General features: G+C 48.3%; 1 protein-coding gene across 2 annotated transcripts; it reads right to left on the reverse strand.

Annotated features, from left to right (window-relative positions):
- Window positions 1-6,589: 6,589 nt before the first annotated feature.
- LOC141093985 (uncharacterized) lies at window positions 6,590-27,064 on the reverse strand. 2 transcript variants are annotated; one of them, XM_073579660.1, is made up of 7 exons: window positions 26,697-27,064; window positions 22,058-22,207; window positions 21,749-21,928; window positions 21,542-21,665; window positions 21,361-21,458; window positions 21,091-21,181; window positions 6,590-7,850 (listed from the first exon to the last, which is right to left on the reverse strand). In XM_073579660.1, exons 2-7 carry the CDS (start codon window positions 22,133-22,135, stop codon window positions 6,823-6,825), a joined length of 1,599 nt encoding a protein of 532 aa, XP_073435761.1. In that variant the 5' UTR covers window positions 22,136-22,207; window positions 26,697-27,064; the 3' UTR covers window positions 6,590-6,822. The 2 variants fall into 2 exon arrangements, with proteins under 2 accessions (XP_073435761.1, XP_073435760.1); XM_073579659.1 differs by having other exon boundaries at window positions 6,590-7,853.
- Between the last annotated feature and the right edge of the window lie 32,966 nt (window positions 27,065-60,030).

Genomic DNA, 60,030 nt, shown 5'->3' on the forward strand with positions numbered 1-60,030 from the left:
GAAGGGGGAGGGGGGAGGAATGATTGGGGGTGGAGCCTGGGTGGAGTCTCAAAGGGGGCCCCATAAATTTTGCCAGTATGGTGCCCCGAAATTCCTAGTAGCAGTCCTGCGTGTACTGTCCTCGGTTGGAGTCCGTGGTAGAAGAGGTCTGCCGGCAGTGTTGGGTTTGTGACCTCGTTAAGAGTACTGAACAAAGGGCACCTATCCAGACCATGCGTACTAAGGAACCACTGGAAGTCTTGATGATTGACTATCTCCTCGTGGGACACTCAGCCTGGGGACCACAGTACTGTTTGGTGATGACCGACCATTTCTCCAAGTTCGCAGTAGTCACCCTGACTAGAGATCAGACCGCCGAGTCAGTGGCAGGGGCCATTTGTCAAGACTTCATCCGAGTGTATGGGTGCCCAAAGTGCATCCACTCTGACCAAGGTGCATGTTTCCAAGGCAAGGTGATGGAAGAACTGTATCGTTTATATGGCATCAAGCAGTCCTGGACCACCCCTTACCACCCTGAAGGCAACGGAGCATGTGAACACTTCAACCAAACCTTGCTGCAAATGCTGAGGATGTTGGAAGAGGACAAGAAGGCATGCTGGCCAGACTACCTGCCAGAGTTGGTCTGGACCTACAACAATCGGGTCCATTCCATCACAGGTTACACCCCATATCTGCTGCTGTTTGGAAGAGCTGGACGAGAGATCATTGAGTTGAAGTCAGAACAGCCAGAAGAGCTGATGGAGCGAACCGTCACTTCATGGGTGAAAGAACATCGGCAATGATTGAAAACAGTACTCCGGTTGGTGGGTCAGCAGCTACAGGAGAAAGAACATACGGGCTATAAACCGATTCAGGAGATACCGCTCCGTCCCGGGGACCGAGTATTAGTCAGAGAGAAATGCCCCAGGGGTAAGCTAAGCGAGAGATGGCAAATACAGCCTTACAAAGTAATCGAGCGAGTGTATGCTGACGGCCCGGTCTACAAGGTGCAGGATGAGAATGGGGCATCCGCCCTTAGAGTGCTCCACAGAAATATGCTGTGGCCATGCCAATTCGAGGCCCATCCTGTATCAGTGCTGCTTTAGGGTGATGCTCCACCTCCTGAACCTGTCTTGCCTGCTGGGGAAATCAATGATGAATGATGGATCAGCCCTGACACCATGGGGGCCCTCAGCCAGACAGAAATGGTAATCTTCTGGAGGTACCACTTCCACCATGTGAAGATAAATCCAGACAAGAGCCTACTACAACTCCTCTGGAAGATAGTCAAGACATCTGGAGATCCCAGAGGTCTACTGCAGGGGTTCCACCAGCCCAATACATAGAACAGTGTTCTCTGTCTGTTTCTCCGCTTGTGTTTTCTCCCCCATAGGTGCTGTTCCGCATTGCCAGTGTCTCTATCCCACTGCAACCTTGATGCTGTGATGTTCGAGGATGACCATCTTTAAGTAGGGAGGCATGCAAGGGGGTGGTGTTTCTATGGACCGTAGAGACAAGCTGCCACTTTAAGAGACAGCACCCTCTTGGTTAGAGCAGTGGGACATTCTGCGCTTCCCTGCTGTAAAGGCTGTTTGGTGTCTTCTGCCAGCACTAGAGAGGAGAGAGCTGAGATTTCTGCAGGAAAGAGACGTGCCTGAGCTGTGAAGGAAAGACTTTGTAAACTATTCTGGGGATAACAAGGTGGCTTGTTTCCTTGTTTTTCCATAGCATACCCCTGTTTCTGCATTTTCCTAAACATTGCATTCCTTGCCTGTAAATGAATTAACCCTTTGTTGCTTGCACCTCATCTTGTGTACCGTAGTCTCCCTGCATAGCAGTGGGCCCCCGGCCATCGCTTCAATACAATGATCACAAGATAGCCTATCTGCACTTTAATCTCCGATGGTGAAGATCCTCTAGACACCGGATAGTCAGGAACATTGGATACCATCTGTGTCTACCCACTATTCTAACAATGGACGGTCTCTCCGTAATCATTTACTCCTCTATCCGTTTATTACAGGGAATGACACTATGATGACTTTTTTTCTGGGAGAGACACAGATCAAATGTGACTAACATTGCAATTTGAATATAAGCTTAGATTTTTTTTCTGTATTTTTCTGACTGTTAATTGTGGGTTATGAGTTGTTTGATGCTTGTTTTTTTTGTTCCGCCTTTTTCCTTTGTTTTTATCTTTCCAGTTGGTTATAAGGGATTCTAATATAAGCCCATATATTCCGGTAAGTATATCAGGTTCTGGGATTTAATTGTATTTTTTAATAACAATTTCATTCACGATTATTCATTTAATTTATTGTTCATTACATTGTTTTAACAAAATAACATATTTCTCTTTTTTACACATCCTAATACTCATTTATTTATATTTCTATACTTTAAAGAAAACATTTTTCTAAGTGTATACACTTCACAACAAACACTTTTCCATATATTTTATTATATATAATTTTTCTCAAATTATCAATCACTTTTAAGCTGTTTTTATCTTTGTAACTTTACCATATCACGTTTTATTCAGCATTTCTCATCCGTTGCACAGTTGCACTTTCACTGGTCACTTGGTGGTGTCACATTTGGCACTTTTCACATGCATGGTTTGGTTTCCTGACCCCCCTCACTATCACTATACCTGATTGATCGCTACCAGATCGCTCTATGCAGCATTATTTATTTTGGTCTTACCAGCAGGTTTTCATCCTGAACCTCCTGCTTTACTGGGGATGCTGAACGCTCGCGTGGTGTGGGCTCGTCCGGTCTCCATGGTGATGCGTCCATCCAGCGTCGTTCCTGTCACACTCTATCCCAGAGTTACTCTCCTTGCCTGGATTAGTGCAGGACCTTGGCTTCTTGGAAACCTATATAAATACACCTTTGGAAGCACTTATCCACACCCTCTGTCACGCGATCGCAGGTCATCAATGGGTTGACATGACAACCAGAGGTCTCCAGCAGACCTGAATGGTTGTCACTGCCTGACACTATGAGCGCTGCCCGGTGGTCGGCGCACATAGCAAGTGAGAAACTCTGCTACATACAGGCGATCTGATCACCTGTATGCAGCAGAGCCAATCGGGTTATGGCAGCTTCTAGTCTCCCATGGATTCTATTGAAACATGCCTGTGGAGACATGGGGGGTCAGCGGGAGCCCCGGTTTGCTAGCTGAAACTGCATGGACCAGGGATCATCCCACCAAACTCCTGCTCTCTGTTTAACATGGGCAAAACGCTACTCAGACAACACAGAGAGAAAACAGTGTGGCAATGCTTTATTGAACCAGAAAACATGCAGATAACACAGAACAGTCCCAGCAAAATACCCAAGATGGTGCACATTATAGAGTCTCACACTTCCGCGGACTCGCCAAGATAACAGCAGCTGTGACTTCAGAGCTCCCAGGGTCGCTACCCCACCTGTGGCGCACACACACAGAGAGAAGGTAATGACAAGTGTAGGAAGATGACAGCCCATTGAGTCCATACAAGGTACAAGGCCAGTTGATCTGAGGATTACAACCTGCCTTCTCCAAATGTATCCATGGATCAGCGATGGTCAATGGAGCAGATCTGTATTCTTCCAACTGAGGCTGAAAACCCCTAGCCTAGGTTGTTTTCTATAAAATGATAGATCTGTGTCCCTCGTGATGGATCCATGATGGAAAATGACTGCTGTCCTGTCTCTGGTCCTTTGGATGTACGAATGTCTTGGCAGAATCTCTCTGGCTGTTTTTCTCTCTCAGTCTCTTGATACAGAGGCACGTAATCTATTTTTAGACTTAACAAGTGTCCTTCATTCAGAATTTACATAAAGGGTAAGAATGGAGATGAGATCAAGCAGCATTACTTGATTATTTACACTATTTGCATAGTTTTTCCCTCTCTGCTTTCGAAGTCAACAAACTGGCTCCATAATACAATGCATAATTAGTATATCAGCAAACATCACTAGTGATAAAGGATAAGAGCACAATAAAAGTCAATATTACAGGCTTACACAAAGGAAAGTCTGTTTTCTTGACCAACCAGAAATCAACACTTAAATTTGAAAGCCAACATACAGATAGAATAATAGAATGTTTTGTTTGCTAAAAATAGTGATCTGGTTAATTAAGATACAATGCTGTATGTCATCACAATGCCAAAAGGAAAAAGATGCTTTTAAAAATATTTAAAAAATATAAAAGTTCAAAACACCCCCTTCACTCCATTCAAAATAAAACAAATAAAAATCAAACATACACATATTTCATCTCGCCACGTTCAGAATTGCCCGATTTATCAATATTAAAAAATAATTATCCCAATCGCTAAACGGCGTAACGAGAAAAAAAGTCAAAACGTCAGAATTACGTTTTTTGATGCCGCATCATTGCATTAAAATGCAATAACGTGTGATCAAAAGATAGTCTCTGCACCAAAATGGTATCATTAAAATCGTCAGCTCGGGACGCAAAAAATAAGCCAACACCCAACCCAAGATCATGAAAAATGGTGCAATACTTTTATACTTTACCTAATAAAGATGAGTTATTTTTACTGATAAATGTTTGTTTTGGGTCATTTATTTTCTGTTGGTATTTGGTTTATTCTATAAAACTCCCATATAATGTTCCATCCTTGAACGCACGACGCGTGCAGCATGTTTTTGTACAATTTGTCAATAATATATATACAGTGGGGCAAAAAAGTATTTAGTCAGTCAGCAATAGTGCAAGCTCCACCACTTAAAAAGATGAGAGGCGTCTGTAATTTACATCATAGGTAGACCTCAACTATGTGAAACAAACTGAGAAAAAAAAATCCAGAAAATCACATTGTCTGGTTTTTTTTTTCATTTTATTTGCATATTATGGTGGAAAATAAGTATTTGGTCAGAAACAAAATTTCATCTCAATACTTTGTGATATATCCTTTGTTGGCAATAACAGAGGTCAAACGTTTTCTGTAAGTCTTCACAAGGTTGCCACACACTGTTGTTGGTATGTTGGCCCATTCCTCCATGCAGATCTCCTCTAGAGCAGTGATGTTTTTGGCTTTTCGCCTGGCATCACGGACTTTCAACTCCCTCCAAAGGTTTTCTATAGGGTTGAGATCTGGAGACTGGCTAGGCCACTCCAGGACCTTGAAATGCTTCTTACGAAGCCACTCCTTCGTTGCCCTGGCGGTGTGCTTTGGATCATTGTCATGTTGAAAGACCCAGCCACGTTTCATCTTCAATGCCCTTGCTGATGGAAGGAGGTTTGCACTCAAAATCTCACGATACATGGCCCCATTCATTCTTTCATGTACCCGGATCAGTCGTCCTGGCCCCTTTGCAGAGAAACAGCCCCAAAGCATGATGTTTCCACCACCATGCTTTACAGTAGGTATGGTGTTTGATGGATGCAACTCAGTATTCTTTTTCCTCCAAACACGACAAGTTGTGTTTCTACCAAACAGTTCCAGTTTGGTTTCATCAGACCATAGGACATTCTCCCAAAACTCCTCTGGATCATCCAAATGCTCTCTAGCAAACTTCAGACGGGCCCGGACATGTACAGGCTTAAGCAGTGGGACACGTCTGGCACTGCAGGATCTGAGTCCATGGTGGCGTAGTGTGTTACTTATGGTAGGCCTTGTTACATTGGTCCCAGCTCTCTGCAGTTCATTCACTAGGTCCCCCCGCGTGGTTCTGGGATTTTTGCTCACCGTTCTTGTGATCATTCTGACCCCACGGGGTGGGATTTTGCGTGGAGCACCAGATCGAGGGAGATTATCAGTGGTCTTGTATGCCTTCCATTTTCTAATTATTGCTCCCACAGTTGATTTCTTCACTCCAAGCTGGTTGGCTATTGCAGATTCAGTCTTCCCAGCCTGGTGCAGGGCTACAATTTTGTTTCTGGTGTCCTTTGACAGCTCTTTGGTCTTCACCATAGTGGAGTTTGGAGTCAGACTGTTTGAGGGTGTGCACAGGTGTCTTTTTATACTGATAAAAAGTTTAAACAGGTGCCATTACTACAGGTAATGAGTGGAGGAAAGAGGAGACTCTTAAAGAAGAAGTTACAGGTCTGTGAGAGCCAGAAATCTTGATTGCTTGTTTCTGACCAAATACTTATTTTCCACCATAATATGCAAATAAAATGAAAAAAACAGACAATGTGATTTTCTGGATTTTTTTTTCTCAGTTTGTCTCCCATAGTTGAGGTCTACCTATGATGTAAATTACAGACGCCTCTCATCTTTTTAAGTGGTGGAACTTGCACGATTGCTGACTGACTAAATACTTTTTTGCCCCACTGTAGGTTCTCCTCGTCTGAGTTATTTTTGAAGGTCAATAAAATACAAATTCCTGTAATTCATTTCTCACACTCCAGGTATAATAATGACTTCTCTCTGTGTGGGATTTTTGATGTTTAAAAAGGTTGTCCACTAGTTGGTCAATCCCTTCTCATTCCTCATGTTTGGTCCTGTTAACATAAAAATGCTTACAGTGTCTTGCGAAAATATTCGGCCCTCTGGAACTTTTCAACCTTTTCCCACATATCGTGCTTCAAACACAAAGATACCAAATGTAAATTTTTGGTGAAGAATCAACAACAAGTGGGACACAATTGTGAAGTTGAATGAAATTTATTGGTTATTTTAAATTTGTGTGTAAATTCAAAAACTGTAAAGTGGGGCGTGCAATATTATTCGGCCCCTTTACTTTCAGTGCAGCAAACTCCAGAAGTTCATTGTGGATCTCTGAATGATCCAATGTTGTCCTAAATGACTAATGATGATAAATATAATGCACCTGTGTGTAATCAAGTCTCCGTATAAATGCACCTGCTCTGTGATAGTCTTAGGGTTCTGTTTGAAATACAGGCTTCTCCCCTGTGTGACTGCTCTGATGACTAACAAGAACCGATTTCCGGTTGAAACATTTCCCACATTCTGAACAGGAAAAAGGCTTCTCTCCTGTGTGAGTTATTTGGTGTGTAACAAGATTCCCTTTCTTGTTAAAACATTTCCCACAGTCTGAACAAGAAAAAAGCTTCTCCCCTGTGTGATTTCTCTGGTGGGTAAGAAAACTTGATATATGTGCAAAATATTTCCCACATTCTGAACAGGAAAAAGGCTTCTCCCTTGTGTGAGCTCTCTGGTGACTAACAAGATGTGCTTTCTGCTTAAAACATTTTCCACATTCTGAACATGAAAAAGGCTTCTCCCCTGTGTGGATTCTCTGATGCTTAACACAATCTGATTGATTGCTAAAAGATTTACCACATTCTGAACATGAAAAAGGCTTCTCTCCTGTGTGAGTTCTTTGGTGAATAACAAGCACTGATTTCCGGTTAAAACATTTCCCACATTCTGAACAGGAAAAAGACTTCTCCCCTGTGTGAGTTATCTGGTGAATAACAAGATGTGCTTTCCGGTTAAAACATTTCTCACATTCTGAACATGAAAAAGGCTTCTCTCCTGTGTGAGTTATTTGGTGTGTAACAAGATGTATTTTCTGGTTAAAACATTTCCCACATTCTGAACATGAAAAAGGCTTCTCCCCTGTGTGGATTCTCTGGTGCTTAACACAATCTGATTGATTGATAAAAGATTTACCACATTCTGAACATGAAAATGACTTATTTGCTTTAGGAGCAGTTTGTTTTTTAATGCCTCTTTTGTGACTTTGATTTTCCTTAGTAGTCGGTAATGAATCAAAAGATAGGACCTGTTCCATAGGATCAGATGACTGATCTTTGCTGTGAATGGATGATGATATATCTGGAGTAACAGCAGTCACTTCAGTTGTATTTTGTAGGATCTCAAGATCATCAGATTTAAAAATTGGAGATGTCAGCTGTCCTTCTGATCTCCTGGTACAGTCATCTGCTAAGATAAAAAACAATTATCTTTTAATAAAATATCGTTGTGTTTTATATTTTTGAATTTTTCTACTTAAACTCTTCATGAAAATGGGAAGCTATGTAAAAAACTTTATTTACCAAGACAATGACAGTGTTAGGGACTGCGGAACACATCAAATAATATGAAAGGAGATAGGTGCGCTCGCAGCCCGGGGTCCACCGTGAAGAGATGGAACCTGCTGCTGAGTAATGGCGGAACAAGATGGTGGCTAAACACTTGCTTACACGTGGGTTAACTTCACCCAGTGTGAATAGAGGCAAACTTTGTTACTCCACAGAGCCGCTGAAACAAACACCGGAGCCTGTTGAGCTCACATAGCTCAGCTGAGTGAGCGCTAATTAGGGTCACAGAGCCCTGTCCTTGAGACACCGGACTAGAGCTCCTCTAGACCATCAGCGCTCGGCGCCGCGGCTGCGGTGCCAGCAAAAGGTAATAATATATTTAATCACACCAAGTGCACACAGTGCCGCTTCGGCGGACGCCACTAACCACCCAGGACGGGGAGGAAAGCGCTAGAGGTGCGCACGGCGGTCACAGCTACCTGGTGCGGTACGACAGTGCCCATAGCAGGGAGGCACAGATGGACGCTAGTGTGCGTAGACTGAGAGCACAGTGGCTTGAGCATAGCCACCCATTGGCGCTGACTCTCACTCTGAACCCCTAACCAACATGTGTATCAAAGGGAGGGGAGTCTTAATGAGTCAGTCACCAGATACATACAGTACATCCATCATCATACATGCAAATCAGCATAAGAGTCTATACTAGCGCATGGCCGTTTGGCTCTTTAATAGCAGCGTCCTTCCGGGACCTTCCTGATGGTCCAATCCAAGCTGGAGAAGGACCTGAGCATGTGACCTCCGATCTCCAGTGATAGATCGTCCCAAGAGCATGCTCAGTGGACCGAAAGGAGGACTTAGTCCCTGGAGTAGCTTGCTGCTGACCAGCATACGTTGCTATAGCTGGACCAGAGGTGGCATCAGCAACTAAACCTACAAAGCTGGTCTGAGCAGAGCGCCTGTATCGACGAGTCTGCTGAGAAGACTCCTCTACGGCCGGAGAGGAATGGGAGACTACCGAATGCAAGGCTCGGGATCTCTGCTGTGCAGCTACAGAAATCCCGACACCTAACATTTCCTCCTCGGTGACCCATTCATAACAGGGGCCCTAGGAGGGGGGTAAACAAAAACCAGCTAAGTCACAAAAAACCAGAGAGGTTGGTAACTATGCAGATTGCAAACCCCTGATCACAACCAGCAGCAGCCGTGGAGCGTTCCTACGATGAATCTAGATGCCTTGTCACAGCCGGAGAACTAAATAAGCAAGAAAGGGGAAATCTAAACTGCCCCAGAGCAGACCCCAAAGGAATAGACAGCCCCCACACATGTATTGACGGTGAAACAAGATGAAAGCACAAACACAGGTAGGAAAATAGGCTGAGCAAACGATGGGGCCCATACTAACTAGAAAGGAAAGATACTGTCTGCAATCACGCCAAAAAAACCTGCAAATAATGTCCAACACTTCTGATAACAAAAAAAACCCTGAAGTCACTAGACTTCACCCACTATATCAGCACTCTGGCATATTCTGAGAATAGAGCAAAATGAGGCCAATCTAATAAGGGCCAAAAAGCAAACTGGCAAGTACAGTAACATAAGAGTGGAAATTCAGCACAGCCCCAGCCGGGGCTGGCCGACCACACGGAAACTGAATAGACAAAACCAAATCAAATGAGGACATTCTCAGAGAAAACTTAGCTTGAGATGACAGAAACTGAGCTGGAAACCAAGACCTGAAGAGGCAGAAAAAATCCCCAGCATGGGAATAGGGAGTTGGCCGTCTTAAATCCAGTCAGACTCCAGATGTCCAATCATCGTCCTCATTATCAGGTCTCTGCTAACTAAATCAGCTTCACTACCTCCTGCCACCACCAGAGGGAGCCTGGAAAGAGAACTCACGACTGGCAGACCAGAAAATGAATTCACAACAGGCCCCCTCCTCTCTGACCCTCACTACACTCAAATGCCGCAATGAGAAGCGGAGTGTGGATGTTCTCCACTGGCTCCCGGGTCCGAGCCTCTGGACCAGGACCCTTCCAGTCCACCAAATAAAAACTTTTTACCACGCACCACCCTGCATCCCATAATGGCATTGACCTCAAACTCGTCCGAAGACAGGTTTGATGTCCTGGCAGATGACTCGGAGAACCGGGACATGTGAACAGGCTTAAGGAGGGACACGTGGAAGGTGTCAGAGATAGCCATGTGTGGTGGAAGGGCCAGATGGTAGACTGTCTTGTGTGCTACAGACTGTTGGCGCCATTGCCGCCATTATCCCGCTGCTTGGCGCGCGTGGGAACCCATAGAGGCGGGCCTTCATGGGCGGAGCCTGCCGAGGAGCGTGAAACAGTGAAGTACCCCGCGGGAAGACGACAGAGCGAGAGAAGTGAGGAGCTGAGGCCTGCAGCCGGTAATGCTGAGCTGAGGCCTGCAGCGCTGATGCAGCGGCGGACGCCCTCGCCAACCCCTCAGCGCCACAAGATGCAGGGCCCAACGTGGCTGCAGTTCCAATGGCACCCACCGCAGCGGTCCCCATAATGCCGCTGTCTATGCCTTACATACCGGGAGCAGCATGGCTACCGCAGTATTCAGGGGTCACATACCCTGAGTGACTTCAAAGAGAGAGTGTGCAGTTTGTTTGAGGTGTATCCTCTGTCTGAAAGCCAGAAGGTGAACATCCTTATTGGGCAGCTAACAGGTGCAGCACAGAGAGAGGTAAAAGCCTGGCAGGACATTGATAAAGAGACTGTTAAAAAGATCCTGGCTAAGCTAAGAAGCACCTTTGACACCCACTGAAATCAAGATGAGATTCTTTGGGTGTAAGCAGAAAGCGCAGGACAGTATACGGGACTATGCTCTTAACCTGCAGGAGGCGCTGCGAGCCGTCAAGCAGATTGACCCAGACAGTATGAAAGATGGGGACGGACTGTTAAAGGAGCAATTAATTGAGGGACTCCTATCCAGTACCCACAGAGCACAGCTGCGCATCATAGCCCTACAGAACCCTGATCTAGACTTTGCTGATTTCAAAGATAGGGCTATCCGGGTGCTGCATGAACCAAATGTCAGCCGTCCAGCGCCCCCTAGGCGCCCAGCGATTACGTACCATCACGAAGCAACATCTTTCCCTTCCATCCCTGTGGAGGCTGATGCACAGACTCTGGACAAAGATCCATCTGCAGAACTGCGTCTTCAGGTCCAGGAGTTGACCAAGGGTATGGCTGCACTTACTAAAACCGTGCAGTCCCTGCAGGTATCCTCCAAGAAGATGATCCAGCTCGCCTCCAGTCCAGAGGATGTCCCGTGGCTAAAGAAGAGGATCCCGCCACTTTGAGGAAGGAACAACGATCGCAATGACCAGGACGGACGTCCCATCTGTCGTCACTGTCACAAGGCAGGCCACATTGCAAAGTTCTGTTATTTAAACGAGCAACCCCTGGGGCAGAGGGCCAACCCCCAGGAGTAGGACCACAAGGCCCAAAGAACTGGCGAGCCAAGTACGTTGGAGGGAGACCAGTCCTCCCAGTGGTGATTGACGCTATCCCCATGAACGCTTTGCTGGACACTGGCTCCCAGGTGACAACTATGCCCTATATACTTTACAAGCGGTATTGGGTTGATTCTGAACTTACTCGCGGCCCAAGTGATGAACTCACAGTGGTTGACAGTAATGTTCAGTCTTTACCGCAAGTGGGATGTAAAGAGATTACCATTAAAGTGGGGAGAGTAGAGTTAAAATCTCAAGGTCTGATAGTTGTAGTGACATTGATCGATGAGAATGTAACCCAATGATGACTCTAGGTACTAATGTGATTGAAAATTGTCTTGCCGAGGTTATTGTTTTGTTGCAACAGGTGGCTGAGACTGCTGGTTCCAGTGAACAACGAGTCCTGCAGAAGGAGATCAAGGCCCTGATGCAAAGACAGCAGGTAGAACTGTCTGGCGGAGAAATTGGCAGTGTCAGAGTGAGTGATCCTTTCCCCATTGCGATACCCCCCAGATGTGAAATGTTAATTTGGTGTCGGGCAGCCATAGGCCTCAGAGGAAAAGATTACCAAACATTGGTAGAGCCAGTGTATTCCGATAGCCGGCCCACTGTCCTGACAGCCAGAGGGGTAGTTGATGTCCGCAAAGGAAGAGTACCTGTACGCCTCTTGAATTGTGGGGAGGAGGAGGCCACAATACCTCGGTATGCCACAGTTGCTAAGCTGCTTACTGTCAGTAACAATGCAATATAGGCAGCAGAGCCCTTGGTCTCATCCGACCAGGTGGAGGACAATGGCTCTGTAAAGCAGCTGGAGGAGTGGTGTCAGCAACTGCAGGTGGGAACTGACTCCACCCCTTCATACCAAAAGAAGTATGAGCGGGTATTCAGTAAACACCCTCTAGACATTGGGAAGGCAAAAGGGGTTCAACACCATATCCCCACTGGAGATCGTCCACCCATCAAAGAAAGGTACCGGCCTATATCCCCAACACAATATCAATGTGCCAAAAGTATGTTGCGGGAAATGAAGGAGGCTGGGGTGATCAGAGACAGTTGTAGCCCCTGGGCAGCCCCAATAGTCTTTATGAAAAAGAAAGATGGTACCATGAGAATGTGTGTTGATTACAGAAAAATTAACAGCATTACACATGAGGATGCCTACCCATTACCCAGAATTGAGGAGTCATTAGCTGCACTTAAAACTGCTAACTACTTTTCCACCTTAGATCTCACTAGTGGGTATTGGCAGGTTCCCGTGGCAGAGGCAGACAAGGAGAAAACAGCGTTTACTACACCAATGGGTCTCTGTGAGTTCAACTACATGCCATTCGGCTCTGCACCGCCCCTGGGACATTTCAACGGCTAATGGAGTGCTGTCTTGGACACAAAAACTTCGAGGCAGTCCTGTTGTACCTTGATGATGTCATTGTTTTCTCCAAGACTTATGAAGACCATCTGAAGCACCTGGCGTAGGCGTTTGAAGCCTTGTCCAACTTTGGCCTGAAGGTGAAGCCTTCCAAATGCCACCTCCTGAAGCCCAAGGTACAGTACCTCGGTCATGTAGTGAGCGCAGAAGGTGTGGCACCGGATCCTGATAAGGTCACTGTCATCCGAGACTGGCCGAAGCCCAGCAACTTCCGTGAAGTACGTCAATTTCTCGGGTTGGTAGGCTACTACCGAAGGTTCATCAAAGGCTTCACTGAGATAGCCACTCCTATGCAAAATCTTCTGGTGGTCCAGTCCAAGAAAGCCCAGAAGAAGAGTCCTACAGTTGAATGGAATGAGGAATTGGAGAGGTCCTTCACTCGACTGAAGATGGCTCTCACAGGAGATGAAGTTCTGGCCTACCCAGATTATGATCAACCATTTGTTCTGTATACTGATGCCAGCAACATGGGACTGGGAACAGTACTGTCACAGGTACAGAATGGCAAGGAAAGAGTGATCTCCTACGCCAGCAGAAATCTTCATCCCAACGAGAGGAACCCTGACAACTACAATTCCTTCAAACTGGAGTTCCTCGCCATAGTCTGGGCTGTGACTGAACGATTCAAGCATTACCTAGCTTCAGTCAAGTTTACCATCTTCACGGACAACAACCCGTTGACTCACTTGGAAACTGCAAAACTAGGTGCACTGGAGCAGCGATGGATGGCCCGGCTGTCTATGAATTTACCATCAAGTACCGAGTGGGGCACAAGAATGCCAATGCGCTGTCCAGAATGCCCAATCTGCCAGATGCAGGAGAAGACCCTGAGGCACTCGAAGAAATAGAGTTACCTGCCTTCCACCGGCCAATTGCGGCCCAACGTGCCCAAGGAGTGAGAAACAGATGGTCTGTCATGAAAGAGGCCACCCTAAATCCATTGCCTCATCATGACTGGGCAGAAACGCAGGATAGCGACCCCGCAGTCCGCCTGGTAAAGGAGCTACTGTCACAAGCTGACTCACGCCCAGATCCAGATGCTCCTGAAGAAACCCAGCGGTTGTGGATGGAAAGAAGCCGGCTGTTCATCTATGAGGGGAAGCTGTGTCGGAGGACTATCAATGCCCGCACTCATGAGTTGGTCTGGCAGGTGGTAGTCCCAAAAAGGGAGGCATCAATGGTCTTGGAAGCATACCACAATGGAGCTGGACACTTCGGATGGAAGAATTTGGAAGCCTTGCTCCAGGAGAGATTCTACTGGGCTGGTATGAGGAAGGCTATTGAAAATTGGTGCCGGGAGTGTGGACAATGTAGAGTGTGGAAAATGCAACCTGCGCAGGAAGGCCCGTAACAGCCAGCGAGCTCCTTTGCAGCCAATAATAACCAACTACTTGAGTTGGTCGCCCTGGACCATGTGAAGCTGGTTCCAAGCCGTTCAGGCTACATTTATGCTCTTACCATCGTTGACCACTACTCAAGATTCTTGGTAGTTGTGCCTGTCAAGGATCAAACAGCCAGGACAGCAGCCAGAGCCTTCCAACAGCACTTTTGGTCGACCACACGGATACCCCGAGTGTGTGCTAACCAATCAAGGTCCAGCCTTTGAGGCAGAAGCATTCCAGGAATTCTGTAACGTGTACGGTTGCAAAAAGATCAGGACAACACCGTACCATCCACAGACCAATGGCATGTGTGAAAAGATGAACCAGGTGGTGATTGATCTACTGAAGACCTTGCCTTTGGAAGAGAGGAATCTGTGGCCAGAGAAGTTGCCAGATCTGGTAGACCTCTACAATCACATTCCTGTGAATTCCACCAACTGCACTCCAGCCTACCTAATGAGAGCGAGGCCTGACAAGCTGCCTATTGATTTGGATATGGGAGTCCTTACACCTGAGGTGACATCCCCAGATGCTGACTGGGATACAGAAAGACAGCAACAATATCGAAGAGTACAAGAGTGTGTTGAAAAGAGTCTAGCTCAGGTGAGACAAAAACAAGAAAAGACCTACAATCAACATACACCTGCAGTTCCCTTGTCACCAGGAGAACAAGTCCTAAAGAGGAAAAGAAGGATGCATAAATTGGATGACCAATCGGAAACTGAACCCTACACAGTCTTACCATCAAACTTCGACAACACCAAAGTGTGCCTTATCAGTAAGGATGGAGGAGAAACCTCATCAGCAGTATCAAGGGATCATCTGAAATTGTGCCCTGACCAGTTAAAAGACAGAATGGAAGAGGAAAACAACATCTAACCCATAGAGGAAGAAAAGGTCAGCACTGTACTTGGAGAATTCCTTGCAAATTGGACTAGAGCAAATAATGCCATACTGGTGCCAGTTTTGACCTTTCCCCAACTGGTAGTACAAGAAGAAGTGACTCAAGAGAACTCTGAAAATCAGGAAGTTCAGGTAGCAGATGCCACACCAGCAGTGGAGCCAGAGAGTCCTCGCCTTGCCAGTGGTGCATCTGTCATGCCCATGGTGAGTCTAAGAGTTTGCAGACAGCTACTACCCAGTTTACCCACAGTGAGTAGAAGTGGTCCTAGGAAATCTAGTATCCCTGTGCTACGCAGAACCACCAGTATTGTAGTCAGTATAGTACATACTATCCCAGTGGTTAGCACCAGGCAACCAGTGAGATCCCCCAACAACACCAGTGCTGCGTAAGTCTGTCAGTAGAATCCAAGGTATTCCACCTCTCAGATATCGTGTATAAATCAGTTAATGTAAATGTTAAATTGTATGTATATATGTAACGTTTAAGTTTTGTGCCTACAGAGACTCTGTAAGAAATCCCCTTTTTGAATTTTCCAGTTTGATTTGATGGACAATTGGGCCACATGACTAGGTGTGGTCAAAAACTTCTTTTGTACATAGTTCACCATTTGCTCAGGAAATGGACCATGGACATTGATGCATGGACTTATCGTCACAGGACTATTTTTGGAGCTTTTGGTTTTTGTATTTTTCATTTTTTCTAAATCTTGTACATTTATAATTGTTCATTTGTTAATATGTTTATATGTTGTTTTTCATCAGTCCAGGAGTACGGAATTGCTTTAGGGGGGAATGTGGCGCCCCCAGGAGTATGGTCGCCACAGTAGCATTACCTTCCTCCTAGGGAGGGTAATGTTAGGCTTGGAAGCAATGAAGGGTCTCTCTGGCAGTTAACCATAACATGCAACACAGTTCCCACTCCAGGCCAACAGAGGGAGCTCTGAACCAAAAGTAGGGGAAGAGCTGCTCTCTGGGGGCCAGGAAGGGGAAATTTGTCAGTTAGTGTGAGGAGGCCAAAGTGTGCAGACGTGGAGAGAGAAGCTGGGAGACAGAGCGGAGTTGAGAGCTCGTTCCCAGCTGAGTGCATGATCTGGAGCCTGGTCTCCAAGGTTGTATGGATACTGACGTTCCTGCAACAGAAACCAGAGGAATAGGAAGCTGTAAATGCTCTATTCCCACCTAAGACTTGGAGGCACAACAGCGACAGGTGAGCCAAGAGAAGAGATAGAAGGCTACAGCTGTCTGCCATACGAGGTAGTTCTGAGAAGGAACAAGAAGGAGGAACTTCAGTGTAGCATATTACTGCATGTACCTCAAGTAAGCGCTAGGAAGGAGACTACACAACCTATCTGCATAGAGATATTCCTGAGTTGCTTCCAGGCTAACCAGCTCCTGTACCATGTGTAATCTGGACCCTGGACTGCATTTACCAAGCAAAGTACAGGTAAAGAAACTGCACCCTGTTGTGTCCTTGCCTCCTTCCTGCAACATCTTCAGCACTGCTACATCTCTGTGCCAGACACTGCACCCTCTTCCTAAACACCTATCCTCACTGCCCTGGGACTACGGCCCTGCCTGTGGAGGGCTACAACATCATTGCTGCACCCCAACATCTGTCCCAGAGGATCTGTCTGGAGCGTCGGCTTAACATCTTCATTGCCGAACACCACAGGCGGCATCACGAATCATTCACTCATAAACTTTATTCCACCACTCAATCCCCTTGCACAGGGGCGCCCAGGGCCACGGACCGGGTCACCGCTGCTGTGACATTACCCTCTGAGAGACCAGCCCGGTACCGAGTACCCCACAGCCCTGGGAGGGCGACCCAATAACCAATTATATATTAATGGTGGATGCATATCTGTATTCAGATGTGTAGTGTAGAAGAAAGGAAAAAAGAGGGGAATGTGCACTGGAAGCCGTGCAGTAGGTAACTGTTATTTTATGCAGAGATGAGTCCTGGCTGGAAGAATTGATGGTGGTCTGCGCTGCATGAAAAAGAAAAGCAAAGATAAAAGGACTTCAGCTAGAGACATCACTGGTGAGTCAATGTGTTACCTGTACACTGACACTATACACTATATACAGAGCTCCTGTGTATAATGTCACCGGTGATCACTGTATTACCTGTATACTGATACTGTATACTATGTACAGAGTTCCTGTCTATAATGTCACTTGGGATTGTTTTTTTTTTTAATTAATGTTCAGTATTGTAGTATTCAGTCACTATGTGGTGGTGGCAATATGTGGTCTGGTCATGGTGTGACGGTATTTGTCCCTTGTATGTTTTATTAATGGTCATTTAAAAAAAATGTATGTGACTCATTTCCTTAAAGAAAAATACATAAAAATATATTTCTATTTAATAGGATAGAGTAGAGTAGGGTCAGCCAAAAAAGTCTACCGTGTCGTGGTGGCGGCTTAAAAATTCTTTTGGCCAGAACAAAAGCTGCTGGCTATGTATGTGATCTGGTGTTTGATGGGAATTGTTAATATCTGATTGATGAGGATGTGGTGAAGTTGAGTTTTTCCAAGATTGAGCGGTGGTACTGTGGAAGGTTTGAAGGGTGGAGGTGGAGCTAGGGTGGAGCCTGGGCGTAGTCTCAGGGGGGCCCGAAAATTTTGCCAGTATGGGGCACCGAAATTCCTAGTGGCAGTCCTGCTGCTCAGTACCACTTTTACTATCCTGTATACACAACGCATAGTACCACTCCTCCTGTTGAGTATATATACACTGCTCAGCACTACTTTTCCTGTCCTGTATACACTCACTGGCCACTTTATTAGGTACACCTGTCCAACTGTGTGTTAAGACTTAATTTCTAATCAGCCAATCACATGGCGGCAACTCAGTGCATTTAGGCATGTAGACATGGTCAAGACAATCTCCTGCAGTTCAAACCGAGCATCAGTATGGGGAAGAAAGGTGATTTGAGTGCCTTTGAACGTGGCATGATTGTTGGTGCCAGAAGGGCTGGTCTGAGAATTTCAGAAACTGCTGATCTACTGGGATTTTCACGCACAACCATCTCTAGGGTTTACAGAGAATGGTCCGAAAAAGAAAAAAAATCCAGTGAGCGGCAGTTCTGTGGCCGGAAATGCCTTGTTGATGCCAGAGGTCAGAGGAGAATGGGCAGACTAGTTTGAGCTGATAGAAAGGCAACAGTGACTCAAATTGCCACCCGTTACAACCAAGGTAGGCAGAAGAGCATCTCTGAACGCACAGTGCGTCGAACTTTGAGGCAGATGGGCTACAGCAGCAGAAGACCACACTGGGTACCACTCCTCTCAGCTAAGAACAGGAAACTGAGGCTACAATTTGCACAAGCTCATCGAAATTGGACAGTAGAAGATTGGAAAAACGTTGCCTGGTCTGATGAGTCTCGATTTCTGCTGCGACATTCGGATGGTAGGGTCAGAATTTGGCGTAAACAACATGAAAGCATGGATCCATCCTGCCTTGTATCAACGGTTCAGGCTGGTGGTGGTGGTGTCATGGTGTGGGGAATTTTTTCTGGGCACTCTTTGGGCCCCTTGGTACCAATTGAGCATCGTTGCAACGCCACAGCCTACCTGAGTATTTTTGCTGACCATGTCCATCCCTTTATGACCACAATGTACCCAACATCTGATGGCTACTTTCAGCAGGATAATGCGCCATGTCATAAAGCTCGAATCATCTCAGATTGGTTTCTTGAACATGACAATGAGTTCACTGTACTCAAATGGCCTCCTCAGTCACCAGATCTCAATCCAATAGAGCATCTTTGGGATGAGGTGGAACGGGAGATTCGCATCAGGGATGTGCAGCCGACAAATCTGCGCCAACTGTGTGATGCCATCATGTCAATATGGTCCAAAATCTCTGAGGAATGCTTCCAGCACCTTGTTGAATCTCTGCCACGAAGAACTGAGGCAGTTCTGAAGGCAAAAGGGGGTCCAACCCCTTACTAGCATGGTGTACCTAATAAAGTGGCCAGTGAGTGTATATACACTGCACAGTACCACTCCTGTCCTGTTGTTGGAGAGGCGACATTGGTCTTTGGGAGGGTTAATATTGGTTTATTATTTTCAGGAATACTATGGTAAAATAAGAAATACCTGCATTTTTTGGACTATATTAGACGCACTTTTTTCCTTCCAAAATGTGGAGGAAAATGGGTGGTGCATCTTATAGTCCAGATGTACTGGTTCTGGTGGGGAGGTGGGGGAGCGGCATCGGCAGAGCAGTGGGTCACAGAGGCACGTTACTGAAGAGCAATGAATACTCACTGCTCTCTGCGATGAACAGTCCTGGTATGCAGAGAGCACTGAGTATTCTGGCAGCTGCCCTTCGCCTTGAAAGCAGCACATAACGTCCCTGCCAAGCGCTGCTTACAAGTATAAAGCAGCTGCTGTCGTCGGATCAAGATGCTGCAAGGGAGCGTTGGGCAATGTTTGGGTTTTTTTTTAATCTTTTCTGATGGGGCTATGCATACCAGGATGAGGAAAGGATGGGATTATTCATATCATGATAAGGATGGGGCCATACATACAAGGACTGGGATGGGGGCCAGACATGACAGGTAAAGGATGGAGCCCTGCAGACCAGGACAGGGATGGGGCCATGCATACCATTATATGGATGAGGGTGATCATTCCTGCCAGGATAAGGATGAGGTGGACCATTCCAACCAGGATAGGGATGAGGAGCCATGCATACTAAGACGAGATGGGGCCCTGCATACCAGGATACGGATGGAGCCATGCATTCTAGGACGAGATGGGGACCCTGCATATCAGTATAGGTATGAGGGCGATTGTTCCTGCCAGTATAGGGATGAGGAGGCCATGCATACCAGGCCAGGGATGAGGTGGCATGCATACCATGATGGGGATGAGGAGGCATGCATACCAGGATAGGGATGAGGGGCCATGTGTTTCGTGATGGAGATGAGAGGACCATATTTACCAGGATATTAAGTACAGAATTGACCACGCTTTTGCTTCAGTCTTTTTTTCCCCCCAATTTCCTCCTCTAAAACCTAGGTCCATCTAATAGTCCGAAAAATACAGTGTATATATTGGAAAACCCATTTAAATGGATTATGCAAAGTAATCCCCTATCCCGAGACCTATGTAGTCGCTGGGGAACGACCACTGGGACCTCCATGATCCCGAGAACCGGCGATCTAAAGAGGAGGTTGATCATGCGCACTGAGGTGGCATTCACACATGACACTTCAAATAACTCCTTTAAGATGATTGTTGAAGGGCACGACAAAGTATAACAAAATCCACTGATCGGGTGTGGGGGGAGTGTTATAGTATGTGGGCTGGTGGGGTTTGTGTGGCAGGGCTGCTTTTTATCCCAGTACGGCTCTGAAAGTCAGGATAAAGGGAAACTGTTGCTATTGTACAGAAATTCACACTTGACACGCACTGCATATCTAGTGTTGTCAATCATAAAAGCAACTTTTGGCCAGAAAGACTGGACCTGGTCTTGTAGGGACCATATGAGCACATTCAGCAGCACAGAAGGGAGAGAAGGTAGATTCATCCAATAAGATATCGGGGATCTAGGAAGCCAACAGCATCATTACCCTCCGATTTCTGATACAGACCCATCATAATACTTTTCTTCAAGTGATTTTCTAACTTATCAGAACATTCTATGTACGCTGTCATTTGGCTTTGTAGTTTACAGTCATGGGCAGGTAACGATCAGCATCTTCTAATCCCAGGGGGTAGATGGATCCTCCAGGTCATAAGTTCTATAGAAAAGGGCTTTCAATGCCCAAAGGCATTTGAACAGTTTTGGGTGAGGAGAATGTTGTGGTCTAGAGGCAAAATGGTGATCATGGTAATACGGCTGGACTACACCAATGATAAAGCAGCCACAGCCGGTGACTGAGAAGAATCTGTGACTTCTCTGCATTTAGTGGTTACCACTCACCTGGGTAGTCATATGTAGGAATCTCCTCTTTACACCGCTCATCACCCCTCACATATGTCTCTGTAGCATTAATATGGGTCAGATCTTCACCCTGAAACAAATATTGTAAAAGTCACATCTATGATCAGCTCTAATCCTGCCATCTCCATCGCTCTCATTACACAGGTACAAAACATATAATACTGGTGGATAAAACAAAACTGAGCACAAGACCTTCACAGCCGTCTACACATCATAGGGGAGATCTCATGACACCTTCTCTCCATCTACCTGATGATCCTGAGGAACATTGGGATCTTCTTGTTCACAGTCCTGTGGAAGAAGAGGACGGGGACATCCCTCTGGTGTTGTCCTCTTACTGGATAGATCTGGAGGAAACACATACAGGGACTGAATTCATTCTCTACATACAGATAATTATAGGCCGTGTGTATTTAGTCCTGTCTATTACCTGGTGATGTGAGGGGCTGGGGAACCTCCATTATGACGTTCTTGTACAGATCTCTGTGTCCTTCTAAATACTCCCACTCCTCCATGGAGAAATAGACAGCGACATCCTGACACCTTATAGGAACCTGACACATACAATGATACCGTCATCCCCCCAATCCCTTCATAGCGTTACTGTATAATGTCCCAGCATTCCCAGCAGTGTCACCTCTCCAGTCAGCAGCTCAATCATCTTGTAGGTGAGGTCTAGGATCTTCTGGTGATTGATGTCCTCATGTATCAGGGGGTGAGGTGGAGGCCCCGTGATTGGGCTCAGGGGTCTTCCCCATCCCTCAGACACAGGGTCCTGACAGCGCTCACTAGAGGTCTTCTTCACTACTGTGAAATCCTGGTTATGGAGAGACACATTAATAAATCTCACTACAGACATTTCCAGAGTCCTCACCTCTCCCATTCTGTCCATCTGTTATTCCCATAGATAAGAATGATGTAATGTGACGTCATCAGAATCTCTCACCTCTCCAGTAAGCCGGAAGAGGATCTCTAGGGTGAGGTGTAATATCCTCTCCGCCATCTTGTGTCTGTCCATATCCATCCTTGATGTGTAAATCAGGAAAATTCTCTTATGTAGAAGATCTTCACTGAGAGGATCCGATATTGTAGAGACCTGAATGAGAAGAAGATGAGCCGATGTAACATCATAAAATCCTGTGTAATAATACAATTACTGGAGATAATAAGGGAAACATATGAGGAGATTTATTATTTTACAGTATTTAGTTTCCTTCTTTACATCTACTAATAAAACCTATATATTTAGGCCACAGACAACAAGCAGTTTCTCCCTCGGAGTCGGCAGCTGAATACGTTTCTCATAGACTCATCTTCCATAACGCTAATTCTCGTCTCATTTACCGACACTGGAATCGGCATTAGCAATACTGCAGGAGATATTCATTACACGTGACAGGAGAAATAACTACTTCATGATGAGGACGACATCTTCATCTTCTACTATGGCTCTAGAAACATATTTGGCCAGAGTCGGTCACTGACTCCATCCCCACCGGCCGTCTATATGAAGGTTTCCCGTCTTCCCCGCACTGTAATCTTCTATCACATTATATCTCAGGTCTGATTCACACACAGAAGTTTGAGGTTTTTATAAAAGATTTTTTGTAAGAACATCAAGACAGAAGTTATTTGCTGCCAATGTCTCCATGTAATCTTCCATATATTACATGAAAAACACAAAAAAAGTGTGAAAATATTCCTAAAATAATTATAGTGAAGTGTTGAGGCACCAAATAGAAAGTTTTTACCCAGTATATGAACACATTGAACCAATGTTACAACCTCCACTATATTAAATCTTCAGGGTGACTATTTATAATCAAGACAATGGAATGAAGAAAATCAGCACTCACCCCTTTTGGAAGATACTTCAGTCCTTTTTAATTTATTTGATTCAGAACAATGACAAAAAGTGAAACAGTGCTAGCAGCGTGGCGGCAGGTGCAGTGATTCCCAAAAGATAAAGATATGACGGACAAATGTTTTTGACTTACTTTGCGCTTCTACTGGTCCGCGTTCCACTGGTCTAAGAATATGGACCAGTAGAAGGACTGAAGTATCTTCTAAAAGGGGTGAGTGCTGACTTTCTCCATTCTGTTATCTTGATTACAAAAATAAAATTGAGGATGGTGGTACTGTGGGAACATTATACGGTGTGTGGGGGCAAGAAAGGGGCTCCGTACTATGAGAGTAATACATTTGTCATGATCCAGACCGGGTTCTGAGTCCTGTCTTCCCCTCTCCCGGTCTGGTCATGTCAGGGGTTAACTTTTCTCTGTCTCGTTCTGGTGTCAGCTCTGCTATTTCTCTGTGCTGCATCCTGCAGGCAGTGTCAGTTATATTTTCTGCCTACGGCATGAGTAGCGGACTCTGGTGATACCCTGATTTGTCCTGCTGTGTTTAGCTGACTTTGCCCGTGTCTGTTCCTTCCTCTCTTCCCGCCCAGACTCAGTGTTTCCCTTAGTGTTTAGATTTCCCAGTACTTGACTCTGCTTTGGCTAAGACCTGATCCTGTCTCTTGCTTCTGGTATTTCTGCTTCTGACCGGTCCTAACCTTTTGGCGCTCCTCAGACTCTGTGTTTGGTATTCCCCTTGGTACTTCACTTCTCTCTGGTATCGCTCCCTCTTCCATCATCCCCCTCTCAGCGTCTGACATCACCGATGCCAACACTGACAGGGGGTCGCAATGACGTCATTACCTTGCGCCCACTGTCCAGACATGTGCGGGCACTCAGAGCAGTGGAGGAACCAGGAAGAACGGTGAGCATTGGATTTATTTTTTCATGAGGCTGAATTATGCTATAGAGATTGCCTATGGGGCTGCATTATACTATAGAGGCTGCCAATGGGGGTGCATTATATTAAAGGCTGCATTATGCTATAGAGGGTGCCTATGGGGGTGCATTTTACTATACAGGCTGCCTATGGGGTGCGTTATATTAAGGGCTGCATTATACTATAGAGTCTACCTACGGGGATGCATTAAACTATAGAGGCTGCCCATGGCGTGCATTATATTAAGGGCTGCATTATACTATAGAGTCTACCTATGGGAGTACATTATATTAGGGGCTGCAATATACTATAGAGGCTGCCTATGATGTGCAATTTCTTAAGGGCTGCATTGTGCTATAGAAACTGCCTATGGGGGTGCATTATATTAGGGGCTCTGCAAGATGCTATAGAGGCTGCCTGTCACTCTCACACCTTGGCAGATTGGTGAGAGCGAGGGTGTTGTGGCCCCACTGTTCCACAAACCACACTTCCCTGGAAGGGGCATGACTAGGACAGCTACCTTGGTCTTCACTGGAGCCTCTGATGGTGAGGTCAGGCTTGTGCGGTAGGTAGCTTCCAGGTGCCACTCCAGGGTGATGTCTGGCTGTGGCTGCTGATCCCACTGTGGAACAGGACGCTAGGACAGGTGCGACTGGCAGACAGGCAGGTGATCACGGCAGGCACGACTGGTACTCAGGCAGGTGGGCACGGCTGAGACACTGGCAGGTGGGCACGGCTGAGACACTGGCAGGTGGGCGTGGTGTATGAAAAAGGTAGAGACCTGTTCACACAGGAGATACGGATACTGGCAGGAAGGAGTGGTGTATGCAGGAACAGGTTTGGAGCTGTTCACACTGGAGAAAAACACAAGGCTGTGGAAAGGAGCTGCAGTTGGTAGCAAGAGGTTGAGCAGCATCAGAAGCAGAACAAAGCAGAACCGTAAGGGTACGGAGTACAGGCACAGTCACAATAGTGCGGAGAACAGGCAGAGTCACAATAGCGCAGAGCATGCAAAGCCGCAGGAGTGCGGAGCACAGGCAGACGAAGAGGACACAAGGATAGACACAGCAGGGAAAGGAGCCACAGACAAGGAGACTGACAGACAGAGGTAGGACTGCGTTCAGACAAGGTAACGGTACAAGACAAGGTACAGGATCAAAGACACAGACCCGGATATTCTGCCTCCTGGAGGGCAGGCAGACAGGTGCAAGACAAGGCAAGGAAAAAAAGCACAGGGACCAGGATATTCTGCCTCCTGGAGGGCAGAGAGGACAAGTATGAGACAAGGCTAGAAACAATAGCACAGGGACCAGGATATTCTGCCTCCTGGGGGGCGGACGGACACAAGGCAAGGCTAGGAACAGGGACACAGACCAGGATATTCTGCCTCCTGGAGGGCAGAGCAGACATGCACAGATACAGGACTAGGAAACAAGCCTCCAGAAAAGGGGAAACCGAGAACAGGACCTGGCAACTAAGCAGCAAGATTCCAACTGAGTAAAGGTGTTGCCCAGGCAGCTGCCACCAGGTGGAGCTGCCCTAAATACTAGAGGCCTCTTGGCAATTGTCCAGGAACACATTAGGCAGGTGCACCCTGATTCCATAACAACCAAAGAGTTCTGGCTCCACCCCCTATGCATACAGCCAGGAAGCATGCAGAGAGCATGGAGTCAGCAGCAGACAGAACTCACAGTATGGCCTGGAGCAGTGATTAAGTTGGTGTGTGGGGGATGGGAGGCCATTCAGTGATGGCGGCAGGGCCTCCCTTTAGGGGTGCATTATATTACGGGCTGCAATATACTATAGAGTCTGTCTATGAGGGTGCATTATATTAAAGGGAACCTGTCACCAGGTTTGGCCGATAAGAGATACAGCAATCACCTTTCAGGGCTGATATACAGCATTCTGTAAAGCTGTATATCTGCCCCCAAACTGGCCTGTAAGAGGAGAAAAATAACTTATTATACTCATCTGCGGGGCGGTCCAGTTGGAGGGGTGTCGCTCTTCTTGGTCCAACCCCTCCCATCTTCCGATGATCGCCGTCCTCCTGCTTGCTTCGTGTGGATGATGCTTCACTGCGTCATCCACACAGGCTCCCCGGCATCATGTTCCTGTGCAGGTGTAGTTATCTGCCCCGTTGAGGGTAGAGCAAAGTACTGCAGTGTGCAGGTGCTGGGGATCTTTGATCTGTGACATCCCTGGGACCAGATCACCCCGCAAGTGAGTATAATAAAAGGTCTTTTTCTTCTCTTACAGGGCGGGTTGGGGGCCGATATACAGCATTATAGAATGCTGTATATCAGCTCCAAAAGGTGATAGCCATAGCTTATATAGGCCAAAACTGGTGACAGGTTCCCTTTAAGGGCTGCATTATACTATAGAGGCTGCCTATGGGAGGTGCATTATATTAGGGGCTGCATTATACTATAGAGTCTGTCTATGGGGGTGCATTTTATTAAGGGCTGCAGTACACTATAGAGTCTGCCTATGGGGTACATTATAATATAAAAACCTCAGTGGTGCTCAAGTATATATAGGGACTCCAGCAGCAAAAGTAGAAAGACACCAGTCACCATAGATGTCAAAGGGAAAGTCTGTATAGATAAATGAATTACTACTGCGCTTAGAGTCACTGGTATCTATTGTCTTACTCAAATGGATTTGAAGAGAAAAAAAAAAACCTCAAAGTCCAGAGCACAATAAAAGAACCAGGTTTGGACAGAGAACAACAATAAGCAACACTAAAAAAGTCATATATATCCCTTTGGATGCTTAATGCCAATTGTAGTGCAAGAAGCCAAGATTACCTTGCAAAGCAGTAGGGGTTAACAGCCACAGAGGGGGAGGGCGGGCTCAGTCTCACAGGTTTGGAGATCCCAAAAGTCCTTCTGTAAGTAATAACACTCCTCCGGTGGGTTGCTGATTAAATGCTTCTTGCTTAAGAACTGCAGTAATCCTGTTAGCGATGCTGCCCCGGCCGGTGGCAGCAGTCCCTCTAATGGCAGGAGGGTGGGAAAACACACTGAACTAGGTGCCTGAAATTCACACTATGCTCATCAGCACAGGACCTGTGTGAAGTCAGAGACACGTGATGCACTAGGCTGCAGCCTAGAGATTGCAATGAGGACCAAAAAGCTATCCTACATGTTTCAGAGACTCATGTCTCCTTCCTCAGGGATGGGGTCCTGCTTGCAATCTCTGTAGTATATATGCACACACTCAATAGAAGTAAATAAATCAATTAAAAATGTCTGTCATCACTGGAAGCCAAATAGTTCAATTTCACTATTGAGTCCTTTAGGAATGAGAGTATCAAGCATAAAAATCCAGCGTGACTCAGCGCGAGACATTAGTTTTATATGGTCTCCTTATCTATGGGGTACATTATACTATAGAGTCTGCCTATTTGGAGTGCATTATACTGGAGACCTATGGGGAAAGCATTATACTATATTCAGCACTATACTGAGGATTGTCTGGTGTATTACTCTTTATGGAGGCTATCTAGGGGGCCATTAAACAGTGTGGAGATTACAGTGTTGGAGCTATCAGTTTGGGGATACTAAGGGTTCAGCATATATACAGTGAGGGGGCATTATACTGTGTGTAGTGGAGCTGTACGGGGGAAGACTCGGGACATTATAAAATGTAAAGTGAGCACTTACTGTTATAGGGGAGATCAGGTTACTGTGACTATCAAAGGGCACACAGAGGGCACTATTACTTTCTAGGGGGCAAAATATGGGCACTGATTTCTAGGGCACTGGCACCCAGCATTACTATATTCTAGAGGGCTGCTAAAGAATTTAGAGGTCACGCAGCAGGTGCAGTAATAGGGACACATACGGCAGCAGCGGCTCAGTATTGGGGTGTCAGCAGGATGAGGAGGTTGTGCAGGTTGGGAATAGATGGTGACGGGGCTGGAATATGAGATGTGAAATGTGTCTGTGCTGTATTCTCTGCAGACGAGTCCTGGCTGGAAGAAGTTGTCATATCAGTCTGGGCCAAATGGAAAAGACGGGAAAAGTGAACGACTCCATCAGAAAGAACGTCAGCGGTAAGTCATTATCGGTAACTGTGCTGTGACCTCTTATATGCTCCATAGGACTGGTATCTACCACTGACCATATGGCGGTAACATCAATATTGGTCTTTATATAGAGATTATTTTCAGTAACAGCGCGGTCATCTTAGAGGTTCTCCGACATCCACTATTACGGTGCGTCACCCAGTTGTGATCAAGGTCACCTGGTTAGGGGCCACTCAGAAGCTTCACCCCCCCCCCGAACCAAAACCCTAGGTACTCCTCTGCTGTTACGTCACTGTTCACACCACACAGAGACCCCAAAAGAGTCTCAGTGCTGAAGGAGTAAATGTCCCCCGCACCCAGTAGTCTCCAGCACCTACCTCCACCCGCAGAGCCGCACTCCACATAGAGAATAATGGAGCCTCCAGCACCGACCTCCACCCGAAGAGTCGCACTCCACATAGAGAATAATGGAGCCTCCAGCACCGACCTCCACCCGCAGAGCCGCACTCCACATAGAGAATAATGGAGCCTCCAGCACCGACCTCCACCCAAAGAGCCACACTCCACATAGAGAATAATGGGGCCTCCAGCACCGACCTCCACCCGCAGAGCCGCACTCCACATAGAGAATAATGGAGCCTCCGGCACCGACCTCCACCCGCAGAGCCGCACTCCACATTAGAGAATAATGGGGCCTCCAGCACCTACCTCCACCCGCAGAGCCTCACTCCACATAGAGAATAATGGAGCCTCCAGCACCGACCTCCACCCGCAGAGCCGCACTCCACATAGAGAATAATGGAGCCTCCGGCACCGACCCCCACCCGCAGAGCCGCACTCCACATAGAGAATAATGGAGCCTCCGGCACCGACCTCCACCCGCAGAGCCGCACTCCACATAGAGAATAATGGAGCCTCCGGCACCGACCTCCACCCGCAGAGCCGCACTCCACATAGAGAATAATGGAGCCTCCAGCACCGACCTCCACCCGCAGAGCCACACTCCACATAGAGAATAATGGAGCCTCCAGCACCGACCTCCACCCGCAGAGCCGCACTCCACATAGAGAATAATGGAGCCTCCGGCACCGACCTCCACCCGCACTCCACATAGAGAATAATGGAGCCTCCAGCACCGACCTCCACCCGCAGAGCCGCACTCCACATAGAGAATAATGGAGCCTCCAGCACCGACCTCCACCTGCAGAGCCACACTCCACATAGAGAATAATGGAGCCTCCAGCACCGACCTCCACCCGCAGAGCCGCACTCCACATAGACAATAATGGAGCCTCCGGCACCGACCTCCACCTGCAGAGCCGCACTCCACATAGAGAATAATGGAGCCTCCAGCACCGACCTCCACCCACAGAGCCGCACTCCACATAGAGAATAATGGAGCCTCCGGCACCTACCTCCACCCGCAGAGCCACACTCCACATAGAGAATAATGGGGCCTCCAGCACCGACCTCCACCCGCAGAGCCACACTCCACATAGAGAATAATGGAGCCTCCAGCACCGACCTCCACCCGCAGAGCCGCACTCCACATAGAGAATAATGGAGCCTCCAGCACCCACCTCCACCCGCAGAGCCGCACTCCTCATAGAGAATAATGGAGCCTCCAGCACCGACCTCCACCCGCAGAGCCGCACTCCACATAGAGAATAATGGAGCCTCCAGCACCCACCTCCACCCGCAGAGCCACACTCCACATAGAGAATAATGGAGCCTCCAGCACCGACCTCCACCCGCAGAGCCGCACTCCACATAGAGAATAATGGAGCCTCCAGCACTGACCTCCACCCGCAGAGCCGCACTCCACATAGAGAATAATGGAGCCTCCAGCACCGACCTCCACCCGCAGAGCCGCACTCCACATAGAGAATAATGGAGCCTCCAGCACCGACCTCCACCCGCAGAGCCACACTCCACATAGAGAATAATGGAGCCTCCAGCACCGACCTCCACCCGCAGAGCCACACTCCACATAGAGAATAATGGAGCCTCCAGCACTTAGGCTGGTTTCACATTAGCGCTTTTGTGCGCAGCGCATCGGGCGCACCAGTGCGCATGCGCACTGCGCACCTATATTTTACATGATGTGCGCATGGTCTTGCGCATATTTGCGCTTTCGTGCGCATGCGTTTTTTTGTCTTTTGCGCCAGGCGCGTCAGACGCAACATGTTGCATTTTTGGTTCCGCCCTGTCTCGTTAAAACAACGCATGCGCACGGAATGCGCACGGAATGCGCAAAAACACCACATTGGAGCCTATGGGAGCACAATACTTGCGCATGGTCTTGCGTTTTTATGCGCATGCGTTTTTTACATAAACATGACTGAAATTTGGTCTAGACAGTAAAAAAAAAAAATTGAACCAAGGTGATAAAATGGTGTGGGCACTGGGATTCCACAATACTTTAAGGATTGCTCACTAGTGGACACACAGCACAAGCTGCACCAATGTAAGTATGAAAAACCTAATGTCTGGCTGAAATTTCAATACATTTCTATGTACTTATGTCTCTTTTTTTTTTTATTGCAGCATGTCTTCATCTGGTGAAGAATATGTCCCCGGGACAGGGCAAGAGGCAGAAGAAGTGAGTACTATGCTTCCGTATGGATTTGAAAAAATAAACACATGTGATTAATTTTTTTGGTTTAATTTTCAGAGCTCATCCTCCATCACGCCACCACCACCGGAGGAACGGCAGGAGCAGCAAGGCCAAGTGCGGGCGGGTAGACGTGATGTAAGTACAGACGGACTGTTTTGTTTTTTTTTTTACTTATTTTCTAGTCTGGTTTTTTTTTTTTTTTTTTTTTTTGGTATTTTTTAGTTTGTTTTTTTTAAATTTTCATGGTTGTTTTTTTCGATGTTTGTTGTTTTTTTTCCATTTATTTCCATTTAAAACAAATAATTTTTTCATGGATTGTTTATCAATATCTAGGGCTCAAAGTGTGTATGTGTGTGTGTGTGTGTTTGTGTGTGTGTGTGTGTGTGTGTGTGTATGTTTGTTTGTTTGGGTATATGGGCACGGGACTATGGGATGGAGGATATATATGATGGGTATATGGGCACGGGATAGAGGATATGTATGATGGTATATGGGCACGGGACTATGGGATGGCGAACATGTATCATGTGTATATGGGCACAGGCATATGAGATGGCGAATATGTATGATGGGTATATGGGCACAGGACTATGGGATGGAGGATATGTATGATGGGTATATGGGCACAGGACTATGGGATGGAGGATATGTATGATGGAATATGGGCACGGGACTATGGGATGGAGGATATATATGATGGGTATATGGGCATGGGATGGAGGATATGTATGATGGTATATGGGCACAGGACTATGGGATGGAGGATATGTATGATGGAATATGGGCACGGGACTATGGGATGGAGGATATATATGATGGGTATATGGGCATGGGATGGAGGATATGTATGATGGTATATGGGCACGGGACTATGGGATGGCGAATATGTATGATGGGTATATGGGCACAGGCATATGGGATGGCGAATATGTATGATGGGTATATGGGCACAGGACTATGGGATGGAGGATATGTATGATGGAATATGGGCACGGGACTATGGGATGGAGGATAATTTTAAATTTATATAACTAACCACAGTTAGTTACTATGCCCGGGCAGCGCCGGGCTCTTCAGCTAGTTATCGATATTTTTTTTTTTTAAATCTTTCAAAGATTAATGTTTGTCTTTCTTTTCTAGGCTCCACAGCGGGAGGAGGACCTCGCCCTGGACAACGACGAGCTCATCCGTCTAGTCCAGGAGCGAGTCCCGTTGTGGGACACCCGTCACCAACTGCACTCGGACAACGTGGTGATCCGGCGGCTCTGGAACGAGGTGGCCGCATCGCTGATGGATGGCTGGGACAACGCCTCTCCCCGGGTCCGCAAGGATTTTCGTAAGTATTTAAATGCAGTGTGATGCAGCAGTGATCTTGGCCGGGATCACCCAACTGTGTGTGATGCTATTAACTCCATGGAGTTTCTATCATCACACACAGTTGGATGATCACAGCCTCCAGTGCATAGTCTTACTTTTTTTCTTTTTTTTTTTTTTTTCCATCACAGTGAACAAAGTCAGAACCCGTTGGCGCTCGATGAAGGACCGCTTCAACAGGGATATCCGTCAGGAGAATAAGGTTCGCAGTGGTGCTGCGGCAAGGACCGGCACGAAGTACCGATACCATCGTGCCTTGGCATTTTTAAGACCGGTCCTTGCCTCCCGAACGTAAGTATTTTCTAGTTGTATTGTGTTTTATTCTGTGCTTTTCTATTCCACAGGAGTTGGCGATTGTTAATTTATGGTAGTAATTTCTTTCTTTTCTTTTCACAGCACCTGGAGCAGCACCCTGCAACCTGGTCCCGAAGCGGTCCTTCATCAAGCTGCCCCGGACCCCTCCCAGCCATCCATCAGCGAGGAAGCACCTTGCAGGTCTGCACCACAGTCATCTGGAGACCAGGAAGCTGGTCGCTCAGGTGTTCCCCTGTCCCAGGTCTCTGCCACTGGTTTTGCGGGCACTTCCCGCCAGCAGCGGCAGAGGACCTTGGACAGGCCTCTCATGCCCGAGTTCGTTGAATTGAGCTCGGTCTTTCAGAGTAGCCTCAAGGCACTCTCCGATAGACTTGAGAGTGGTTTCCTCCTTTTGGACCAACGCTACAAGTCTATCGAGGGTCGCCTTGAGCGCCTGGAAGTCGACCTCGCCAGACCAGCGCATCATTTTTATACCCAAATAGCTCGGGACACGGCGGAACACCTTACCCCTGACCTCCAGTTGACTGTCATGCAGGCCTGCAACAATGCTTTTATGCAGGCTATGCAGCAGAGTAGGATTATGCAGCAGTCAGTGGTGGCATTTCCACCGGTGCCACCACTGACTCGTTTTACAGCATTACCTACTTCTGCTGCATATCACTGCACAGCCACCACACTTCCAAGCCTCGCCGGACACCAATATACCGCCCCAAGTCCGAGTGCAGCTGGACACTTACCCGCCAACACCATGCCAAGCGCTGCTCCTGCCTGGCCCACCACTGCTGCCGCCACCACCACTGGATGGCCCGTCGTCAACACCCCTGCCTTGAGTGCCGCAACCACCACCACCAGCGGGAGGACCACCCCGGTATGGACCGCCACAGCCACCACGCCTGCATGGACCGCCACCACCACCACCACCACCACCACCTCGGAGCAGCATCAGCTGGGGGACCCGCATTCAATATTTACGGCCCCTGCCAGGACATCCACCACCTCCAGCATGCCACAGCTGGAACAAGATCCTGGCAGGCGGTCAACAAGTGCCAGGCGGTCCCCCAGCTCCAGCCAGTCCCCAGCCTCCAGGCGTTCCAGAGGCTCAAGGCAGTCCAGAGGCTCAAGGCGGTCCAGAGGCTCAAGGCGGTCCCCGGGGTCTAGCCAGTCCTCAGGCTCAAGCGAGGACAGCAGGAAGACGACGGGCCACCGTCCTAAAAAAACAAAGAGGAGGACTCTTACCCTCCCTCCTCCCTCACCTCCCACTTCACAACTTTCCTTGCCTCAGCTCCCTTCCCCCACTTCTTTGGTTCCTCCTTCCCCTAGAACCCCTTACTCCACCCAAAGCCGTTCCTCATCCCTCCACACCCCCCAGTTTCCAGCAACTAAAAAATAATTTAAATAAATGTTATATTTTTTTTTCAAAATAATGTTTGGTTATTGTGTCTTTCGCCGCCTGCACACTGCGCCCTACACTATGGTTTGTTTTTCTTTACTTTCTACCGGATGGTCAGCCATCCAACTCTGAAAGGGATACTATATTTCTTTTTTTTTTTTATATATATATATATATATATATATATATATATATATATATATATATAAATAAAACAAAAATGAAATATAGTATCCCTTTCAGAGTTGGATGGCTGACCATCCGGTAGAAAGTAAAGAAAGGGAAACCACCAAAAAAAAAAAAAATATATATATATATATATATATATATATATATATATATAAAAATATATATATATAAATATATATATATATATATATTTATATAAATATATATATATATATATATATATATATATATATTTATATATATATATATATTTATATATATTATATATATATATATATATATATATAAATATATTTATATAAATATATTTATATATATATATATATTTTATATATATATATATATATATATATATATATATATATATAAATATAAATATATATATATATATATATATATATATATATATATATAAATATATATATATAAATAAATATATATAAATATATATATATATATATATATATATAAATAAATATATATATATATATATATATATAAATATATATATATATATATATATATATATAAATATATATATATATATAAATATAAATATATATATATATATATATATATATATATATATATATATATTTTTTTTTTTTTTTATGGTGGTTTCCCTTTCTTCAATTTAACCTGGGCAGATGAGTAGTGGAGTTTATTAAGACACAGTACACTGGGTACAGGTATAAAAAACCATGTATTTTATTTTTAACAAACAACAAAACTATTAAACCATTTGATCCTGCCATGCTACACGACCAACATCGGATAAAAAGTAGTCCGCAAATTGGTCCCTCATTTGGGCAACTTCGACTGAGGACCGAAGAGGGTGCTGAGTAAAATCTGGCAAAGGGTTGGCAGCAGGCTCATCCATGTCAAAGTTCGGCCGCTCCTTTGCCATAACAAAATTGTGGAGAACCACGCATGCCTTCACGACCTCATCAACTGTTTCCATTTTGAGATTGATGGCGGTGCTGAGAATTCGCCATCTGGACACTAGAATGCCAAAGGCGCACTCTACAGTCCTGCGAGCCCTCGTAAGCCTGTAGTTGAAAATTTTCTTGCGGTGGTCCAAGTCACGGCTGGAGTACGGCTTCAGCAGGTTTGGGCACATCTGAAATGCCTCATCCCCAACCACTACAAATGGCAGTGGTGGAGTTTGGGTTTGGGGAAGAGGCCGTGCCAGTGGAAAATTGAAATGGTTGCCGTACAACCTCCGGCCCATATCCGAGTTCTTAAAAGTCTGTGAATCGTTGCCCCGTCCGAATGCCCCTATGTCCACCGCCACAAACCGGCAGTCTGCATCCGCAATGGCCATTAGGACTGTGGAAAAGTACTTCTTGTAGTTGTAGTACTCGGAGCCACTTCTTGCGGGTTTTGTGATGCGGATGTGCTTCCCGTCCACCGCTCCTAGGCAGTTCGGGAAATTGCAGACTGCCCAGAATTTCTCCGATATTTGAAGCCACTTTTCGGCAGTGGGCAATGGCAGAAACTCCGGACACAGAACATCCCACAGAGCCCTGCAGGTGTCGGCAACAATCCCAGATAAAGTTGAGATTCCCAGCCGGTACTGGAAATGCAGGGATGAAAGACTCTCTCCAGTTGCCAGGAACCTGCCAAACATAAAAAGAAAAAATAATTATATTTCTGTCTTGGGTATTACTAAAAACACTGAAAATAAAAAAGTACATGGCCTAACTATTTTGCATGTTTTTTTAATACAACATAGCAAAAAAACATTTCATAAAGGCTTGGGATTAGTACATGCCAGAAGAAAAACCATTATGCAAAAAAGCAATTTCACAAAAATAATGTTAAAAATCAATAGCCAAAAAAAACCTAATTTTTTGGACCAAAAAAAAATAAAAATAAAAAGCCAAAAAAATTATGCAAACATAACAACATACATACCGTAAGGTGACAAGGAGCCTTTCTTCGGGAGGAATGGCACGCCGGAGCTGAGTGTCCCTTCTCCGGATGTTTCCTTCAACCATACCCAGCAAGTCAAGGAAGCTTTCCTGGGACATCCGTGTATAGTCAGCAAATTTCTCCGGGTTTTCCTGTAGCTCGCTGTACAGCGTGTGATATGCTCCACGGCTTGGCCGGAGTTCGATGATTGGATGCCTCCAAAACCGACGCCGCTGCCGTCTCTGCTGTCTCTCCCTCTCCCTTTCTTGCTGGCAACAAAAGACATACGCCTGAGACAGCGCAATGTCAAGATCCAGCTTGAAGCGGAAATTATCCAGACGCAAGTCCATCTTGACACCGGAAACAGCAGCAAAATCTGATGAATTCAGCAGTACAGGGTCTATAAAACATTCCAATGACACACGCCCACTGGTGACCCATTGGTGGTCAAAGATTTTGCTATTGTGAAATGTCACACCTAAAAACGCATGCGCATAAAAAACGCAACCGCATGCAAAAACGCATGTAAAACGCAAGTAACACTGCGTTATTTTGACGCATCAGCGTGCGCATGAAGAAAAAAAAACGCACATTTGTTTTGCGTTTTTCTTTGCGTTTTTTATGCGCACGATGCGCTGCGCAAAAAAACGCTAATGTGAAACTAGCCTTACCTCCACCCGCAGAGCCGCACTCCACATATATGGCTGCTCTGTGCGCACAGGACCTGTGATGAGGTCACAGGAGGGGAGGAGTCAGGGGTCACATGATCAGGGCCTCAGTGTGTGCAGGACTCTGCTGTGCTGACAGGTATTCAGCTTTTCTGCTGGAGTTGCTCCTTTAAGAACAGGAAACACAGAATGGATCTAGAAGCGTCCAGAGTTATGACCTCATAAAGTGACAGTGCTCACAAATGAAAAAATTGGCCTGGTCAGGAAAGTGAAAACAGGCTTCGGGGTTAAATACACCCTAGGGCCACATGAAAGACACTAAAGGATACAACTTTATAATATTTAGGGGGCGAACAATAATCTAAGAGCTCCCTCCTATAACAACTCTCCCTGAGCTGCCTCCAGAGGACGGTGTGCCGAGCATCATGTCACTGGGTCTTCTATAAACCCGATAACGTGATGCGGCCGGACAGTCACAGTAATGTCAGTAGCCAACATGACTGCAGCCTTACCGTATATGGCGGACAATCCCACCATGTTTATTGGCTGGGAACTCGAGCATGGCGCTCCATCACCTGCGATAATCGAGTAACAAGCTTGTCCGAGCTCCCGATGTCTGATCGAGTAGTGGAGAGCGGCTCACTCATCACTAGTATCTACATTATTGTGCTGGAGCGAAATAATCACATTGTGTGGGAACTTCTTTGGGCTTCTGTCCTCTCATCCTGCAGTTGTCTAAATGGATCTAATGTGGACTTGGGAACCAGCGAAGCCACATTCTGTCCACAGCTGTTATGAAGTAGATACCAGAAGGAGCAGAGGGGGCGGACGCCCCGTGCCCCGCACTCTGAGGGGGCCCACCAGGAGCTATGGTACTGTAACTGTATCGGCATGCACAGTGCGCCCGTAGTTACATTCTGCAGCAGGGAGAATTGATCTCCCAGCTCTGCTGCCCGGCTGCTATGGGGCCCTTGAGCAGGTGGGGGCACATTGCCAGCACTGGGCCCCCCCACCCATCATCAAAAACAGTATTGGCTAGAAGCCGACACAGTTGACCACATTGATGAGAGAAGGAACGTTACACTCCCTCTCCCATCATCCCCCTCTCAGCGTCTGACATCACCGATGCCAACACTGTCAGGGGGTCGCGATGACATCATTACCTGGCGCCCACTGTCCGGAGATGTGCGGGCACTCAGAGCAGTGGAGGAACCAGGAAAAAAGGTGAGCATTGGACTTACTTTTTTATGAGGCTGAGTTATACTATAGAGACTATATACTATATACTATAGAGATTATATTAGGGGCTGCATTATACTATAGAAGCTGGCAATGTTGGTGTATTATATTAAAGGCTGCATTGTGCTATAGAGGCTGCCTATGGGGGTGCATTATATTAAGGGCTGAATAATACTATAGAGTCTACCCAAGGGGCTGCATTAAGCTATAGAGTCTACCTATGGGGTGCATTATACTATAGAGGCTGCCTACGGGGATGCATTACATTAGGGGCTGAATTATGCTATAGAGGCTGCCTATGGGTGTGCATTATATTAAGAGCTGCATTACGCTATAGAGGCTGCATTTGCAGGTGCATTATATTAGGGGCTGAATTATGCTATAGAGGCTACCTATGGGGGTGCATTATATTAGGGGCTGCATTATACTATAGAGGCTGCCTATGGGGTTGCATTATATTAAGTACTGCATTATACTATAGAGTCTATGGGTCGCTCTCCCAGGGCTGCGGGGTACTCAGTACCGGGCCAGTGTCAGGGGAGAATGTGTCACAGCGGCGGTGACCCGGTCCGTGGCCCTTGGCACCCAAATCAATGGTGGTTTGTGATATAGTTTATGTGATAGTTTGTGACGCCACCTGTGGTGTTTGGCAAGCAAGATGTTAAGCCAACGCTGCGTGCAGATCCTCTGGGGCTGATGGTGTGTTGCAGCATAGATGGTGTAGCTCCCCACAGGTGAAGCTGTAACCCCAGGGCAGTGTATAGGTGCAGGTGGCTTGAGGAATGTTGGTACCCAGATGTAGCGGTGCTGACGGTGTTGGCGCACAAATGAATGGAAGACACCAGGGCTTGCAGTTCCAAAGCTTTACTCACAGTTCGTGGTACACACTGGTGCCTGCCTCCGTGCCGTGTCCTCCGGGGCAGAGACTCAATCAACCTCCTGGGCAAGTCAGGATTCTCCTCTCCAACACTCCGCCAACATGTACCTCTGCTGAACGACTCCTCTATTGTGCCTTAAGGTGTGAAGAGCTCCAGTACCGTGGTACTCTGAAGTTCCTCCTGTCAGATGTTCGTAACAACTCTACTTGTATGACAGACAGCTGTAGCCTCTCTCGGGGACTCCCTTTTCCGGAGTCCTGGCTCTCTATTCAGTTGATGTTGTGTCCTAAGTCTTGGATGGGAGTAGTGCATTTACAGCCAACTACTCCACCGGTGTCTGCTGCAGAACCATAAGTGTCCATACAACCTCGGGGACCGGGCCCCGGCCTTGTGCTGAGAACCTATAGGCAGGGTTCCTCTTCCAACCCACAACTCCTCTCTGTTCTCCTACTCCTTCGTTCCGCACTGTTCCCTCTCTCTCTTATGGAAGCTTAGGTTGCAGTTTTACGTCTTTCTCCTTCTGTTCCTTTCCCGTGCCAGCTGGCTCAGGTCACTGAGGCAGCTGCAGCACTCCTTCCTCCATCCCTTCTTCCAGGGATCCTCTCTCCTCCTGAGTGGCTTCCTTCCTCTCTGACCCTCTGTCAGACTGGCCTGTAATTCTAAACCTTCCAAACCTTTTATATGGATCTCAACTCCACCCACCTCCCAGTACATTTCGTGTTATGAAGCAAGGACCCACAAAAGGTGCTCTGCTACCCTCTAAGCATGGAGCCACAATGTGGTCCTGCTGAACTATCCTGTGTGTGGGGTGCAGGTGTTGGAGTTTGGAAAGGAGTTCACAACTTACCTAGGTGGTGGGGCACTACACCTTAGGAGAAGGTGCAGTACCTCTGTGGCGACTGAGCCTCAGGGGCGCCACATACCCCCCGTTAAACACAGCACGTCCACGGGCTGCAAGGTAACAAAGTAGACAGCATAGAAACATACAAAAATTTTGTAATGCATAACAAACTTTTCTTATACTAAACTTCCTAGTGTAGGAGGTACTCATCTCGAACGTTACAAGCAATTCTATCTTAAATTCTATCTAAAATTTTTAATTCTAAGTGCAATTCTCAATCCAAAGTGCTATTCTCTGTAACACATTTTTCTCTCAATTTTCTCTCTTCCTCTAGACGCAAGACGCTGACTGCAAGTACCTGGTTCGTCACCTGTCACTTTCAATTCTTTATTCATATCACTCATCTCTATATCAGACATTCCTGATTCTTCTATAAAAGCCATTTCTCCGTTGCTAAAACTCTTATAAAACACATTATCAAATACTTCACAGTAAAACATTCAACAATTATTCTTGTAAGTGCTGGACACCGCTCCCTGCCGGGATCTCTTGCAGTGTCCCTTGAGGCAGACATCATCTTCGAAAAATGTCCATGCAAAACATCATCTTCGCAAAGTGTCTTTTATATGTAAAACATTATCTTCGCAAAGTGTCTTTTATATGTAAAACCAAGAGAGAGCACCTAAAGAGGTGCAAACTATTTACAAACACAGTTTCGGATCATTCAGCGTCCATGATCTCCCCAGTTCCAATCAGAAAACAACGCTACCAATCAAAAACTAGGCAACAAAAGTGCTACCAGAAAAACAAAAACATGATGAACAATAGAAAAAGGCACAACTAGTGCAAACAAACCCTTCTGGGTGACAAGATGTGAAAGTTTTTTACTTGTGTTCCCCTCCTGGGGTTCTGGAAGCTGAACTGTAACTGCTACCAGATTCAAGGTAATCGTTGACAATCTTTAAGTATTCTTCTTCCCAAGGTGTCAAGCCAGGGATCTTTGGTTTGGGCTGCCGGACTGGAGCTAATGCAAGGGCAGCCTGGTTCCTGGGAGCAGGTACCCGAGCAGTCTGGGTGGCAACGGTGTGTGGAGGTGCAGCAACAGGTCGCTTGTTCCTCTCAATAAGCCCTTCTGGAATACGACGTACATTCAGGGCATACCACCCCCTGAGCCCCTCTTGCCGGGTGAATGTCACATACTCCCCAGGCTGCAGGTCTCTGTCAGGATGTCCCTTCCTCAGATGTGACTCGACATCCCTCCTGCTGAAGAACAAGTCACTGATTCTCTTGGGGTCCGCAATAAATCCAAAACCCCTCTCCTTGTTCACATTCAGCACTTGCCCCCATCCAGCTGCATCCCGGGGCCCATAATGACCAGCACGGGCCCTCTCCTTTCGGTCCAGATCTGGGCCCAGTATTGCTAGCCGGCGCTGCTTCCTCTCCCGGTATTCAGCTGCCAGCTGCCGGATAGTGGTCCGACATCCTGCCCAGTTCTCTTCTTCCTCCCGCTCTTCCCGGGACCACTCCAAGCTTGTCTTACACCGCGGCGCCACCATTAAGGGTTCCGATGTTTCCCCCTGGGGACAGTCATCCTGGTCCCAGACCATGTCTAGCACGACCTGGCCAGCCGCTGTAGCCGTGGTGCACCCCAGGTGGAGGAACATCTGATGTACCTGAGGCCTCCTGGCGGTGCGGTCTCTGCTCCGGTGCAGGCTCATGATGGTGGGCAGCTGCAGGGATATCCACCGGAATGCTTGGTCCGGGCATCGGTGGTGGTGAGGCTGATGGCAGCTCTGGGTCCACGGGGGTTTCGGTCGAGACCTGCGCAGTGGCAACAGGTCCGGGCGGGGGCACGGTCTCAGCCCTCGGTTCTTACTGTACAATCAGCCGCATGGACAGCGTGGAGGTGAAAATCAGCGCTGCCGGAGGACAGTCCGGTGCAGCGGCAGAAGGTACCTGTGGAGTGGGTACCGTAGGCATAGGCCCCTCCTGGGCCTGCTGCCGTCTCAGCTGCTCTATGGCCTCCTGCCTCAGCTGCAGATGGGTGGTCAGTTCAGCAATTTCGTCTTCTAGCTGCTGGCAGTTCATTCCGGAGATCGGGTTGGAGCCGTCAGACATGGCGCCAGGGAGATCCGTTTCCCCGCGCTCCGCAGGCCTCCTTCCCTCACTCTCCAAAATGGCGTTCTGGCGTTCTTCTTCCTGCCTCGGCCCCTTTCCCGCCACTGGCTTCTTCTGCCCCTCCTTCCGGAGGCGGTGTCTTCTTCCAGCGCCTCCATACCAAGCCAGTATACGAATCCCTCAGGGGGTGGGCCATGTATCTGTCACATTGTAATTCAGGCAGGGAAGGCCCAATACTCTTCGCGGTCTTTTCCTAGGACCTCCCATCTCTTCACGCCCTTCTTCTCCATGCCAGCAGCCATTTCTAATGTCCATTTTACAGTCTATTAAATCAGGTCTTCTGCACATTTTCAAAAGTTCAAAGTCTCACAAATTTCAGGCGCACAGAACCCGATGGTATCGGGTCTCGTCATCCTGTTCATGACGTCAAAAATTAGGTCGCCCTCCCAGGGCTGCGGGGTACTTGGTACCGGGCCGGTGTCAGGGGGGAATGTGTCACAGCTGCGGTGACCCGGTCCGTGGCCCTGGGCGCCCAAATCAATGGTGGTTTGTGATATAGTTTATGTGATAGTTCGTGACGCCACCTGTCGTGTTTGGCAAGCAAGATGTTAAGCCAACGCTGCGTGCAGATCCTCTGGGGCTGATGGTGTGTTGCAGCATAGATGGTGTAGCTCCCCACAGGTGAAGCTGTAACCCCAGGGCAGAGTACAGGCACAGGCGGTGTGAGGAATGTTGGTACCCAGATGTAGCGATGCTGACGGTGTAGGCGCACAAATGAATGGAAGACACCAGGGCTTGCAGTTCCAAAGCTTTACTCACAGTTCGTGGTGCACACTGGTGCCTGCCTCTGTGCCGTGTCCTCCAGGGCAGAGACTCAATCAACCTTCCGGGCAAGTCAGGATTCTCCTCTCCAACACTCCGCCAACATATACCTTTCCTGAATGACTCCTCTATTGCGCCTTAAGGTGTGAAGAGCTCCAGTACCGTGGTACTATGAAGTTCCTCCTGACAGATGTTCCTAACAACTCTACTCGTATGGCAGACAGCTGTAGCCTCTCTCGGGGACTCCCTTCTCCGGAGTCCTGGCTCTCTATTCAGTTGCTGTTGTGCCCCAAGTCTTGGATGGGAGTAGTGCATTTACAGCCAACTACTCCACCGGTGTCTGCTGCAGAACCATAAGTGTCCATACCACCTTGGGGACCGGGCCCCGGCCTTGCGCTGAGAACCTATAGGCAGGGTTCCTCTTCCAACCCACAACTCCTCTCTGTTCTCCTACTCCTTCGTTCCGCGCTGTTCCTTCTCTCTCTTATGGAAGCTTAGGTTGCAGTTCTACATCTTTCTCCTTCTGTTCCTTTCCCGTGCCAGCTGGCTCAGGTTACTGAGGCAGCTGCAGCACTCCTTCCTCCATCCCTTCTTCCAGGGATCCCCACTCCTCCAGAGTGGCTTCCTTCCTCTCTGACCCTCTGTCAGACTGACCTGTAATTCTAAACCTTCTGTCATGATCCCAGTGCAGGTTTTTGAGCTGCACACCGGGGGTTAATGTCTGGAGCTCTGTGCAGGTTTTGACCTGCACAATTGGGGTTAATGATTGTGGCCTCTTTCTGGTTCTGGGAGAGCTTCATAAACCCCTGGGTAGCTTCAATCCTTGCCAGTTATACTTTTGCCTTTGGCCTAGTGTGCTGACCCCCATGTGCCTGTTTGTTGCTATCGCTTGTTTATATGGTTCTGACCCGGTTCTGTTTCCCGTTGTGAGTTTGCTTGTTGATTTTGTACTGCGTTATTATCTGTGTATGACTCATTGCCTGTGACCTGACTACTCTCTGCTCGCCCCTCTTGTACCTTGCAGCTATCTGTGTATGACTCATTGCCTGTGACCTGACTACTCTCTGCTCGCCCCTTTGGTACCTTGCAGCTGTCTCTGTGTGTGACTCATTGGCTACGTTCTGACTATTCTCATTGTCTATGCCCCTGGGTAACTTTGTCTCGCAGTTACCCTGCTAGGAATTGTCTTGCAGCTCCTAGCTCTGTGGAGTTTAGGCCACGCCTCTAGCAGTCACGTGCTTCAGGTCCTGCAGCTCTGAAGTACGCATCTATTCGGTTGCTGCCCGCTCCACAGGTAGCTTTGAGCACACTTTCGCTTTACTCAGGACACGCACACTGGCTCAGTGAGCAAGTTCAGTGTGGTGTTCTTGACATTATAACTGACCTTGAATTTTTTTTTTCTCTCCTCACTTCTGCAGCATGGACCCAATGTGTGCTTTATCTGAGCAGGTGAAAAGCTTGACTCAGTCACTGCAGAAGCTTAGTTTGGAACACCAAGCTCTGGCCCAGTCCCAACGGCGGGTTGAGGACTCAGTTCAGGGGGTGCTTTCCGCAGGCTTCCAGCAGGTGGGGAATAGAGATGTCATTTTAATCCCACCTGAATCCCCGGTTAAATTGCCAGATATATTTTCTGGTAACAAGGATGATTTCAGGGCATTTAAGAAGGGCTGTAAGCTTTTTTTTTTTCTTTGAGACCCCGCTCCTCTGGGGATGAGAAACAGAGGGTGGGGGTGGTGATGTCCCTGCTTAGGGGGTCCCCACAAGCCTGGTCATTCTCGCTTTCCTCTTCTGCCCCTGAGAGAATGTCTGTGGATGCATTTTTTGAAGCCTTAGGGCTTATTTATGATGAGCCTGATAGAGTGCGGTTGGCTGAGAACAAAGTGATGAGTGTCTGTCAGGGGGAGCACTCGGCCGAATGGTTCTGTACTGAATTCAGACGTTGGGCAGCCGAGATTTCCTGGAGTGATGCCGCCCTTCGGGGGCTGTTCCACAGAGGCCTGTGTGAACGTCTGAAGGATGCTTTGGCACTTCATCCTCCGCCTGACTCCCTGGAGGATGCATGGTCCAAGCGGTTCGCATGGATCGCAGGCTGCGGGCTAGAGGCATTATGCAACGGGAATCGCCCTTATTCTTCAGTGGAGATGAGACCCAGACTCTTCCTATGGCTATGGAGGTGAACGCTGTCACCTGTGAGGGAAAGGAAAGAAGACGCCGCCGGGAAAAGCAGTTGTGCTTCTATTGTGGGAAATCTGGACATTGGAAGAAGGACTGCCCCTCCTGTCCGTCATCCTCCAAAATGGCGGGAAACGACTAGGTCTGGGTAGTAATCGAGGAGGCTACCCAGACCTTCAGGTAAAATTTTCCTCATGTGCAAAAATGGTGCTGCAGGTGGAACTGGAACTTGGTTATGGTCCTGTTCAGACTACTGCTTTTATTGACTGCGGTTCGGCTGTGAACCTGATTGATACCAAGGTTATGACTCTTTATAAGATAGGGACAGTCAGGCTTCACGATCCTGTTAAAATTGTGGCAATTGACTCATCTCGTCTTACTCAAGACGGTATCTGTTGCAGGTCTGAACTTTTTTCTCTAAAAGTGGGTTCCACTCATGTGGAGAAACTAAGTTGTCTGGTGCTAGATAACTTGCCTGCAGGACTGGTACTGGGGATGCCTTGGCTTCAGCGCCATAATCCTACCATTGATTGGGTTACAGGGGAAATCACTCAATGGGGATGCAATAGTAAATGTGGTAACCAGGGACATCTTGTTAACGCTGTTAAATCCGTGTCTGTGTCGTTTGTCGATCTGGAAGGTATTCCGGAGTACCTGAAAGATTTCGAAGATGTTTTTTCCGAAAGTGAGGCTGAGGCGCTGCCACCACATAGACCCTACGATTGTGCCATTGATTTAGTACCCGGCGCCAAGTTACCTAAGGCTCGATTGTTCAATTTGTCTGGGCCAGAGCGCCAAGCCATGAAGGAGTACATAGCCGAGAGTCTCCGCAAAGGGCATATCAGGCCTTCTGTGTCACCTGTGGCAGCAGGGTTCTTCTTTGTGAAGAAAAAAGATGGTGGTTTGCGGCCGTGCCTCGACTTTCGGGAACTGAACAAGATAACGGTTAGGAACTCTTACCCGCTTCCCCTCATCCCAGACTTATGTAACCAGTTAGCTGGGGCCCAGTGGTTCTCCAAGTTAGATCTGCGGGGGCCTATAATCTGATAAGGGTTCGGGAAGGGGACGAGTGGAAAACGGCATTCCTCACATCAGAAGGTCTCTTTGAGAACCTGGTAATGCCATTTGGGTTAACTAATGCACCCGCTATTTTCCAAAATTTCATCAATGTTGTGTTTTCTGATCTGATAGGCCGTTTTGTTATTATTTATTTGGATGATATTTTGGTGTATTCCCCGGACAGTCAATCTCACTTGCAACATCTAAAGACAGTTCTCCAGAGACTCAGGGAGAACCAATTGTTCTCCAAATTGGAAAAATGTTCGTTTTTTGTACAGGAGCTGTCTTTTTTGGGGTTGATTGTGTCCTGTGAGGGGTTTCGTATGGATCCTAAGAAGGTGCTGGCGATCGCTGACTGGGTTCAGCCTCGAGATCTCAAGGGGCTCCAGCGCTTCTTAGGATTTGCGAACTATTACCGGAGATTCATTAAAGGTTTCTCACAAGTGGTTAAACCACTCACGGATCTTACCCAGAAGGGAGCTGATGTAAAAAATTGGTCTGTACTCGCTAAGGAATCCTTCTCAGCGATTAAGAAATGTTTTATGTCTGCCCCGGTGTTGGTGCAACCTGACCCGTCCAAACCATTCATTGTGGAGGTGGATGCTTCTGAAGTGGGGGTGGGGGCTGTGCTGTCCCAGGGTCCGGCCACCCTTACCAATCTCAGACCCTGTGCCTTCTTCTCCAAGAAGTTCTCTTCAGCTGAGAAAAACTATGATGTAGGCAATAGAGAACTTCTTGCAGTCAAGCTGGCGTTTGAGGAATGGAGGCACTTTTTGGAAGGGGCGGCTCACCCTATCACGGTTAATTCCTGATTAACTATGGCTTTAATCCGCATTTTGGGGAGTTTTCTCGGGTGGATTCCGGTTGTCCAGGAGCAGAGGGGTCCGTTCAACGGTTAAAAAACCTCTGGGCTGAAGTCCGGCGTAATATCTCTCGGGCCCAGGGGAGATACAAATATTTTGCGGACAAAAAGAGAGCCTCGGGAGACATGTTTCAGGTGGGAGAGAAGGTTTGGCTCTCCACGCGTAACATCAACTTAAAGGTACCATTAGTTAAGTTGGGACCAAAGTTCATTGGTCCGTACGAGATTATGGAGATAGTCAACCCTGTGGCATATAGGTTGCGTCTCCCCGCCTCCTTAAAAATATCTAATGTGTTCCATAAGTCTCTGTTGAAACCAGCAGGATCTGTCAAAGAGAACTCTGAGACTGTTGTTCCTCCAGTGCTGGTGGAGGGTCAATTGGAGTATGAGGTCGGACATATTGTGGACTCTCGACGGGTGCGCTGCTCTTTGCAGTACCTGGTCCACTGGAAGGGATATGGACCAGAAGAGCGCTCATGGGTCCCTGCTCGCTCGGTACATGCAGATCGCCTGGTTCAGGCGTTCCATGCCAAGTACCCGGGGAAGCCTGGAGGTCCAGAGGCCCCCCGTTGAGAGGGGGTACTGTCATGATCCCAGTGCAGGATTTTGAGCTGCACACCGAGGGTTAATGTCTGGAGCTCTGTGCAGGTTTTGATCTGCACACTTGGGGTTAATGATTGTGGCCTCTTTCTGGTTCTGGGAGAGCTTCATAAACCCCTGGGTAGCGTCAATCCCTGCCAGTTATACCTTTGCCTTTGGCCTAGTGTGCTGACCCCCGTGTGCCTGTTTGTTGCTATAGCTTGTTTATATGGTTCTGACCCGATTCTGTTTCCCGTTGTGAGTTTGCCTGTTGATTTTGTACTGCATTATTATCTGTGTATGACTCGTTGCCTGTGACCTGACTACTCTCTGCTCGCCCCTTTGGTACCTTGCAGCTGTCTCTGTGTGTGACTCATTGGCTACGTCCTGACTATTCTCATTGTCTATGCCCCTGGGTAACTGTGTCTCGCAGTTACCCTGCTAGGAATTGTCTTGCAGCTCCTAGCTCTGTGGAGTTTAGGCCACGCCTCTAGCAGTCACGTGCTTCAGGTCCTGCTGTTCTGAAGTACGCATCTATTCGGTTGCTGCCCGCTCCACAGGTAGCTTTGAGCACGCTTTTGCTTTACTCAGGACACGCACACTGGCTCAGTGAGCAAGTTCAGTGCGATGTCTTTGACACCTTCCCAACCTTTTATATATCTCAACTCCACCCACCTCCCAGCACATCTCGTGTTACAAAGCAAGGACCCACGAAAGGTGCTCTGCTACCCTCTAAGCATGGAGCCGCAATGTGGTCCTGCTGAACTATCCTGTGTGTGGGGTGCAGGTGGTGGAGTGTGGAAAGGAGTTCCCAACTTACATAGGTGGTGGGGCACTACACCTTAGGAGAAGGTGCAGTACCTCTGTGGCGACTGAGCCTCAGGGGTGACACATCTACCTATGGGGGTGCATTATATTAGGGGCTGCAATATACTAGAGGCTGCCTATGGGTTGCATTTTCTTAAGGGCTGCATTATGGTATAGAGGCTGCCTATGGGGGTGCATTATATTAGGGGCTTCATTATACTATAGAGGCTGCCTGTCACGCTCGCACCTTGGCAGATTGGCACGAGCGAGGGTGTTGTGGCCCCACTGCTCCACAAACCACACTACCATGGAAGGGGCATGATTAGGACAGCTACCTTGGTCTTCACTGGAGCTTCTGATGATGAAATCAGGCTTGTGCAGTAGGTAGCTGCCAGGTGCCACTCCAGGGTGGTGTCTGGCTGTGGCTGCTGATCCCACTGGGGAACAGGACACTAGGACAGGTGTGACTGGCAGACAGGCAGGTGATCACGGCAGGCACGGCTAGTACATAGGCAGGCGGGCATGGCTGAGACACTGGCAGGAAAGAATGGTGTATGGAATAGGTAGAGACCTGTTCACACAGGAGATAAGATACAGATACAGGACTAGGAAACAAGCCTCCAGAGAAGGTGAAACACAGAACAGGACCTGGCAACTCAGCAGCAAGATACTGAGTAAAGGCGTTGCTCAGACCCTGTGACATTATGAGGTTATAACTGCATGCTTCAATAGATCCATTCTGAGTTCCCTGTTCTTAAAGGAGCAACTCCAGCAGAAAAGCTGAATACAGCACAGCAGAGTCCTGCACACACTGAGGGCCTGATCATGTGACCCCTGACTCCTCCCCTCCTGTGACCTCATCACAGGTCCTGTGCGCACAGAGCAGCCATATATGTGGAGTGCGGCTCTGCGGGTGGAGGTCGGTGCTGGAGGCTCCATTATTCTCTATGTGGAGTGCGGCTCTGCGGGTGGAGGTCGGTGCTGGAGGCTCCATTATTCTCTATGTGGAGTGCGGCTCTGCGGGTGGAGGTCAGTGCTGGAGGCTCCATTATTCTCTATGTGGAGTGCGGCTCTGCGGGTGGAGGTCGGTGCTGGAGGCTCCATTATTCTCTATGTGGAGTGCGGCTCTGCGGGTGGAGGTCGGTGCTGGAGGCTCCATTATTCTCTATGTGGAGTGCGGGTGGAGGTATGTGCTGGAGGCTCCTTTATTCTCTATGTGGAGTGCGGCTCTGCGGGTGGAGGTCGGTGCTGGAGGCTCCATTATTCTCTGTGGAGTGCGGCTCTGCGGGTGGAGGTCGGTGCAGGAGGCTCCATTATTCTCTATGTGGAGTGCGGCTCTGCGGGTGGAGGTCGGTGCTGGAGGCTCCATTATTCTCTATGTGGAGTGCGGCTCTGCGGGTGGAGGTCGGTGCCGGAGGCTCCATTATTCTCTATGTGGAGTGCGGGTGGAGGTATGTGCTGGAGGCTCCTTTATTCTCTATGTGGAGTGCGGCTCTGCGGGTGGAGGTCGGTGCTGGAGGCTCCATTATTCTCTATGTGGAGTGCGGCTCTGCGGGTGGAGATCGGTGCTGGAGGCTCCATTATTCTCTGTGGAGTGCGGCTCTGCGGGTGGAGGTCGGTGCAGGAGGCTCCATTATTCTCTATGTGGAGTGCGGGTGGAGGTATGTGCTGGAGGCTCCTTTATTCTCTATGTGGAGTGCGGCTCTGCGGGTGGAGGTCGGTGCTGGAGGCTCCATTATTCTCTATGTGGAGTGCGGCTCTGCGGGTGGAGATCGGTGCTGGAGGCTCCATTATTCTCTGTGGAGTGCGGCTCTGCGGGTGGAGGTCGGTGCAGGAGGCTCCATTATTCTCTATGTGGAGTGCGGCTCTGCGGGTGGAGGTATGTGCTGGAGGCTCCTTTATTCTCTATGTGGAGTGCGGCTCTGCGGGTGGAGGTCGGTGCTGGAGGCTCCATTATTCTCTATGTGGAGTGCGGCTCTGCGGGTGGAGGTATGTGCTGGAGGCTCCTTTATTCTCTATGTGGAGTGCGGCTCTGCGGGTGGAGGTCGGTGCTGGAGGCTCCATTATTCTCTATGTGGAGTGCGGCTCTGCGGGTGGAGATCGGTGCTGGAGGCTCCATTATTCTCTGTGGAGTGCGGCTCTGCGGGTGGAGGTCGGTGCAGGAGGCTCCATTATTCTCTATGTGGAGTGCGGCTCTGCGGGTGGAGATCGGTGCAGGAGGCTCCATTATTCTCTATGTGGAGTGCGGCTCTGCGGGTGGAGATCGGTGCAGGAGGCTCCATTATTCTCTATGTGGAGTGCGGCTCTGCGGGTGGAGATCGGTGCTGGAGGCTCCATTATTCTCTGTGGAGTGCGGCTCTGCGGGTGGAGGTCGGTGCTGGAGGCTCCATTATTCTCTATGTGGAGTGCGGCTCTGCGGGTGGAGATCGGTGCTGGAGGCTCCATTATTCTCTGTGGAGTGTGGCTCTGCGGGTGGAGGTCGGTGCTGGAGGCTCCATTATTCTCTATGTGGAGGGCGCTCTGCGGGTGGAGGTCGGTGCCGGAGGCTCCATTATTCTCTATGTGGAGTGGGGCTCTGCGGGTGGAGGTCGATGCCGGAGGCTCCATTATTCTCTATGTGGAGTGCGGCTCTGCGGGTGGAGGTCGGTGCTGGAGGCTCCATTATTCTCTATGTGGAGGGCGGCTCTGCGGGTGGAGGTCGGTGCTGGAGGCTCCATTATTCTCTATGTGGAGTGCGGGTGGAGGTATGTGCTGGAGGCTCCTTTATTCTCTATGTGGAGTGCGGCTCTGCGGGTGGAGGTCGGTGCTGGAGGCTCCATTATTCTCTATGTGGAGTGCGGCTCTGCGGGTGGAGGTCGGTGCTGGAGGCTCCATTATTCTCTATGTGGAGTGCGGCTCTGCGGGTGGAGATCGGTGCTGGAGGCTCCATTATTCTCTATGTGGAGTGCGGCTCTGCGGGTGGAGGTCGGTGCAGGAGGCTCCATTATTCTCTATGTGGAGTGCGGCTCTGCGGGTGGAGATCGGTGCAGGAGGCTCCATTATTCTCTATGTGGAGTGTGGCTCTGCGGGTGGAGGTCGGTGCTGGAGGCTCCATTATTCTCTATGTGGAGTGCGGCTCTGCGGGTGGAGGTCGGTGCTGGAGGCTCCATTATTCTCTATGTGGAGTGCGGCTCTGCGGGTGGAGGTCGGTGCAGGAGGCTCCATTATTCTCTATGTGGAGTGCGGGTGGAGGTATGTGCTGGAGGCTCCTTTATTCTCTATGTGGAGTGCGGCTCTGCGGGTGGAGGTCTGTGCTGGAGGCTCCATTATTCTCTATGTGGAGTGCGGCTCTGCGGGTGGAGGTCGGTGCTGGAGGCTCCATTATTCTCTATGTGGAGTGCGGCTCTGCGGGTGGAGATCGGTGCTGGAGGCTCCATTATTCTCTATGTGGAGTGCGGCTCTGCGGGTGGAGGTCGGTGCCGGAGGCTCCATTATTCTCTATGTGGAGTGCGGCTCTGCGGGTGGAGATCGGTGCAGGAGGCTCCATTATTCTCTATGTGGAGTGTGGCTCTGCGGGTGGAGGTCGGTGCTGGAGGCTCCATTATTCTCTATGTGGAGGGCGGCTCTGCGGGTGGAGGTCGGTGCTGGAGGCTCCATTATTCTCTATGTGGAGTGCGGGTGGAGGTATGTGCTGGAGGCTCCTTTATTCTCTATGTGGAGTGCGGCTCTGCGGGTGGAGGTCGGTGCTGGAGGCTCCATTATTCTCTATGTGGAGTGCGGCTCTGCGGGTGGAGATCGGTGCTGGAGGCTCCATTATTCTCTATGTGGAGTGCGGCTCTGCGGGTGGAGGTCGGTGCAGGAGGCTCCATTATTCTCTATGTGGAGTGCGGCTCTGCGGGTGGAGATCGGTGCAGGAGGCTCCATTATTCTCTATGTGGAGTGTGGCTCTGCGGGTGGAGGTCGGTGCTGGAGGCTCCATTATTCTCTATGTGGAGGGCGCTCTGCGGGTGGAGGTCGGTGCCGGAGGCTCCATTATTCTCTATGTGGAGTGGGGCTCTGCGGGTGGAGGTCGATGCCGGAGGCCCCACTATTCTCTATGTGGAGTGCGGCTCTGCGGGTGGAGGTCGGTGCTGGAGGCTCCATTATTCTCTATGTGGAGGGCGCTCTGCGGGTGGAGGTCGGTGCCGGAGGCTCCATTATTCTCTATGTGGAGTGCGGCTCTGCGGGTGGAGGTCGGTGCCGGAGGCCCCATTATTCTCTATGTGGAGTGGGGCTCTGCGGGTGGAGGTAAGTGCTGGAGGCTCCATTATTCTCTATGTGGAGTGCGGCTCTGCGGGTGGAGATCGGTGGTGGAGGCTCCATTATTCTCTATGTGGAGTGCGGCTCTGCGGGTGGGGGTCGGTGCTGGAGGCTCCATTATTCTCTATGTGGAGTGCGGCTCTGCGGGTGGAGGTCGGTGCTGGAGGCTCCATTATTCTCTATGTGGAGTGCGGCTCTGCGGGTGGAGGTAAGTGCTGGAGGCTCCATTATTCTCTATGTGGAGTGCGGGTGGAGGTCGGTGCCGGAGGCTCCATTATTCTCTATGTGGAGTGCGGCTCTGCGGGTGGAGGTCAGTGCTGGAGGCTCCATTATTCTCTATGTGGAGTGCGGCTCTGCTGGTGGAGGTCGGTGCTGGAGGCTCCATTATTCTCTATGTGGAGTGCGGCTCTGCGGGTGGAGGTCGGTGCCCGAGGCTCCATTATTCTCTATGTGGAGTGCGGCTCTGCGGGTGGAGGTCGGTGCCCGAGGCTCCATTATTCTCTATGTGGAGTGTGGCTCTGCGGGTGGAGGTCGGTGCTGGAGGCTCCATTATTCTCTCTGTGGAGTGCGGCTCTGCGGGTGGAGGTCGGTGCTGGAGGCTCCATTATTCTCTATGTGGAGTGTGGCTCTGCGGGTGGAGGTCGGTGCTGGAGGCTCCATTATTCTCTATGTGGATTGCGGCTCTGCGGGTGGAGGTCGGTGCTGGAGGCTCCATTATTCTCTATGTGGAGTGCGGCTCTGCGGGTGGAGGTCGGTGCTGGAGGCTCCATTATTCTCTATGTGGAGTGCGGCTCTGCGGGTGGAGGTCGGTGCTGGAGGCTCCATTATTCTCTATGTGGAGTGTGGCTCTGCGGGTGGAGGTCGGTGCTGGAGGCTCCATTATTCTCTATGTGGATTGCGGCTCTGCGGGTGGAGGTCGGTGCTGGAGGCTCCATTATTCTCTATGTGGAGTGCGGCTCTGCGGGTGGAGGTCGGTGCTGGAGGCTCCATTATTCTCTATGTGGAGTGCGGCTCTGCGGGTGGAGGTCGGTGCTGGAGGCTCCATTATTTTCTATGTGGAGTGTGGCTCTGCGGGTGGAGGTCGGTGCTGGAGGCTCCATTATTTTCTATGTGGAGTGCGGCTCTGCGGGTGGAGGTCGGTGCTGGAGGCTCCATTATTCTCTATGTGGAGTGCGGCTCTGCGGGTGGAGGTAGACGCTGGAGATTACTGGGTGCGGGGGACATTAACTCCTTCAGCACTGAGACTCTTTTGGGGTCTCTGTGTGGTGTGAACAGTGATGTAACAGCAGAGGTGTAGCTAGGGTTTTGGTTTGGGGGTGATGCTTCTGAGTGGCCCCTAATCAGGTGACCTTGATCACAACTGGGTGACGCACCGTAATAGTGGATGTAGGAGAACCTCTAAGATGACCGCGCTGTTACTGAAAATAATCTCTATGTAAAGACCAATATTGATGTTGCCGCCATATGGTCAGTGGTAGATACCAGTCCTGTGGAATATATAAGAGATCACGGCACAGTTACCGTTCTTTCTGATGGAATCGTTCACTTTTCCCGTCTTTTCCATCTGGCCCAGACCGATATGACAACTTCTTCCAGCCAGGACTCGGCTGCAGAGAATACAGCACAGACACATTTCACATCTCATATTCCAGCCCCGTCACCATCTATTCCCAACCTGCACAACCTCCTCATCCTGCTGACACCCCAATACTGAGCTGCTGCTGCCGTATGTGTCCCTATTACTGCACCTGCTGTGTGACCTCTAAATTCTAAAGCAACCCTCTAGAATATAGTAATGCCGGGAGCAAGTGCCCTAGAAATCAGTGCCCATGTTTTGCCCCCTAGAAAGTAATAGTGCCCTCTGTGTGCCCCATTGAAAGTCACAGTAACCTGAGTTCCCCTATAACAGTAAGTGCTCACTATACATTTTATAATGTCCCGAGTCTTCCCCGTACAGTTCCACTACACACAGTATAATGCTCTCTTATACACAGTCTTATGCCCCCTTACTGTATATATGCTGACCCCTTAGTATTCCCCAAACTGTTTGATAGCTCCAACACTGTAATCTCCACACTGTATAATGGCCCCCTAGATAGTATCCATAAAGAATAATGCACCAGACAGTCCCAAATATAGTCCTCAATATAGTATAATGCTTTCCACATAGGTCTCCATATAGTATAATGCACTCCAAATATGCAGACTCTATAGTATAATGTACCCCATAGGCAGACTCTATAGGCAGCCTCTATAGTGTACTGCAGCCCTTAATAAAATGCACCCCCAATAGGCAGAAACTATAGCAGAATCCAGCCCCTAATATAATGCACCCCCCATAGGCAGCCTCTATAGTATAATGCAGCCCTTAAAGGGAACCTGTCACCAGTTTTGACCTATATAACTTATGGCCATCACCTTTCAGAGCTTATATACAGCATTCTATAATGCTGTATATCAGCCCCCAACCCGACCTGTAAGAGACAAAAATACCTTTTATTATACTCACTTACGGGGCCATCCGGTCCCAGGGATGTCACAGGTCAAAGAGCCCCAGCACCTGCGCACTGCAGTACTTTCCTCTACCCACAACAGGGCAGATAAGTACACCTGCACAGGAGCGTGATGACGGGGAGCCTGTGTGGATGATGCAGTGACGCATCATCCATTCGAAGCAAGCAGGAGGACGGTGATCATCGGAAGATGGGAGGCATCACTGTATGGCCTCCCATCCCCCACACCCCAACTTAATCACTGCTCCAGGCCATACTGGAGCATGATGCTGCCTGATGACTCCTATACATTATATACACACAGTCTGACACTGACTGCCGCTCTCCCACTGACTCCTATCTAATATATAAAGCTCAAAGTATGTATGTATGTATGTATGTATGTGTGTGTGTGTGTGTGTGTGTGTGTGTGTGTGTGTGTGTGTGTATGTGTATGTCCGGGATAGGCATCCGCACCGTCGCAGCTACAGCCACAAAATTTGGCACAATCACATGTCTGGACCCCGAGAGCGTCCTAAGCTACAGTATGTTGTGAGGCGAAATTTTAATCCCGCGCATTCCAATTCACCAAACAATTTTGCCCCTATCTACATACTGGGGGGAAAAGTGTGTGCGCGTCAAGCCCCGCCCCTCATTATGATGTCATAATGCCCCTATTTGCATACTGGGGAAGCAGTGTGTGCATATCAAGCCCCGCCCCTCATTATGATGTCATAATGCCCCTATTTGCATACTGGGGAAGCAGTGTGTGCATATCAAGCCCCGCCCCTCATTATGATGTCACAATGGTTGCCATGGCGACGCTGATGTCATCATAGGTTGCAAGCCCTGCCGCCGCTCATTATGATGTCATAATGGTTGACTATGGAATGGAGGATGTGTGATGGGTATATGGGCACAGGACTATGGGATGGAGGATGTGTGATGGGTATATGGGCACTGGACTATGGGATGGAGGATATGTATGACGGGTATATGGGCACGAGACTATGGGATGGCGGATATGTATATGGGCACAGGACTATGGGATGCAGGATGTGTGATGGGTATATGGGCACGGGACTATGGGATGCAGGATGTGTGATGGGTATATGGGCACAGGACTATGGGATGGAGGATGTGTGATGGGTATATGGGCACTGGACTATGGGATGGAGGATATGTATGACAGTATATGGGCACGGGACTATGAGATAGCGGATATGTATGATGGGTATATGGGCACGGGACTATGAGATGAAGGATGTGTGATGGGTATATGGGCACTCGACTATGGGATGGTGAATATGTATGCTGGGTATATGGGCACGGGACTATGGGATGGAGAATATGTATGATGGGTATATGGGCATGGGACTATGGGATGGAGAATATGTATGATGGGTATATGGGCACTTGACTATGGGATGGAGGATATGTATGACGGGTATATGGGCACGGGCCTATGGGATCGTGGATATGTATGATGGGTATAAGGGTACGGGACTATGGGATGGAGGATAATTATAATTTTCTATAACCACAGTTAGTTACTATGCCTGGGCAGCGCCGGGCTCTTCAGCTAGTTTCATATATATTTAGCTCTGGCTGGGATGTCACGCGTGCAACAGATATTAAGTGCAACAGGATAAAGTGCTTGGCAGTTAGACAATGGCAGTTGGACGGTGCAGGAGACAGTATGGTGCATAAGTTTTTCATTCTTGGTCAGTCGTAACACATTATGCATTGAGCATATCAATCTGCTGCTTATTTGTTTTTACTTCTGCTTTCTCACAACTCGCCCGCCCTTGAATACATTCTGTGCACTCCCTCCATATCCACCCTCCCTTCTCCCCTCTCCCATGTATAACTCTGAGGCTCTACTGACATTTCTTACCCAATCCAAACCAATACCTCCATGCAGCACTCAAAACGTTCATACAAATCATCCCACCACCTGCTCTTTGTTTTTTCTCCTTTTACTAGTTGCAGGCGACATCTCCCCCAACCCTGGGCCTCCCTCCACCAGCATACATTATTCTCCTCCAGCTGCATATAGAAACCCTGCTAATCCTATTAACATTCAGTGCATGCCTTCTCCTATCGCTTTCCAATGTGCTCTCTAGAATGCACGGTCTGTGTGTAACAAACTAACTTACATTCACGATTTTTTCCTCTCTAATTTCCTTAACCTTCTGGCTATTACAGAAACCTGGATCCAGCATTCAGACACCATAGCTGCTGCCGCTCTCTCGTTTGGTGGGCTGAAATTTTCACATACCGCCAGACCTGGGAACAGACAAGGTGGAGGTGTTGGTTTGCTCCTTTCATCACAATGTGCTTTCCAGGTCATCCCCCCCGGTTCCCTCACTTACATTTCAAGTCCACACCGTCAGACTCTTTATGCCCTTCTCCTTACGAGTGGCGGTTGTTTATCGCCCCCAGGCTCCTCCCGCCAGTTTCTAGACCACTTCGCCACCTGGCTTACTCACTTTCTATCCTGTGACATCCCCACCCTCATCATGATAGACTTTAACATCCCCATCAATGATCCCCTCTCCCAATCTGCCTCTCATCTTCTTTCTCTAACTTCTTCATTCGGCCAATCACAGTTTACTAATTCTCCTACACATGAGGACGGGAATACTCTGGACCTGGTTTTCTCCCATCCTGTCTCGCTGCACGTCTTTATTAACTCCCCTCTCCCGCTCTCGGACCACAACCTTCTTTCCTTCTCTGTCAAGAATTGTCTCCTCACCCGGGACACCCCCACTTACCACACTTATCAGAATACACGTACCATTAATACCCAGCAGCTGATGGACAATCTCCACACATCTTTAGGTCCCATCTTCTCCCCCTCCTGTCCAGATTTAGCATTGTCACACTTCAATAATACACTGAAGAATGCCCTAGATGAAGCAGCACCTTCTACATGCAGAAAGACCCGACACAGACAATGGCAGCCCTGGCACACAAAGCAAACACGCTTTCTTCAGCGCTGCTGAAGGTATGCAGAGCGGCAGTGGAAAAAATCTCTCTTAGCAGAAGACTTCATCCACTATAAGTTCATGCTCAAAACCTATAACTCTGCCTTTCATCTGGCCAAACAATACTACTTCATCACCCTCATCACCTCACTATCCAACAACCCAAAACGACTTTTTGAAACCTTAAAATCCCTCCTGAAACCTACAGTACAGGCCCCCATCACCAACCTCAGCGGTGAGGATCTGGCCACTTATTTCCTAGAAAAAAATCAACCACATCCATCAGGATATCTCAGCCCAATCTCCTCAGTGCCTGGATCCCCTTCCCTGCTGCACCTCAAGCTCACTAGAGATCTTTAAGCCTGTTTCAGAAGTTTCCAAGCTCCTCGCTTCTGCTCAGCCTGCAACAGTGACCCCATTCCTTCACATCTCCTGCAGTCTCTCTCACCAGTGGTCACCACTCACCTGACTAAAATTTTTAACCTCTCTCTTTCTTCAGGTATATTTCCCTCCTCATTTAAACATGCCCCTTTACTTAAAAAACCATCCCTGGACCAGAACTGCACTGCTAACTACAGACCTCTCTCTAACCTTTCCTTCATCTCTAAACTTCTGGAACGCTTGGTCCACTCCCGTCTAATCCGCTATCTCTCTGATATATCTCTCTCTTGTCTGTCTGCTGTCTCTAACATCATGTCCTCCCTCTATCTGAAACTAAATCTATCCAAAACTGAACTTCTTGTGTTTCTCCCCTCTACTAACCTCACTCTACCTAACATCGAAATAACCCTGGATGGTTCAACCATAACTCCCAAGCAGCATGCCCGCTGTCTTGGGGTCACATTCGACACTGAACTTTCCTTTACTCCCTATATCTGATCACTCAGTCGCTCTTGTCACCTGCATCTTAAAAACATCTCCAGAATCCAACCTTTTCTCACCTTTGAAACTGCTAAGACTCTTACTGTCGCTCTTATTCATTCACGTCTGGACTACTGCAACTCTCTTCTGATCGGTCTCCCTCTTACCAAACTTTCTCCTCTCCAATCCATCTTGAGTGCGGCAGCCAGGGTCATATTTCTGTCCAGCCACTTCACCGATGCCTCCATCTTGTGCCAATCATTACACTGGCTACCTATTCGCTACAGGATCCAGTGTAAACTCATCTCTCTCACCCACAAAGCTCTCCACAGTTCTGCACCGCCTTTTATCTCCTCTTTCATCTCTGTCTATCACCCTACATGTGCCCTCCATTCTACAAATGACCTAAGACTAACATCCCCCATAATCCGAACCTTGCACCTCCATCTCCAAGACTTCTCTCGTGCTGCGCCAGCTCTCTTGAATGCACTTCCCCAGATGATCAGACTGATACCTAGCCCCGACCTATTCAAGCACGCTTTGATAACCCATCGCTTCAAACGCGCCTACCACATCAACTACTCAGTAAACTAACTTTGCCCTGTTCCCTCCTTCCAAATATTATTCTGAATCTGCACCCTACTATTCATCTGTCTCCACACCCTCCATGCACACGATAACTGCACTTGATACTTGTCTATTGCACTTAAACACACGGGCTGATGACCGGATGATGCAGCTTTATATGAAAATCCCTATGTATTATAATTGCCAGACCTGAAATAACAAGCACTTTTCACCTACAGTGTCCCCCCCATTTCCTTGTAGATTATAAGCTTGCGAGCAGGGACCTCACTCCTAATGTCACTGTTTAAATGGTCTTAAATTGTATTGAATTTATTGTCTGTACATGTCCCCGCTTAATTGTAAAGTGCTGCGGAATATGTTGGCGCTATATAAATAAAAATTATTATTATTATACTGTGAGTTCTGTCTGCTGCTGACTATGCTGTTTGCCTCTTGCTTCCTGCCTGCTCTCTGCATGCTTCCTGGCTGTATGCATAGGGGCGGTGACAGAACTCTGGTTCTTATGGAATCAGGGTGCACCTACCTAATGTGTACCTGGCCAATTACCAAGAGGCCTCTAGTATTTAGGGCAACTCCACCCAGTGGTAGACGCCTTTGCTCAGTTAGTATCTTGCTGCTGAGTAGCCAGGTCCTGTTCTGCGTTTCGCCTTGTCTGGAGGCTTGTTTCCTAGTCCTGTATCTGTGCCTGTCTGCTCTGCCCTCCAGGAGACAGAATATCCTGGTCTCTGTGTCCCTGTTCCTAGCCTTGCCTTGTATCCGTCCGCCCTCCAGGAAGCAGAATATCCTGGTTCCTGTGCTATTGATCCTTGCCTTGTCTCATACTTGTCCTCTCTGCCCTCCAGGAGGCAGTATATCCGAGTTTCTGTATCTTTGTTCCTCTACCTTGTCTTGTACCGTTACCTTGTCTGAACTCAGTGCTACCTCTGTGTCACGCTCGCGCCTTGGCTGAATGGCGCGAGCTGGGGGTTTTGTGGCCCCACTGTGCCACAAACCAGACTACCCTGAAAGGGGCGTGACTACGACAGCTACCTCGGTCTTCACTGGAGCCTCTGATGGTG

The sequence above is a fragment of the Dendrobates tinctorius genome, unplaced genomic scaffold (genome assembly GCF_039654945.1).
Source record: "Dendrobates tinctorius isolate UK_male_01 unplaced genomic scaffold, ASM3965494v1 ptg000063l, whole genome shotgun sequence".
Classification (NCBI taxonomy): domain Eukaryota; kingdom Metazoa; phylum Chordata; class Amphibia; order Anura; family Dendrobatidae; genus Dendrobates; species Dendrobates tinctorius.

Excerpts from the sequence above, each read along its gene's own strand:
- LOC141093985 (XM_073579659.1), bottom strand. The coding sequence starts at position 22,135 with ATGGATATGGACAGACACAAGATGGCGGAGAGGATATTACACCTCACC. Across the intron at positions 21,929-22,057 it reads TCTTCCGGCTTACTGGAGAG|GATTTCACAGTAGTGAAGAA; the intron begins GTGAGAGATTCT and ends CTCCATAACCAG. Across the intron at positions 7,854-21,090 it reads TCCTACATATGACTACCCAG|CAGATGACTGTACCAGGAGA; the intron begins GTGAGTGGTAAC and ends TTTTTATCTTAG.